The 72,089-nt window shown below is 41.6% G+C and overlaps 1 protein-coding gene and 2 pseudogenes across 1 annotated transcript in view; all 3 read left to right on the top strand.

The window, feature by feature from the left end:
• LOC114639389 (guanylate-binding protein 4-like) overlaps nucleotides 1-501 on the top strand; it is a 10,755-nt gene extending 10,254 nt beyond the window's left edge. The window contains exon 10 of the mRNA XM_028788140.1: nucleotides 152-501. Coding sequence (XP_028643973.1) covers nucleotides 152-358 — 207 coding nt within the window. The 3' untranslated portion in view covers nucleotides 359-501. The remainder of the gene's footprint in view (nucleotides 1-151) is intronic.
• A 3,343-nt stretch (nucleotides 502-3,844) lies between these two features.
• On the top strand, nucleotides 3,845-4,859 carry LOC114639391 (annotated as a pseudogene).
• Nucleotides 4,860-25,290: 20,431 nt separating this feature from the next.
• On the top strand, nucleotides 25,291-51,390 carry LOC114639383 (annotated as a pseudogene).
• The last annotated feature ends 20,699 nt before the right edge of the window (nucleotides 51,391-72,089 follow it).

Below are 72,089 nucleotides of genomic sequence, written 5' to 3'. Positions count from 1 at the left end.
CTCACTCTTCAGGTGAAAGTCTGAGGTTTGATCAAACTTGTCAAATTCTATTTTTTACAAGGTGGAGGAAACATGTGCTCAGCTGCTGAAGTTGTTAATATGAAATGCTAGTAATGGATATTCTGAGAAATGGACTCTCTCTTTTTGATAGGCACTAGAAAAACTAGTTCATGAAGGACTTGAGGAGCAGTGTGATGACTTGAAAAAGGAAATAAAACGAATAGAAGAAAATATCAAAGCCATGAAAGAGAAGTCTTCTCTGAAGTTGGAGTTCCTTAATGGAACTCAAGATTTTTGCCATGAACTACTATTGAACGTATTCAGCTCAGAGATTAAAAGGGCACTGAGGAAAATGTGATGTAAGCCAGTAAGCAGGACTCCTCCACGGCCTCAGCATCAGTTCCTGCCTCCAGATTCCTGCTGTCAGTTTCTGCCCTGATGTTCCTCATTAATGGAGTACAGCCCAAGAGTTACAGCATGAAATAAACTGTTTCCTCCTTACTTACTTTGGTCCTAGTGTTTTTCACAGCCATAGAAACTCCAGCTTAGACATCACATCGCTTTTCTCTGCCTTGTGTCTTCCATACTGCTTCAGACATATACCTTTCAGGGGGGAGTTTGGATCCAAAGTATTTATAGTCTCAGTTCTTCACACACACTTGAATCACTCCACTGGCTTCTTTTGGTTTCGGTTGATGGTAGGTCCTGGTTCTCACTCCCAACCCCATGCTGCCAGAAATAAGACTTAGACTCAAATATATTTTCAGATACCTTGGTCATATACCTAGACTCTTCTCTGACTAGATATAACTTAAAATATTCCATCGATTCTAGCCTACAATTCTGCCATGTTGTTGGTTACCTGTGCTCAGGTATCATGATTCTGACTTGTTACATCTTTCAATGCTGATCACCAGAATGGTTCTCTCCCACAATTCTTTATCTCTGTGAGGTACCACCTCCATTTCTTCCCTAAGCCATAGACCATACACTTTTTAATTGACAGGAGATGCATCCATACAATACACAAGAGGTTTCCTGGAATTAAAATGGCGTGTCTTCTCCATCTCTTCCATGTTCATGTTGAGACCTTGGCCATTCATTAGATGTGTTAGTAGTGTGCTCTCTCACTTGACTCCTGACATCATAACCTGCATTCACCTTGTTCTCAGTCTACCCTTACTTTTCTCTTACTAGTAAATACACTGTCTTCATAAATTCAGGATCAAGTGTCCTAGAAATCAGCACCTTTCAAACCTCGTATTCATTATTACATCAAATGATCACTGTTAAGACTTCATCATATTTAGTCTATGGTTTAGTGTTTAGTATAGAATTAGTGTAGTGTATCCGTGGAATATTTTCCTCAGCATTCAGTAAGCGTAGTGTATGTTGGTGCTCCTCTGATGCTTCTTATAAAATAAGCAATGAAATTTCATTTCTTTGTTTTTGCAATTAAGTAATTAGTGTAATATCCCAATAGCAGTCCCCCCCATCCCTCAGTCACTCCTCATGCTTTTCCCTGCACCCAATTTCTCTTCAGAAAAGGGAATGCCTCCCATGGATATCAACTATCCATGGCATATCTAGTTACAGTAAGACTAGACACACTCTGTCCTACAGAGGCTAGATAAGGCAATCCAGAACGAGGATAGAATCTCTCTGAAACCTTGGGCTTTTTCACCCATGCCCCAGTTTGCAAACAATCAATCAGAGGATTATTATTAATTAAAAACTGCCTAGGTCATACTTGCTCTTACTAGTTGATAACTCATTTGAAATGTTTATAGTGTTCTATGATGGCTATATGGCTAGCTATCTCTCCTCAGTTCCATATGTCTGACTTGCTCTGAGTTAGAGTCCCGGGCAACATTTCCTGTGCCTCACTATTTCTCAGAGGTCCTCTCTTGCATGTAGTTTTAAAAACCATGCTTGTTCCTTCTTGGGTTACCCTCTCAGCTCTGCTCCAAGAAGTCATTTCCGCTGGTTCCACTCCCAGCGTAGCTCTGCCAATGGCTAGCTGGTCCCCTAACAGGGAAATGTGTTCCTTCAATCTCCCATGGCTAGCTCCACCGATTGCCAGCTGATGCTTTTCCTAGAAATGCTGGGAGCTGTGAAAGCTCTCTGCTGCCCAACCACCCTGAGGCTAGCTCAGCTAATGCCTGCCCCAGCTGAGTTGTTGTGGATGGAAAACACCAGACAGCCTTAATATTTTAAAATCTGCCAGATGGTAAAACTGCTGGGTGAAGAATCTATTGCTCTAAACTCATCAGCTATCCTATATCAGAATGCAGCAGGTGTGGAGGCCACCACCACATCTAATTGCCCCCATGCCTGACATGGTGTGTGTGCTCCTCTCCAACAGCCTGGACTAAAAGCCCAGCCGAAAAGCCCCCTACCCTACTCTCTCTTGTCCCCTCCTCTTCCTCCTGGGATGCAGAAATCCCATCTTTTATTTTTTCACCCAATGATTGGCTTCTGCTGGCTTTATTGACATAAATAAGGAAGAATATAGGTAACCACATTTTAGTATCAGCTCCTCACCCTACAGTTTCTTCCCCTCTCTGTCTCTCTCTGTCTTTCTCTGCCTCTCTCTGTCTCTCTCTGTCTCTCTCTCCATCTCTCTCTCTGTCTCTCTGTCTCTCCATCTCTCTCTCTGTCTCTCTGTCTCTCTGTCTCTCCATCTCTGTCTCTGTCTCTCTCTCACTTTGTGTGTGCGTGTGTATGTGTGTGTGTGACTGCTGGATGTCCCACCTTCTAATCATGTCTCAGCTTATTGGCCATCAGATTTTTTGACAGGTAATGCTTCCACACAGTACACAAGAGATTATCCATATATCCCCCGATTTTAGTCCAATAAAAGACTCTTTCTCTAACATCAATAAACTATATTCAATAAGAAAAATCAAGAGAACTACCAGATAAGGGGTACATTCACAGTTTCTAGTCCATATGCATTTGACAAGCTTGGAGAAAGTACTGTACTATCTATCTTATCTTAGTGAGTGTAAAGTTCTATACCTAATTAATTTTCTTTTTTTCTAATTAATTTTCTATACTAGCTTGCATTTATCAACCTATAAATATCTTCTTAGACCTTAAAATATTTTCTTAAATCTTAAACAACTTAATTGTGAGATTATAGCTATCTAATCTTCATTCCCATCAGAGACTTGAGAAATATACATATTACCGAGAATATAGGACGCACAGTGCAAGCAGCTTACAAAACTACAGAAATAACAGAGGTTTCTAGCTAACCAGACAGTCACCCAAGTTTCCTCTGCAAAATTGGAGCATTGTCTTTGGCCTTCTAGCCCAGAATATCTGAAAGAGTATTCTATGAAGTAGGAATATTGAAGGACTTCCTACCTTGTCTAGGCAAAGCTTTGGGAATCCACCTCCTTGTATCTTCTTTGGGGCAAAGGAAGTTTTTTTTTTCCCCAAGTGACACCTTTCCACATTGGAAGCAAACTCCATAAGGAGAGTCTTTGATGTTCGTTATCTTCTTTGACGTAGAATAGGGGAGCTTCTAGATAAGGACATCTCATTATCATGAAAAGCCTTTTATTAAAAAAAAAAAAAAATCTTTAGCTGGCCAGGGGGCGGGGCCCGAGGAGTTGGGCCGCTGAGGCAGTTGGAGGAGTGTGTAGGTTCTGCTGCCCGGCTGCTGCGGAGCGCCCCCGCTGGTCTGTCCGTGTCTCCGCGTCCCGCGTGCTGCAGGCTGCCCGCTGAGCTGCGGCGAGGCCTGACGGATGCGCGGGTCAGCAGCCACGCCGGGCTCGACGCTTCCCTTTGCCTGCACTTCCTCCTGCCACAGCGCGGTGCCGGCTGGGCAGGCGGGATGGAGGCCGCGGCCCGGGGGAGCGGCCGGGCCCCGACGCGAAGGCTGCTCGTGCTCTTGCTGCTTCCATTGCTCTGGTCCCCGGTCGGGGTCCGCGCGGGCCCGGAGGAAGACCTGAGCCACCTGAACCAGGAGCCACCGGCGCCCGCCCAGCAGCTTCAGCCACAGCCTGCTGCAGTGCAGGGCCTGGAGCCGGCCCCGGCAGAGAAAGGATTGACACCAGCAGCCCCAGTTCATACCAACAGAAAAGATGCAGCTGCCCAGACGAATCTGGGATTTATCCATGCATTTGTTGCTGCCATATCAGTTATCATAGTGTCCGAACTCGACGACAAGACGTTTTTCATAGCTGCTATCATGGCGATGCGCTATAACCGGCTGACTGTGCTAGCTGGTGCTATGCTTGCTTTGGGCCTGATGACATGCTTGTCAGTTTTGTTTGGCTATGCCACAACAGTCATCCCCAGGGTGTATACATACTATGTTTCAACTGCACTCTTTGCCATTTTTTGGCATTAGAATGCTTCGGGAAGGCTTGAAGATGAGCCCAGATGAGGGTCAGGAGGAGCTGGAAGAAGTGCAAGCAGAGTTAAAAAAGAAAGATGAAGAATTCCAGCGAACCAAACTCTTAAATGGGCCAGATGTTGAAACTGGTACAAGCACAGCAATACCTCAGAAAAAAGTGGTTACATTTTATCTCACCCATTTTCGTTCAAGCACTCACATTAACATTCTTGGCAGAATTGGGGGGATCGCTCTCAACTCACTATCATTGTTCTGGCAGCTAGAGAGGATCCCTACGGTGTAGCAGTGGGTGGCACTGTGGGACATTGCTTATGCACTGGATTGGCAGTAATTGGAGGAAGAATGATAGCACAAAAAATCTCTGTCAGAACTGTGACAATCATCGGAGGTGTCGTGTTTTTGGCGTTTGCATTTTCTGCTCTGTTTATAAGTCCAGAGTCTGGTTTTTAAAAAGCTAGTCATCTGTATTCAGCTTAAGGTGTGCAGCTCTTTCTGTACTTAGTGTACATTACAACTACAAGTCATGGAAAAGACTGTATTTTGAAGCATTAATTTGTAAGTTTGACCCATTTAATTATTATGCCCAAAAGATATAATCATTGATTTTATTTGTAAAAATTTTTAAAAAGAAGTTTGACTCGAAAGTGTGGGTTCTCTCTAGCCTAATTATGTTGACACCTCAGCCCCCACTTCTGCTTGACACACATGTCCACCGAAGTGAGGCTGACCATTGAGTTTTCATGTAGCATGACCACTTTATAAACACATTTTCTCCTTGGTCATTGGAGTGTTTAATGTATACCTTAAGCATTTCCGTGGGGAAAAAGAATGAATTATTTCTACTTTTAAAAACATATTCCTGAGCCAGTACAGTAATCAGTTGTTCTATCTTGTCTTTGGGAATTAGGATTAAACAGAGGAATGAGTGTTCCTGCTGTATCAGTAACAAGCGATAAGAGTTGCTGGCTAGGTCCATTCTTCCGCTTATTTTAATTGGGTAGGACACCCAATATTAAAAATAGTCAATATTTGACAACATGGACTTACCAAATTAAAAGAGAATACTATGAATATATTCATATTTTTCTATATTGAATAAGCAATGTAACAAACAATGTAAATAAAAATGGTATAACCAGAAAAATCTTTAAATTTCATATTCTGTAGGTCTCTGAGGCTTTTGAAAACCATCTATCTATCTATCTATCTATCTAAATATCTAAGTATCTATATATCTATATAACTGAATAAGCAAACATTGTTTGTTTCTAGCTATCTACTATCTGTTTTACTTTCAAAACACCTACAGGAAGGAAAATAAAGCTTACTTTTGTAATTAACTAACCTATTACTCAACATGAACATGAATAACTACTATTTGCATTTCATAATTATTCAAAGCAGTTTGTAATAGAAGCTTTCACAAGGACTAGAACTTAACATTGCATTTTAAAATTAGTTGTATACCTAAAATGCCTTAAATAAAAGTTTAAACAGTTACACGCAGTATGTTGTAATCCTAAGTCTATATCAATATACAAACTCCATATCAAGTATAAAATGTTTGGCTTGTTAGTGCTCTTTAGTCTAAAAGTAGAATAAATAAACTACCCTTTTATCTTATCATTTCTAAATTATCCGTTTTTGTTTTCATCCCTTCTTCCTTTTCTAAAACTAAATAGAAGAGAAAGAAGGATACAGAAAAGAAAAAGAGGAAAAAGAGATCCCTGAATGTAAACTACTATATTTTGTTTGCTCCTTGACAAAGACCAACATCAACATGTGACCAGTCAACCTAAGTGACAATGTACATCCATTACTCATCGAATGATCAAAAACTATCCACCCAGTTTTTTTTTGGGGGGGGGAATGGGACATTTTTCTCTTAAAATTGCTTCCTAATGTTTGGGGATGATGTCTCTTTGGGGATGCTAAAAAATTTGGGATATTGTCCAGTCTTAAGAAAACCAGATGTAACATTTACTGTAGTCTCTGTGTGGTTGGTAAGTTTAGAGCTTAACTGAGGTCCTGACTGGAAGTGTCTGAGGTAGGATCAAGTAGGATGCTGGAATTAATATGACTTAGTGTCTCAGTATTCTTCTTAGCATCTTCAATGGTGAATCTTGATAGGGCTGCTTGAACTTCACTGGTGTCCAGTACTTTTTCTCTGTGAACATGTAAACTTTCAAAAATAATATTCATTTCTGCATTAACACATGAATGAAATGTGCAGTATATACAGTTCAGCTAAAAATGATTCTCTTCTCTCTGTTTGAGCAGGTAAGGCATCTGTCTTTCTTTTGAAGTTAGTTTGGACTATATAACCAAACTCTAGTCAAAATTTCCATCCATACCATTTGAAATGATGGCATGATAAGGCCTGAGGACTCTGGAGCCAACAAGATTTATTTGCTATGCTTAACTGAAGTCCTGGCTGGAGACATTCATGTCTCAGCCAGTCTCAGAGCTATTTCTGTGTAGAGGGATCAGCATATACCATACCTGGTTTATGGTTCTTGTTTTCTTCTTTTGTGACTGTGGTCATGATTTTTAGGAGGTCTCCCTGAGTCAAATCTAATCTTTATTCATTTTGATGGAATCCATAGCTTTTTTCTGTTGAAACAAAGATAAAACCTCTCCCCCAACATAATACATTTCTTTCCTCCATTCTAGATTATCACATGTATAGACTGATCTAATTCATCAGTGATTTCTAAAACTGGTGTGATTTAGCAGTGTTACCTGTTTTATGATATTTTAAAAAGTTAAAGTCAATGAAGCATTTAATATTCTGTTGTTAAATCACATTCAACAACAAATATTGAAATTAAATTTGATCAATTTAATTAATTAAAATTATTTAAAAATTGAAATTAAAGCATCTTTAATCGATATCTGAGAGATTCTATATTTCTCTTCTGTTCTATGAGCATATCTTTTAAAATCCTGTTAGATCTCTCTATAATTGCTAAACTTTTAGGATTGTAAGATATGTCTATAACATGTACTATGCCATAATATATATGTGTTATATACACATACACATAAACATACACATACATATACAGTCTACTGGATACCTATGCCTGAGCATCATTAGCTTCAAAGGCATCTATAAGATAGCCACCACCATTTCTAATAAATGTGCAATCTCAGAATCACTCCTTTTACAACTCAAAGCAGAAGCCCCTTGGAATCCTGAATATGCATCAACTGTATGAGGTACTAACATATGTACATGATTTAAAATTACAAACTCAACAAAATAAAACACATAATCTATTGTATGGTATTGCTCTAAGGTGACTTCATTAAATGGAATCTGTATTTTTAACTCAATATATTGCATTTCTAATTCTTCCAGCCTTTGTGGATTTTTATCATCTGGAATCACCATTTTTGCTGTCATTGTAGGTTACAGATTGGATTCTTCTGAAGAATCTTTATTCTGTTTAATGGCCTCCAATTTAGTAATCAATTCCTCAGTCCTTTCTTTTATTAAGTTTGCTTTATTTTGATTTCTTAGAGAAGGACACAGAAAATAGTGATCATTACTCAGCATACTGTAATCAATTTCATGATTGCAGCAAGCAAAATGAAATTATATGAGGTCCAAGTGTCTTCTGCCATTGTAGTTTTCATTTTTTGTTTTTGCTTTTAATTTTGTTAGTTATTTTATTTATTTACATATCCCCCTTCTCAGTTTTCCCTCCACAAACTCCTTATCCCATCTCCCCCCTGCTTCTATAAGGGTGCTCCTTCACCCTCCCACCCACTCCTGACTCACGGCTCTAGCATTCCCCTATGCAGGGGAATGCCCCCCTCCCATTGGTGCCAGATAACGCAAATCTCTACTACATATGCAGCTGGAGGCAAGGGTCCCTCCATGTGTACTCTTTGGTTGGAGATATGGTCCCTGGGTACTTGGGAAATCTGGCTGGTTAATATTGTTCTTCCTATGGGTTGCAAACTCCTTCAGCTCTTTCAGTCTTTGCTGTAACTTCTCCACTACTGTCTCCATGCTCAGTCCAATGGTTGGCTGCAAGTATCCTCATCTGTATTGGTCAGGCTCTAGAAGAGCCTCTGTCAGCATGCACCTGTCAGCATGTGATTCTTGGCATCATTAGTGTCTGTGTTTGGTGAGTATATATGAGATGGATCCCTAGGTGGAGCAGTCTCTGGATGGCCTTTCCTTTCATCTCCACTCTACTCTTTGTCCCTATATTTCCTTTAGACAGGTGCAATTCTGGGATAAAATTTTTGAGAAGGGTACATGACCCCATCCGTCAACCAAAGGCTGTGCCTAACCTCTGGATATGGTCTTTCCAGGTTCTCCCTCCCCTTTGTTCGGTATTTCAGCTAATGTCATTCCCACTGTGTCCTGAAGCCTCTTGTTTTCCTGGCATCTTGGACTTTCTGGTGGTTACCCCCAATTCCCCATCTCCCTTTGCTACATATCTCTGTTTAATTTCCTGATCCTTTATATATGTCCCCGTCTCCTCCTATAACTGATCCTCCCCCCTTTTTTTCCTCTTTCCCTCTTCACTTTCTCCCAATTCCCGCCCACCATCTACCTCCCTTGATTATTTTGTTCCCCCTTCTAAGTAGGACTGAAGCATCCACACTCTGGTCTTCCTTCCTCTTGAACTTCAATATGGTTTGTAAGTTGTATCATGGGTATTCCAGGTGGGTGTTGGGCCTAGTGAAGCCCAGAGACACTTCTCTGGGGATGGGGAAGCACATTCTGAGGCATGGGAGAGATGGAGCTATCTTCGGGGTTACTGGGTCCATGAGAAGGGCAGGGCCTTCAGGTTCTCAGACTCTTGGACACTCAGGCACCCCTGGGAGCTGCAGAAGAGTTGAGAATGGAATGGGGGTCTGATGGCTGAATCTAGCCCAGGGCTGGGTGGTAAAAGAAGAGCATCTCTAGCTGGTCCCACATGGGAGAGAATCCTTGACTTGTGGATGGTTGGCTTGAACTTGAGTTTGGTGGTAGCCATCGCTGGGAACATAGAGAGGCCTTCTGCAGGAGAATAGATTGTAGCTCTATAGGCAAAAGCCTTCTTTGTGGATCCCCAAGGCAGATCCCGATGAAAAGAGGCAGTCTGTGGTTGTAAGACACTTATTGTCATGGCAGAAAGTGGATGAGTAAAACTATACCCCACTTCTGGATATGGAAAGCTTATTGGCTAAGCTCTCCAGGCCTTTATGTACCTCATTAAAATGGAGATTTACTTTGAGCCTACATGATCACAGGTCATGTCCTCTACATATGGAGAGGCTTGTGACATTGCCCTTATGTGACTGATGGGCACAAATCTATGAAGGGGTGCAGCTAGTGATAGGGGCCTGGGCCTGGAAACAGGTGAAATGCCTACCATCATTTCCAGGTTTCTGGGGTTTTGATTCTTAGCTCAAGCGGGAACCAAGCTACCTTCTATGGTCCCACAATTCTATTTCCACTTCTCTCTTAATCTGGGTTTCATTGCTGTAAAGAGACACCATAGTGACACACTTCCTTCAACAAGACCACACATGTCCTAACACATATACCACTGCCTATGGGCCAAGCATATTCAAACAATCACACTTTCTCAGTGAGATTCATGTGTCCCCTTGAGCATTCCTTGATATTTAGCTTCTTTGGATGTGTAGATATTAGTATGGTTATCCTTGACTTTAAAGCTAATATCCATTTACAGTTCAATACATATGATGTGTGTCTTTTGGAGTCTGGGTTACCTCATTCAGTATAATCTCCTCTAGTTCCATACATTTGCCTGCAAATTTTATGATGTCCTTGCTTTGGATAGTTGAGCAATACTCCATTGTGTAAATGATACTCTTTATACATTCTTCAGTTAAGGGACATCTAGGTTCTTACCAGTTTCTAGCTACTGTGAACAAAGCTAATATGAACATAGTTGAGCAAGTGTTCTTGTAAGATGGTGGAGAAGCCTTTGGTTATCTGCCCAGGAGTGGTATAGCTGGGTCTTGAGGCTTAAGGTAGATTGATTCCCACTTCTCTGAGAAACCACCCAATGATTTCCAAAGTGGTTCTACAAATTTTGTACTCCCAACAGAAACAGCAGAGTGTCCGTATTCCACATCCTTGCCAGCATAAGTTTTCACTTGAATTTTTGATCTTAGCCATTCTGATGGGTGTAAGATGAAATCTCATAGTTGTTTTGATGTGCATTTCCATGATGACTAAAGATGTTGAACATTTCAGTTCTTCTAGGAATTTCATTTTAAAAAGCAAGTTTCTGATTTGTTCCAACAAGAAAGGAGCAGATTTCTAAGATGTGAACCCACTACATAAGTAGTTCTTTACCTTTTATTTCTTGAGTCATGTGAGCAACAAATCAAGGGTAATACATTTCCAGTAACCTTTCATTGACCTGAAGGGATTTCAAGTCCTCAGCAACTAAGGACTATTTTCTCTTCTTTGTACTGGGAAATATAAAAAATGTATATGTAAACCCTTTTGTCTCATTGGATTGCATTGATGTTGCTTATTTAATATCTGAGATACATCTATTTCACCCACCTTGGCCAAGAAAAGCCAAAATTTGGAAACCAAAAAAGGTTTTGTTGTTGTTGTTTCTTTTGTTTTCTTTTTCTCAGCTAAAAAAAAAAACTTTATATGAGGTTCATTTTTAAACATAATGACTGGAATTTGCAGGGAACACCCTCCTTGAGACCTGTAACAACCTATCTTTTCTGCTATTTCTCAAGTAGTGTGCAAGGCAGCCAACTTACACAGTGTTTATAGATGTAGGCAGGTTATTTTGTGGAGACAGGGGCAGATCTGTTACTAAGGCAATTTCTCACATTAGTACAAAGCTTGAGTGGATGTAGAGTATCCATTTCCACTCATGTTCATCACCAAAAGCTAAGAGAAGAGCGTTAAAGTTTTCCCAGATTTTGACAAGGCAATAATTCTGTGACATATCTTTCACTACAACTGTCCTTTAACCTGGGTAAATGACCTATATGTGAAATTCCTAGGTGTGGATTCTCCAGGTTAGAGCTACATGCAAGTTTTGATGTATAACTCCAACACTTCCCTCCTTACCACCAAAAATGAGGCTGTGAAATCTAGTAAGCCAGACCCAACTCATGATGTGCCAATATGCTTCTTTCTTGCTCATAATACAAATAAAACATCAACCTGCTAGCTATATTTTGTAAGATTTTATTTAATCAAAATATACATTTTCTTACATTTATGCCTATTAAAAGTAACACACGGAATTGATATAGGCATTGCAAACATTTACTTCTATTAACATTGTTAAAAAGTTTTTAGATTATAATGTAATTACAACATTTCTTCCCTCTTTTCCCTACTTGTAAATTCTCCCAAAATACCCCTCCACACTATCTTTTAATTCCTGGACTCTTTTCTCATTAATTGTTATAGCACACATATATGTATATCTATATACATATATATTCCTAAATATAAGATGATCAGCCTGTATAGTGTTACTTGTATATATGTTATCAGTGCTGAGCATTTGATACTGAAAATCCAACTGGTGTATTCTTCCCTGGAGAATATTATTTCTCCTGTTATCAGTGTCACTTAGTTACAGGTAGTCCTTTCTGTAAGGTAGAGGTCTCATGGGCTTTTTCTGTCCACTTTGGCTTGTTTCTTGTTGTATTGGTTCAGCTCATGTATATGCAATATTGTTGATTAGAACTTATGGGTGAATCATTTGCTTCTATACCTCAGTTAAATCATTTTCATGAACTATTTCTGTTGATCCAATCAAAGTTCAGTTCATTTTCTATTTTTTGTGGAAAAGCTGGTGGTCTCTGACATTCTTTGATAATTCTCTAATTTAAAACTGCAGTTGAATGAATCCATGATGACATATGCATTACAAAGATATGCACAACAGGATTACTACCAAATATGAGGTCTTACTGTACTTTACTGGATGCCTCATCCTACTATATATGACCTAAGAATCTGCATTCCTATATTACACACCACAGGAAGTACTTCAGCTAGTACATTGCCAGCAATCTCAAGGATACTTCGAAGTGAACTGTGTTTCATGGCTTTAATCTCTTCATCTCTTTGGTATATTTCTCTTCTTAAATCATCGTACTTCTCCTTAACTTCTTCAAGACGTAGTTCTTTTAGGGCCTAAAAAAACAGACATTTCATTCTTTGAAATATATATTACTGGTATTTCATAATAAGAGCTTCAGCACCTGAGTACATGTTTCCACCATTTTATAAAAATAGAATTTCACAAGTTTGTCCAAACCTCATACTTTTCACCTAAAGAGTGAGAATAGCTATGGCTCCTGTTTGTTTATAAATCTCTCTGGGATAAAGGAGGCTTGGGGCCATGACAACCCTGAGAACTATGGACTAAAGTACAATGTCTAGGAGATGGCTGAGGGTTTAATACACACCAAGTCTCAGCTTCACTGAGGTGAGCCAAGTCTATCTGTCTAACAAATGATGGTAACTAGCATTGCCCCTGAGAGTGGAGCTGTCAAGCTCAGGAATGGCAGATAGACTGCATTTGTATTGGGCTCTAGATCTGTAGAATATAGCAAAAACCTCTGGAAACACACATTGCAGAATTTAGAGCCTCAGATTCATATCCTGACTAATCTGATCATTTCAAACTGATATCCTTAACTGCTGTGCTAAAATTTCTTGAAGTGGTGGGCTGAGGTATTTTTTCAAGTGAAGTAAAATAAGGCTAATCTAAAGAGTGGTCCCTGGGGAGTGTTTGTTTGATTTTTCTCTCTCTAATGTAGGTAACTAACACTACAGAAGGTGGTGTGTCTTTATCATTAAGGTCTTCACCAGGATCGAGGTGGATCTGAGGTTTTCATGTTCACACGTCATTGGAGGTTTTCTCTGGGATCGTTATTTCTTTGACAATGTCATACTGTTCCTCCTAGGGGAGCCATGGTTGGTAAAGTTTCCACACCATCAAGACTCACCTTCAGCTTGTGTTCAAGAACCCTCTCCTGATATCTCAGAAGGTTCTCCTTTTCCATCTCCATCTTCTTCTGCAGCTGGGCCATGTTTTCTGAGAAGCTTCTCTTTTGAGCCTCAATCTCTTGCTCTTGCTTCTTCTGTTGCTGCCTCATTAACTCTAGTTCCTTCTCAGCTGCCTCCTTCTTGGCCAACTCAACTGTACCACAAGGGTTTTAGAGAAGGAAGAAAGAACAGGCAGAACTGAGATCTATCCCTCCTGATCTCAGAGATCAGTCTGATTTCAGCATAAAAACTCTACAACTTCACATCACTGTGCAGTGATGCCCTATGTGATGGAAATGCACTGACTGACTAGGCATTCAACACCAGCCCCAATCTAGTTTTCAGAACTAGAAGAAGGTGCACGAGGGAGGTCCTTGTTCGGGGGATCTCCCTCTCTGTCAACCATAGGGCTCTACAGGAAGTTTGGGACAGCTGAGCCCTCCTCTGTACCTGCCATGGCTTTCTGCCCATCACTGAGAGCTTTGTCTGACTGCAAGATGGACCCCACAACCGTGATCTGTGACTTCAGGAAGTTCTGGAAGACTTCATTTGCCTGGGTACCAAAAGAGAGAAAACCTTAATAAATAAGTATGTAGTTTTATAATGGAAGAATTATCATTCCCTGAAATTACTATTCTTTCTGCAGTAACTGAATCCTCCTGTAGTTTACACGTGAGTACTTTAATCCTATGGTTGTAACAAAGTCTATTACATTTGCTGAGATCAAAAGATAAAACCCTCTGTGAAAAGCCTTCTGGTAGCTCTCTAGCCTCATGGTTCCACAGATGTATATGACATAAGTAGGACTAAGAAATAGACTAGGAGTCTTGGACCTTATTTGCTTTAGTATTTACAACCTTCCCTTTCTTATAACAATGCCATTTCTGGCCTGATTCCTTTACCTGCATGTATTATGCACATATACTCTTCTTCAAACAATGCTCCTAGCACCTCAGACCCTCCTGCTGTGTTCCTGAACTGACCACATATACACTCTTCTGAATGATAGTACAAGTGTCTTCACCCCAAGTCAATCACATCATGACTGATTCTATTCAACTGTATCACCTATGTATACATCCAATAGAATAGAAAGGCCAATCTGGACTCAAGTTGCATTTAGTGCATGGACAGTACTTTATGTCAAACTTTATCCTTCAACTGAAATTTTATGAAGAATACCCACACTTAGCATCTTATGTAATGCACAATTGAGCATGGATACAATTAAAATCAGATGAGTTGTGTGTGAGAAAGTGCATGTGCATTAGAGAAATTGAATGCATGCCTTAATCTATCCTTCACAGAAGAGAGCCACTCAAACTATGGCCACAGTAGCGGCCTCTGCCTTCTTTTAGATCCACTCAATATGACCCAGGATGGGACTTGGGTCATTTGAATGTCCTCAATTATATGGTCACTGTGGATGTGGCCAGTATGCTCCTCTCTCATCTCTTTGATTGCTTCACTCTGAATGAAGCTGCCCATCTACATTGGTAAGTCCGTGTGAGCTTCTATGTTCAGTGCATCCCTCAACTGCACCATGGAGATACTCTTAAGAGGTAATTCATTCTGACCCTGAGTTTTAGACTGATATTTCAATGAGGAAAATAACACTAATTCAATTTAGGAAATGAGCTCTCAGTAAGTTAGTATCATCACCATCATCAATAACATTACCACCACAATCATCATCACCTCCACTGCTGCCACTACCTCTTTAAGAACTTGCTGGCATACAGCTTAGAACAGTGATTCTCAATCTTCTTAATGATGTGACCCTTTAATATAGTTTGTACATGTTGTGATGATTCCCCAACCATAAAATTATTTTGTTGCGATTCTCACTTCTTCAGAAATGTTCCTATGGTAATAACCAACCACTTTTTGATTGGATTCAAGGGTCACACTTGACACTGCTGAAGTGGTTAAGAACCTGAGACTAGATAGGTCATGGGACTAGGGCAAAGCCTACTACTAGTATTTTGCTAAAGGAACCTATCAGTCAAGTGACTCCCAATAACATACTGCTATACACATAGATCAGTACCTTTTCCAGATCAAATCAGAGAACAGTAGGTGGTAATTAACACAGATGGGCAATGTGCAGAGAAAGAGAGACTTTGCAATGCTCAGCCCTAACTGGGCTTCTTTATAAAACCCCTCAAATCTCTCAGAACTCAAGGATCAACACAGAAGAGGAGGAAGAAAGATATTAAGAGCTGAAGGTGATGGATGAACCAAGGAAACAGCATTTTCCAGGCACAATAGCACTGATGCACATGTGAACTCCCAGAGACTCTGGCTTAGTGCACAAGACCTTCAGGGCTCAAGCTAGACAGGGTCCCAGGACTGAGAAAGAGTGTTGAACACAGGGTCCTAATAAAATTGATTCATACTGGCAAAGAAAAACTAAGGTTTCTTCAATGAAATCTCAGTGAGAATATCAACTTTAGGGTAATCCACATGGTCAGAAGAAATTGAACAAAGTAAACTATACGCAATAGTATTTTTATAGACTTTCTGCATTGTTTTACTTTGTTTTGTCTTTTGTCTTATTGATACAAGCATTTGTGAGTGTGTGTTTGTGTGTGTGTGTATCTCTCTGTGTGTGTGTGTATACTTGAGTCTCAGGAATATATGGCTGTGTATGTGAAAATAAAACCATCTATATGAATACAAATGACAAGAGGGATAGGCATGAGAAAATGGAAGGTTGGAGGTCATGAAATCAATGAGCAGCATATAATATAGATTCATATAAAAGTGACTTTATGTAACATAGTAGCACACACAATGAGTGCATACCTTGAAGGATTTAAAAATCACTACATCTTGTTAAGCAATTAAAAGAGGCCAAACGAGTGACCCAGTGCAGCACTGATGGTGCAGGTAACCCAGCAGAGAGGTGTCATGCAGCACTTCTACAATATGTGCATTTTAATTGACTCCTCATTTGAGGAAAAGTAATATGAGATGTTTATAAGTAAATGTTCTAGGAGAGAGCTCACACAATTGTGTGTAGGTTGGGCAAATAAGAATCTGGTTTTGTCACACCATGTGGAATTCTGGGAGCACATAGAGTAGAAAGACACATGACCAACTGACATACATTGCCATTTCCAAAAGATAGAATGTGTGCTGAGATACAGTTCCTGAGTGAATATCTGGCATATTTCTCCTACCTAGTACAGTCTACAGTAGTATTGGTTTTGTGATCTCTGTAGGTCACTATACATGTTAGCATATCCTAAAAAGTAGTTTCACCTACCCATGACCACTTAACTTAGCACTGGTTTTAGATGCTATCCTGTTATCTTGACCTTCACACTGGGTCACAATATGCACAACTGCTCTCCCAGAACACCTCAGTACTTTACTCTTGGTGCCACCATCCAAATCTTACAGGTCCATGTAAAATTCCCTAATCACATATCTTTCCTGAATCTGCATGTCATGCATCAGAATGTATATTAACTATCCTATTTACATATATGTTATATTCATATCACATGGTTAAAAAAATTTGAAAATATATTTGAGAATTTGATATTCAAAAAATTTGATATTCAAATTTTTGAATATGGAGTAAGAGGCTAAATACAGGTTAACAGAACAATGCTATGATAACAAATGTAGACAAAACATTTCAGATGGTAGAGTAGAAAGACTACTAAACCTATAAGGAATCACACTGAAGAAATAAAAATGTGAGCTGGAGAGATAGCTCAGAGGATAAAAGTAGTTTCTGTTCAAATGTAAGGACATGAGTTTGAAACCCGTGTATAAACACGATGCAATAGCATGAGTTCTTGTTTCCAGCACTTCTACCAAGTGACGGAGCATACACAAGGTAGTCCATGAAAACTCACATGCCAGCTAGCCTGAAACAAAGCATAAAGCACCATGAGGATCATGTCTCAAACAATGTGGAAAGGGAGCAACAACACATGAAGCTATCCTCTGACCTCCACATACAGATTTGTTCTCTCTCTCCTCATCTCTCTCTCCCTCCCTCTCTCCTTCCTTTCTCCATAATTCCCCTTCCCATTCCTCTTCTCCCTTCCTCTCTCCCTCGCCTTCTCCTTCCCCTCTCTCTATCTCATACACACACAGAGACATTCACACTCATGAGTATGCACACACATCCTACAACACAACAGTCACAACACTAAAAGATACATTTTAAATTTTTAAAAGGGTATTTGTTTGACTATTATTGAAAAAGAGTTATTTTATTTTTAGTCATTTAACATTACAGATTAAGGACTTCACTATGCCATTGCCATATTTGCATATAATCAAAATTGAAGACATTTTGTTAGTCTTAAGTGATCTCTCTTCCACTGCTATATTCTTAGTATTTCACCATTGTCTTTCTCTCCCTCCACTAGACTCCACACAAGACAAATTATACTTCATAATTTTAACCTGGCTTATGTCATTTCCATTTACTTACTTATAAACATCGTAATCTATTCTTATTTACAATGGAACAAGATTCATTTGTAGGTGTGTGTGTGTGTGTGTGTGTGTGTGTGTGTGTATCACAAATATTCCATAGCTATTGATCTGTTAAAGTACACTTAGGATGATCATATAATTGGGTTTTTGGGGACAGCATCATATTAATACGAGGATACGGGTTTCTCTGTAGGATGTTGACTTTGATTCATTGGATGTATATCCAGAAATGACATGGCTAGATCCTATGGAAGTTGCCTCTTTTCATTTTTTTAGAGGAGTCTGTATATTGACTTCTATAATAACTGTAACAACTTAATTTACATTCTGATCAACAGAGTGTATGGCTTCCTGTTCTCTACACATCCATTATTGTTGCTTCCTTCCAGATTGGCAGACATTCTTACTGGGGTACTGTGACTGAGTGCTGGTTTTAGTTTCCAATTTATTTCTTTACAGGAACAAGAAAAAATTTTCAGTGAAAAAGTCAGTAAAAAGAATCAACGACATAAGAGAGGAATTATGAAACTCAAGAAGGAAGTGAAATCTAATTGTTTGTTTATGTGAAAGGTCTAACCACAGCAGCTTCCTCCCTGCTCTCTCCTTTCAGTGAAGAATTGAACTGATGTGCTTTGAATCATCTCACATTCAGAACAAAATAAAATTCTAAATAATAAATGTGACAAGGCCTAACAGCATGTGGTCTTGTACAATTAAGTGTAATTACAGGATGCTGCTGTGCCATTTCTATAGATCTATATGAAGTGATTTCAATTTTTGATATTACAACACTGAGGGTACATGTCATGAGTATTGATTTTGTTAATTTTTAATATAATGTTTGAGAGACTCTTCTTAGAAGTCATGTAAATCTACTCTGATTGTATTTTCATTTAAGTGGCAGAGATGCATTTAAAGCCATCTTTTATATTTAGGTATGAAAAGTCCCCCATATGCTCATGTGTGTAAGCACTGGGTCCTCAGCTGCTGATGCTATCTTGAGAAGTTGTGGAACATTGAGAGATAGAGCCTAGCTTTAGGAAGTAGATCTGGGAAGGGAGGATGTTTCAGATAAGTAACCCAGCCAACATCTCTCATACCTGCCCTGCTTCCTTGTAAACTGAAATGTGAGCCAGCACCTGCTACAAGCTCTCACAGAATCTCCTGCTGCCAGCCTTTCTTCATATGATGGACTGTATGTCCCCAGAACATCACCCTAATCAATGTTTCTGTGAGTTACTTCACAGTAAGAAGACTATTAACAGAGAAAATTGCTATGTAAATTCATGTTCTTACTATTGTTTCCTGGAGCCTCACCTGGTTTGTGGCACCGAAGTATAAGAGTTTATAGCTGTAGACTAGTCAGGCCTTGAGACACCAAAGGGATGGAGCTAACAAGCTATTATGAATGGAGTGAGGAATGTGATAACACTGTAGACATAAGGACTGCTAGGTTGCAGGAGGCCATGTTAAATCAGGTGGAGGTAGAAGCTACTGCTGCTTCTGTAAGCCATGTGTGAGACAGAAAAGTCCAACTGTACCGGCCAGGTGACCCTTTGGTCAAAGGAAGTCAGAAATCTTGAACAGTTTTCCCATAGGTTCAGCCAAGAATATTCCTCAGAGCACAGGATGTGCCCAAACCACCTCCAGATTCCATCATCTCCTTCATGAGAGAAAAAGGAAACTATTCTGGGACAGAACCACCATGACCCACAAGGTGTTCACCAGCATCTGGATATAACCATCACACTGGGTATTCTGGATTTACTTCTGTAGCCAACAAAGACATGTAGAAAATATGTAGATGAAAAGTACTTAATTCCTCCAGCCACCAAGACTACAATGTGCTACCACCACACACCCACCAATTGAGAAAAGGCAGACAATAAGGTTTGATGTGATTCTCTGGGAGAAGTACACATAATATGTGCAACTATTGAACTGTATGGAGTGTCTACTGATACTGTACATACATCATTACAGTCCCCAATGCTCATGGATATACTAAGGAGAACATCATGAATTGTGAAATAAGGGTTCATACAAGAATTTGTAACAATCCACTTTAAAATTTTAGACCGCTTTCAATGTGTAGCACTGGATGCCTAGGTAATCCCTATGTCAAGTAGTCTGGCATCAATTCACAAAGATCCTCCCACCTCTGTGTCATCTCACCTAGTCATCAAACCTTTCAATAAAAGCTGAAGTCAAAAAAAAAAAAAAAACGAATCTACGTGAAATGACCTACACCAGTAGTCCTAGCTGGGCATGATGGTGAGGTAGGAAGAAAATGAGTCAAGGCTAGTTTAAGCAACACATTCAGGGACAAAAAGATAAAAAAAAAAACTAGAAAGAAGAAAAGAATAAAGAAAACAAAGGGAAATGGCATCATTGTATCTGTTAAACACTGAATAGGCAAATCACCACAGTGGAATCCTATGATGGAATTATTCACAGGAAGGATGAATGGTCAACAGCTGCCCACAAACACGAGCAGTTGTCAAAAGTATAACACGGAAGATCTGGTCTGTTCTCTAAAACACCAGACCAGGATGGCAGTTACCTTTGATAGTCCAAATAGAGACTAGAGATTTTGAACAGAAGCAAGAAGGCTCTGGGGGGCCTGATGTGTCCTGGTGTGACAAAAGCTGAGCTTTCAGTGTGCCTGTCACAGACATTGCACTCCCATTAGAACCTAAGCCAAAGTTGCTAAAAAAAAAAAAATCATTTCTTATCATTAGCTATAGCTATATACACTTATATGCTCTGGATTCTGTCCTTTGAGAGGATATTAAATAATACAGCCAGGCTCAATACAAGCCTAAGGGTGTCCTTCAGAGTCTGCTTCCCTGCTAGAGACCACAACCTGTGGATCCCGGGAGGGGAAGTAAGGCAAAAACAGCCAGGCATAAAGAGATCTCAGGTGGTGGGTCAGTACAAAAAGGAGACAGGCTTCAGTGAGATAGCTCATTTTAAAAGGGGGAACAAAGGCTATTTAAAATTTGGGGAATGAGCATGTGATATCTGGCTGATTGTACATCACTGACCTGGACCAGGATACTGTTGATGCTTTATTTGCATAAGGAGGAATTCCAAGTGCTTCTAGACATCACCTTATAAAGAGAAAGGAAGTTTAACCACTTCCTCTGGTGTAGAAAATGTACAGCCACAGAACTACATGTGTGCTAGGAGATATGTAGGCATGGGGCATCAGGGAGAGATCTTACTGCTGCCTAGCTCAGCAGGAAATTTACAGGAAGGGTTTGGACTTGCCTCTACCTCACCCTTGTTTCAGGCTGCCTCCTCCACATCCACTACAGTCCCACTGTTCCCTGTCTCCACATAACAGAGCATAAGGACCTCTGTCTACCTTATCTGCATTCAATATCATAAACATTATGAATGCAGTATTGATGTGACTGCTTATCAGGGATAAAAATGAGGCACATAGCCCCCACCACTGGTGAGGGTGCACAGGTTTATATGCTTGGTGTGCCAGTACCTCCCTTTAGAAGTCTCAGGCCATCTGTGGGTTAGATGTCTGTCTTGATTCTCATTGTGTTGTCCATGTCTTTTGTCATATTTCTTCAGGCCCTCGATCACAGCCCTAGAAAACCACAGGAAAACAGACAAGAAAGAAATGTGACTTTGGAGCAACAGCATCAGGCTGCACTAGGCAGGACTCTGACCTACAGGCTTCCCTGACCTCCCACTCACTGAGGAATTGAGCATCTAGCTTTCTTCCCTTTAAAGCTACAGTCAAAAGTCTCTAATCTTCCCTGATTCTTAGTCTCTCTCTCTATTTGACAGTCTTGCCTCAACCACAGAGCCCAATATAAAGTTCTAGAGCCATCCATAGCAGTGGACCTGTGCATGTTTTTTGATTCCAGAAGAACAACCACCATCTTAATTCAATTCTCATTTTGCAAGTTCTCCTAGACCTCAGGTTACTAGACTCCTGCACATGAAAGAACTACTTCTATACTGGGCACACTGCATGTAGACGTGTCTCTCCCCTCACTTCTTTCCTATCCAAGAGTCATGCACTCCCCACCCTCCCCAGTGCAGGGCACCCTGAAACCTAGGAGTCAGGGACAGGCTGGCTGCAGGGCGGTGATATGAACTACAAACTACAGGCCCCCTTCTCTCAGCCCTACAAGAGGAGGATCCCCCTCTTTGCCTCATGGACTTAGACTCTCATATTAGTGTCTGTCAATGGGTTTGAGAACTGAATTCTTCTCTGATCCACTCTCTAGCTGCTGGCTGGCTGTCCATGGCATTCATAACCTCTGAGAAATCTCCCCAAAAGACAGTCTGTCCCAGTACCTGCCTAATATCCAAACTGAAATTTTTATAATGAAAATAAAGAAACAGTAATGAGAGATCAAAATGAGTTAAAATAAATAACAATGTAGTGTAACTTTAAATTGTTTTCAAATACTATTTTTTAGTGGTGGTTCTTAAACACTTTATCCTCCCTTGTAGCCCACCACCTACCAGACATAGTGGAAAAGAAAGATAAGGAGAAAGTGGATCTGTTTAGAAAGGTTCTTTGGACCAATTCCTCTTTGTTGTCTGGAAATCAGCAGTTCAGTTCACAGGTTACCAGGCAGCGGCAGGTCAATCAACTCACAAATACCTCACTGATACATCAACAGTACAATTCAGTAGACTCAGGTTAACAACAGTGGTGACACAACTCAGCAGAGACAGCCAGGCCTCAACCTTGGCTACACTTAGCAGGAGGGACCAACAGGAACACCAGGAGAAGATTTCAGCTGTGCCTCTCTCAGGGAAGCAAAGATCAGCGAAGATACCAGAGCCACAAGTGTTGTACAGCTAGCTGGACCAGCAAGCCAAGCTCCATCTCCATTGCTCCGTGGAGTACTATTTATACCCTCGAAACATTATGCATCCTCCATGTGCTTTGCCTCAGCACCTGTCTTCTGTCAGCATGGCTATCCCATCAACCCATGTCCACAGAAGCGGCAACCAACTGCAGCACATCACCAGAAGTTTTTGGTGTGTTTCTCTCTATGGGGTCCTGAGAAATACAGCTCAAGGATGCAATGGAAGGCAGACCAATACATGTGTGTTGATAGCAAAGGATCTTTCATCACCTGTTCTTTCACGTGCTTGCTTTAGCAGACCATCCTTTACCCATGCCTGCTTCAGCAAAACTTCTTCACGAGTCTGCCTTAGCCTTTCACATCTGCATACTTTAATGAAATGTTTCTTCACATATTTTCCCCAGCAAGACACCATCCAACCAACTTCCCAAAGAACCCTTAAGTTTCCACTTCAATGTAGGCTACAAAATGAAAGGATTTGGCTATAAATAATATTGATAAATCAATGTTTAATTTGCTCACTGTGTTTCAGGAAAGGCCAGTCTGTCTGTAACATCACAAAATGATCCTAATTTTGACTCAGAGAATTATGCTAGTCATAGGAATCAAAAAGGGCTCTGAAAAGACATACCACAGCATACAAGTAGAGAATTCAGGACAGTTTAAAGAGTTGGTTCTTTCGTTCCATGATGTGGGTTCCTGGTGTTGAACTCATGTGATCAGTCCTGGCAGCAAAGAACTTAACCTTTGTATCATCTTGCTGGTCTTTTTATCTTTATAAACTGATCAGTAAATTTACTCATACTATTAATCCAACCTGAGTTCTTCCTTCTTTATCTTTATAAACTGATCAGTAAATTTATTCATACTATTAATCCAACCTGAGTTCTTCCTTGTTTATATTAGACACAGGTTTCAGAAAGATGAATATAATTCATATCCTGTCATTACTCTATGCAATGTTCTTATACTCTGTGAATCTCTGGTTTTTACATCCTTTCAAAGTGATAAGAATTATAAAACATAGCTGTAATGCTTAGCACATGTTAAAGTATTTGATTCAATCGATAATACCCATTTGTGTCTCTAAACTTGTTTTGTAAACACTTAGTAAGTTTATTTCTATGTCATTTATTTTTAAATTAACAACTCATAAGTTAACTATTCCTAACTATTATGAGGCATAGCATGTTTTGAGAGTAGTCTTTTTGTTAGTTTATTGGGAGAAACCTATTATCTTGGCCAAAACCTGGGTTGTTTGAGGATTACCATGGGACACTTTGGCCAATAAATCAAGTGGATGAAACCCAGTCCTGGTACTTGTAGCTTCATTTGATGACAAGAGATGAGCAATTTGTGTTGTCCCTCTCTTATTTGGAAACTTCACTATGATCACCTTCATGTATTGTAGTGACTTTTCACTGCACTACTTTTCATACTCTCCTCCAATGCCAACTTCCCCTCCCTCATTCCCTCAACTCCATCTTCATTCCCCCTCTTCTTGTTTCGATGCCCCTGATCCCCAGTCCTCCCATAAAATCTACTCTATTTTCCCTCTTAGGGAAATCCCTGTGACCTGTCCCTTCCTCTATGCCTGACTTCTTTGGGTCTACAGATTGTAGATTGGTTATTATTTATTTAATGGCTAATATCAGCATATAAATGATATTTATTATTATATTCATCTTTCTGGATCTGGGTTACCTCACTCAGGTTGTATTTTTTTTTCTAGTACCATCCATTTACTTACAAAAGTCATGATGTCATTTTATAAAGAGCTGAGTAATACTCCATAGTACAAATGTACCACACTTTTTTTTTTTTGCCTATTCTTTTATCAAGGGATATCTAGGTTGTTTCCAATTTCAGGCTCTTTTGAATAGAACAGCAGTAAACATGGTTGAGCAAGTGTCACTGTGGTAGTATGAAGTATTCATTGGGTATATGACTGCAGAGAGCCGCGGTGAGCAGTGACAGCATTCGCCATTACATGATGGCGCTGGCATCCGGTGCTCTCCTAAGCTTACAGATGAACTGTGCATTGTGCAAGTGGTAAATGCGCGCCAAATCACAGCCCATTCTGCGGCATAATATATGTTCCTGAGCAAGCAGCCAACCAGAAATGAACACACCACTCCAGGGGTATATAAGCAGTGCCTTTTCGGGGCCCGGGGTCTTCCTTTTCACATCGCAATAAACGCTTGCTGCAGAAGGATCCTGGTGTCTGCGTGCGTTCTTGCTAGAGAGACAATTGCGCAGGTCACAGCTGGTGCCGAAACCCGGGAAACTCACCATCGCCAGCGCCGAGGAGACCCCTGTTCACGGGGAGGATTCAGAACTGCAGGACGAAGGTAAGCTCTGAGAGGTATGTTTGGTCTTGATCTGTCTCATCTCTCTCCCCAATTACTAGGTGCTGTAGAGGCTCTCATTGTCATTGTGGCAGCGCTCATTCTCTTCCTTTTGGTTTCATTTTGTTTCCACCGATTCTCTTTTTAAATTCTGCCACCGTTGGGCAAGATTAGTCAGATGTAGATAAGCCGAGGTGCCCCTCTCCATGTGTCAGATTCTCTCGTAGATAAGAGAGCAGCATGGGAGTTTCACATTCGGTGATCACGGCGCTTCAGTCGCTCTTGCGACAGCATAAATTAAAAGTCTCTACAAAAACGTTAGAGGGGTTTGTGAAGGAGGTGGACCGCGTGGCGCCCTGGTATATATGCTCAGGGTCGCTGAGGCTTGCCTCCTGGGACAAATTGGAGGGCGATTTAATTAGGGAACAACAGAATGGAAAATTGAAGCCTGGAACTCGGCCGCTGTGGAGGCTAGTAAGATCGTGCTTACAGGATGAGAAATGCCGCCCAACTATCATGGCAGGTCAGGGAGTGCTAGAGGAGTTGAAAGACAGCATGTCAGAAACAGAGCGAGATAAACAGTTAGGAGCTCAGTAAGAAAAAGGAAAAGACATGCCTAAGAAAAAAGACCCTTCCAAAGACGTTCAGTCCGAGGAAGCGAAAGATAAGGGAAAGGACACCCTGGGAGAGAAACGCACAAAGGGAGAAGAGGCCTCAGAAAGGAAATCTCTTTATCCGGTAAAGGAACTGGAGACCTTGGGGCTTGGTAGCTCTAAGTTAGAGGAACTAAGTCCCTCCGAGGAAGAGGACTTAGATGAGGAAGCAGCCTGCTATGAGGAGGAAAGATACCATCTAGATAGGCGGCCGCCACCGCCGAATCGAAAACAAAAGGAGGCTGGGAATAGGAATCGCGCGGCTTCCCAGCCAGCGGTGATCTCCCAGGCAGCACTCCCAGCCGTAGTTCCCAGTGCTCCTGCACCCTACGTGGATGGGTGCTGTTCGGACTCCTTCCTTTCAAAGGAAGATAAAAGAAAGATGTTTCAAGCCTTTCCGGTGTTTGAGGCTGCAGAGGGAGGTTGCGTCCACGCACCGGTAGAATATACCTCTATTAAAGAACTTGCTGAATCAGTTCAGAAGTATGGGTTTGATGCCAATTTCACAGTCATGCAGCTCGAGAGACTTGCCGCTATGGCAATGACTCTGAATGATTGGCAAAATACAGTAAAAGCTGCCCTCCCTAACATGGGACAATATATGGAGTGGAAAGCCTTGTGGCATGATGCTTCTCAGACACAGGCAAAAGCCAACGCTAACGTGGAAGGCAATCAACGGCAATGGACATTTGACCTGCTAACAGGGCAAGGACAGTTTGTTAATGATCAGACAAACTACGATTGGGGAGCATACTGCCAGATCTCCGCTGCCGCTATTAAAGCATGGAAAGCCCTCTCAAAGAAGGGGGAGGCTGGGGGAAATTTAATGAAAATATTGCAAGACTCCCAAGAGCCATTCTCAGACTTTATGACTAGAATGACAGAAGCAGCAGGCAGAATTTTTGGAGACCCAGAGCGAGTTAAACCACTGATAGAACAACTGGTGTATGAAAATGCTTCCCCAGAATGCAAGGCAGTAATTACCCCTAGAAGAAGCAAAGGGTTGACAGATTGGATAAAGGTCTGCCGAGGACTTGGAGGCCCACTGACCAATGCTGGCCTTGCAGCAGCTATTTTGCAAAGCCAAAACCACTCAAGTCCTGGCGGCCGTAAAGTATGCTATAACTGTGGCAAACCGGGTCATTTGAAACGAGAGTGTCGTGCTTCCACACAAAAAAGAACCCCAGGGCTTTGTACAAAATGCAGGAAAGGTTATCACTGGGCTAATGAGTGTCGCTCAGTCAGAGATATTCAAGGAAAGCTTATTCAACATGATTCCCCACCATCGGGAAGAGATGAAAGTACTCCAAAAAACGGATATCAGGGCCCCAGGTCTCAGGGCCCCAAAAAATATGGGACACAAGCCTGCAGCCGGGGGACACCTCTAGCTGCAGAGCTACAAGAGGCTCCTCAGGATTGGACCTCCGTTCCACCTCCCAATTCTTACTAATGCCACATGTGGACGTGCAGCTTGTCTCAGTTGATTTCAAAGGTCACCTGCCTGAGGGAAGTGTTGGCCTTATTCTAGGTCACTCCTCTCTTACACTGAAAGGGCTCGTGGTTCACCCTGGAGTGATAGATCAAGATTATACAGGGGAACTTCAAGTTCTCTGTTCTTGTCCACAAAGCATATTTTCTATTTCCCCTGGGAATAGGATTGCTCGATTGGTTATTCTCCCAAGTTTGCATAATTGTTTATCATCAACTGGGGTGCCTAGAGGTGCCAATGGGCTTGGTTCTTCAGGAACTGACTTTGCTCATTTGGTAGTTGATCTTAAGTCTAGACCCACTTTACAATTAATGATAGAGGGGAAGAATATTGTAGGGATTTTAGACACAGGAGCTGATAAAAGTATTATTTCCTCCAAAAGTATTATTTCCTCCAACTGGTGGCCTAAGGCATGGCCTGTTACACAATCATCCCACTTCTTACAAGTGTTGGGATATGAGGCCAGCCCTGCAGTCAGTTCACGATCCTTGACTTGGCAGACACCAGAGGGTCAGACAGGAAACTTTATACCGTATGTGCTTCCTCTCCCCATTAACCTCTGGGGAAGAGACATTTTGCAAGACTTGGGACTGACATTGACTAATGAGTATTCACAACAAGCCATAGAAATTATGAAAAGGATGGGATATAAGGTAGGAAAAGGGCTTGGCAGAAAAGAACAAGGAAGATTAAACCAAATTTCACAAGAAAGTAATACAGGAAGACAAGGTCTGCGTTTTCCCTAGTTGCCATTGAGGGCTCTATGCCCATACCCTGGCTTACGGAGGAGGCCATGTGGGTTCCTCAATGGCCCTTATCCTCTGAAAAATTGGAGGCCGCTACTATATTAATTGAAGAGCAAGTTAAAAGTGGCCATTTAGAACCTTCTACTTCCCCTTGGAATACGCCTATTTTTGTCATAAAAAAGAAATCAGGAAAATGGAGACTTCTCCATGATTTAAGAGCCATTAATGCGCAGATGCGATTGTTTGGTTCGGTGTAAAGAGGTTTACCCTTGCTTTCTGCCTTACCCAGACAATGGAGGATAATAATTATAGATATTAAAGACTGCTTCTTCTCCATTCCCCTACACCCACAAGACAGACAGAGATTTGCATTTACATTACCTGCTATTAATCACCTTGAACCTGATAAGAGATATCATTGGAAAGTTTTGCCTCAAGGCATGGCCAATAGTCCTACTATGTGTCAACTGTATGTACAAATGGCCCTTGAACCCGTTAGGAAACAATTTCCTTCCCTGCTCTTGATTCTTTATATGGATGATATTCTTATGTGCCATAAAGAGTTGACCATTTTGCAGAACTCATACCCTTTATTAATTGCTACATTGGGACAATGGGGCCTGCATATTGCCACAGAAAAGGTTCAAATTTCGGAAATAGGCTCCTTTTTAGGGACAGTTATTTACCCTGAGAAAATAGTTCCTCAAAAATTAGAAATTTGCAGAGATCATTTACTTACCTTAAATGATTTTCAAAAATTATTAGGTGATATAAATTGGTTAAGACCATTTTTGAAAATTCCCTCTGCTGAATTGAAACCTTTGTTTGACATTTTGGAAGGAGATTCTCATATTTCCTCACCAAGGGCACTAACACCGGCTGCAAGCCATGCCCTGCAAATGGTAGAGGATGCCTTGCAAGAGGCCCAGCTAAAACGCATTGATGAGACCAAAACTTTTAATTTGTGTGTCTTTAAAACCAGACATTTACCAACTGCTGTGTTATGGCAGGACGGGCCCTTATTATGGATCCATCCTAATGCATCCCCTGCAAAGATTATTGAATGGTATCCAGATGCAGTTGCTCAGCTTGCCCTTCGGGGATTAAAAGCAGCTATTACCCATTTTGGAAGGGAGCCTAAGGTTCTGATAGTACCTTACACTGCACATCAGGTTAAAATATTAACTGCTACCTCAGATGTTTGGGTGGTGTTAGTCACTTCCTTTAATGGTCAAATAGATAATCATTATCCTAAACATCCTATTTTACAATTTGCCTTGAGTCAGGCTGTTGTTTTCCCACGTATTTTATCTCAAGAACCACTCCCAGATGAGGTAGTGGTATATACAGATGGGTCAAAAACAGGAGTAGGCGCTTATGTGGTTGATGATAGAGTTACATCTAAACAATATAATGAAGCTTCACCCCAAATTGTGGAATGCTTGGTGGTACTGGAAGTCTTAGAAACCTTTCCAGGCCCTTTAAATATTCTATCTGATTCCCTTTATGTGGTAAATGCAGTTAAAGTCTTGGAAGTTGCTGGCTTAATTAGGCCCTCTAGCAGGCTTGTAGAAGTTTTTCAAAAGATCCAATCTACCTTGGTCAATAGAAGATATCCTGTTTTTATTACACATATTAGGGCTCACTCAAGTCTACCAGGTCCAATGTCTCATGGAAATGACCTGGCGGATCGAGCCACAAAGTTGGTTGCTATCGCCCTATCCTCAAAATTGGATTTGGCCAAAGATTTTCATAAAAAATTTCATGTGACAGCAGAGACGTTACGTCGTCGATTTGATATAACTAGAAAAGAAGCTAGAGATATAGTTACTCAATGTCAGAATTGCTGTCAATTCTTACCCGTGCCTCATGTGGGAATTAATCCACGAGGAATTCGGCCATTGCAGATTTCGCAAATGGATGTTACCCATATTTCATCCTTTGGGAGACTTCAGTATTTACATGTTTCTATTGACACCTGTTCTGGAATCATTTTTGCCTCCCCCTTATCAGGAGAAAAGGCAGCACATGTTATCCAACATTGCCTTGAGGCATGGAGTGCCTGGGGGAAGCCTAAAATTCTCAAACCGGACAATGGACCAGCTTATACTTCTCAAAAGTTTGGACAATTTTGTCGCCAAATGGAGGTGACCTACCTGATGGGTCTCCCTTATAACCCTCAAGGACAAGGCATTATAGAACGGGCTCATCACACTCTTAAGTCTTATCTAATAAAACAGAAAGGGGGAGTCGAGGAGGCTCTGCCCTCAGTGCCACGAGTCACCGTTTCTATAGCACTTTTTACTCTTAATTTTTTAAATTTGGACAGTCAGGGCCACACGGCAGCTGATCGTCATTGTTTAGAGCCTGACAGGCCAAAAGAGATGGTCAAATGGAAGGATGTCTTGACCGGACAATGGAAAGGCCCGGATCCTATTTTAATAAGATCCAGGGGAGCTGTTTGTGTTTTTCCACAGGAAGAAGACAACCCATTTTGGCTACCAGAGCGACTGATGTGACGACTCGTGACATCAGAAGATGACACCCAGGTGGACCCTCCAAACTCTGATGACAGCCCTCGTGCTGATCCATGGGATACAGGTTCCTAGTATATCGGGGGAACAACGATGGGCCATATTATCTGCCTTTCCAAAACCCATACCGGTCAGACATAATACAGCTGTTTTTCCTAAGATTTTTACAACGAACAAAACTCTGGACTTACCTTATTTACCATATGACCCTACCCGGGCATCACTGGGAGAAGATCGTTCTTTACTTGAAAAGGGTTCTCTCTGCTTTCAGATTGATGAAGCAGGAGATTGTATAACCCTCTCAAAGAAAGCCTTGGGTTGGTTTTATAAGAAAAGGGGCTGGGTTTCACTCACAACTAATAAAGCTGATAATAATACTGAATTCTTACAGGTATTTTGGCAACCGGCCATTTGGATAAATGGAACCTTTTTACCACCCAACTTTACTAATGGGGAGCACCCCCGTCAACCTAAGGTCTCCCCCTTCTGTAGGCAGGAAGATGAGGGAGTTGGCTTGCCCTGGTCCGAATGCCAGTCTAGAATAACACGATGGGCAGATGCCAGTAAAACCTTTTCCTTATCACCCAGTAATCTGATGTGTCCTGGAGCCGATTCGGTGCTGAGAGAGGGCCCTTTTTTACAGAACCATGATATGAACCCTTTTCACAAATGGCTACTTTGTGGGATGAATGGTAGCTGTACTGACCTCAGTTCTCTAGTTTTTCTCCAGGGCGGAGTGGCAGGAAGGACAATTTTCACGGGGGTCATTAATGGAACTATGCTAAAGCGGGAGAATGAATCGCCTCTATTGGAGAATGCCACTCAGTCCATTACTGGGGTCAATAAAACCTTGATCAACCAGACAGATTTCTCACCTACTCCGGTTTGTGTTTACCCCCCCTTTCCTGTTTGTTCTTTCAAACTCCTCCCTTAAAAGCTGCACCAATGATATCTGCTATGTGTCTCAATGCTGGGACTCTAGAAGCTTTACTCGGGCCATGGTGGCTAGAATCCCTCGCTGGGCCCCTGTCCCGGTGGAAACTCCATCTACTTTGTCATTATTTAGACAAAGAAGAGATTTTGGGATAACTGCAGCTATTGTAACAGCAATTGCTGTCAGTGCGGCTGCCGCTACAGCAGCTGGAATTGCTATGATTAGGACAGTACAAGCTGCTACGTCCCTCAACCAGTTGACATCACAAGTAGCAGAGGCTATTAGTCTTCATAATTCTGCCGGCGCTCAATTGAAAGGTGGACTGATGATCCTCAATCAACGCCTTGGTTTGGTGGAAGAAAGACTAGATACCCTTTTCCTAATGGCTCAATTAGGATGTGAGAGAAAAGTGGGGTCGGTCTGCATAACCAGTGTACAATATAATTATACGTGTGCAGCTAATCTGTCCAAGAAATTGTCTCAATATCTTGCAGGAAATTGGTCAGAAAACTTCGATGAGACACTCGAAAAATTGAGAGCAGCTGTGGTGGCCATCAACTCGATGTGCGTGGATCTGTCCCTGACTGAAGAACTCTCCTCCTGGATCTCTTCAGCTTTCTCTTACTTTAAAGAGTGGGTGGGAGTAGGCCTGTTTGGTGCAGCCCTATGTTGCAGATTAGTTTTCATGCTATGGTTGGTCTACAAACTCAGAGCTCAACAAAAACGTGACAAGGTCGTTATTGCCCAAACACTTGCGGCCCTAGAACAAGGTTCATCTCCTGAAATTTGGTTATCCATGTTAAGGAAATAGCCAGCAGACAGATCCCTCAGCCGTTGTACCCCAAGGGATTTGCCCATTGCACTGGGTTGGTGAGAGGTCTTGGCCTGGCTGGTCCTTGTCTATGTAGCTGTGGTACCTGAATATTGAGGTAAACAGCCCTTGCACCCCTGGGAGATGGCTCCATTGCACAGAGATGGGTGTTTGCATCTCTTTCTGTTTCCCCTAGCCCTTGCACCCAGAGGACTTGCTTCCATTGCACCTGGTAGGGTAGGGGAGACTGTATTAAACTATCAGTCCTTGATCTCTTATTCCCCCAAGATGGAATTTGCTTGATCGGGCTTGAGTTTGAGTCATGATTGGTACCACACTAGATAGGCCAAGGACAGCTCCATCTTAATAAAACAAAAAGGGGGAGATGCAGAGAGCCGTGGTGAGCGGTGACAGCATTCGCCATTACATGATGGCATTGGCATCCAGTGCTCTCCCAAGCTTACAGATGAACTGTGCATTGTGCAAGTGGTAAATGCGCGCCAAATCACGGCCCATCCCGGGGCATAACATACGTTCCTGAGCAAGCAGCCAACCAGAAATGAACACACCGCTCCAGGGGTATATAAGCAGTGCCTTTTCGGGGCCTGGGGTCTTCCTCTTCACATCACAATAAACACTTGCTGCAGAAGGATCCTGGTGTCTGCATGTGTTCTTGCTGGTGAGACGATTGCGCGGGTCACATATGACCACGAATGGTATAGCTGGATCTTAAGATAGATTGAGTCCTATTTTTCTCAAGAACCACCTTACTAATTTCAACAGTGACTAACTGTTGCGGGAGGTATTAGAAAAGACAAACGGCAAACTTCCCAAATCTGCCTCTTCTCTCAACCCTAGCAGTTCCACATTCCAGTAACCAAATAGAACCGCCAAGTTCCTGCACTAAGCCCAGGACCATTGGACCATTTGGCCCCAGTTGAGTGTCTCATCTCAGCAGGCTCTGTGACTGGCTCAGAGCTCCCCTCTCGGCCCACCACCCTCATGCAATGACTGTCCACCCTGAGGTAAGCCGCCACAACACCCATTACCCAGTAAAATCAAAACTCTTAAAGCTTATAGTTAACCAGTCAGATTTATATATCAATAGAATCTCAATACACAGGATGGGACACAATTTAGACAAGTTATCCCAATTATTCTAACCTTAATATCAGAACTACTTGTGGCTAGTTAAAGCCAGCCTCCATCTTGGCCTCCTTTCCTCTCTCCCCCATCCATCTCTCTTTTCTCCAGCTCTTAGCACCGCCTCCCTTTTCCCTGTCCAATCACAGGACTCTTGCTGCACTAATATTTAAATAGATTGGACAGGGAAATTCTTGCCACAGTTCACCCTTTCTGTTAGAATAAAAAAAAAATTCCTGCCATAACTACCAGTTTGCACTCCCATCAACAATAGTGAACTGTTCCCCTTATTGTACATATTATGAAGTTACATTAATAACTTATGCTAATTTCTGACAGGTGTAAAAGGGAATCTCAAAGTAGTTTTGATTTGAATTTTCCTGATGGCTAAGGAGGTTGAACATTTCTTTAAGTGTTTCTCAGCTGTTTGTGTGTCCTTCAGTGAGAATTCTCAGTTTCAAACTGCCCCAATTTTAATTGGGTTATTTAGGTTTATATATCTAGTTTCTTGAGTTCTTTGTATATTTTGAATATTAACCCTCTATTGGATGTGAAACTGGTAAAAATCTTTTCCTGTTGCTGCCACTTTGTCCAATTGACACTGTCCTCTGCCTTATGGAAGCATTCCAGTTTCATAAAGTCTCATTTATTAATTATTTTTAATGCCTGTGGTATTGGTGTTCTGTTCAGAAAGTCTTCTCCTTTGCCAAAACCATTCAAGGCTATAATCCACTTTCTCTACTGTCAGGTGTGGTGATTTTGTGCATTTATATGAATCTATTTGGATTCTTCTGCATGACCAAACTAGCACCAATTTGACTAGCACCAATTGTTGAAGATATTGTCTTATTTCCAAGTTGTGTTTCTTGCTTCTTTCACAAAAATCAGATGTTCTTATGTGTGTGGATTTATGTCTAAGACTGCAATTCTATTCCATAAATTAATGTGCCTGTTTTTAATTCCAATACCATACAGTTTTCTTACAATCACTCTGTTATACAACTTGGAAATCAGGACTGACTGGACCCCTAGTAGTTTTTTATTGCACAGGATTATTTTAGCTCTCCTGTTTTGTTTTGTTTTGTTTTATATTTCCATATGAAGTTGAGAATTGTCCTTCAAGGTCTATAAAGAGTTATATTGGAATTTTGATGGGGATAGCATTAAATCTCTAGATTTCCTTAGGTAAGATGCCATTTTTAATATGTGAATCCTACCAATCAATGAGCATGGGAGATCTTTCCATCTTCAATTTCTTTCTTCAAATACTTGACGTTTGTATCATATGATTCTTTCAATTGCTTGGCTGTGAGTGTGTATACAAATTCTTTCAATTGCTTGCCTGCCAGTGTGTATACAAGTGTTTGCTAGTTTTTATAGATTCCTTGTCCAGGTGGGTAGAAGTGTTCTGCACCAGGACTGAAACTTCTCAAATAGTACTGTAAAAAGTTCCTCCAAGAGCTGGGCTTCTGATTTGCTCTCCAACCCACCAATGGGGTACAACTATGGCCTGGATTTCATAGCCAAAATCTCAATACCAACCTTTAGGCATAGATGAAAAACTTCACTGTGCATGTGGACCTCAGAGTTCTTGACAGGTAGATAAAAATAAATAGGACATTAAAAGAAACTCTAACAAAATGTTCATTAGAGTCCAGCAAAGGGTGGACAGACCTCCATCATTTGCTTTGCTTTGGGACCACTGTACCCCATTATAAAGAGAGATTTACTAGCTACAGGATTATGTTTGGACAATCTCCCACACTGCTTCCTAAGCTCAGAGATCAGTAGCCGGTGGAACTCCCTAACCGTTCGATTCTCAAATCACTAGAGTCCCCCAATTTTCCTAAAGGCTATTCTGTTGTACTGTCTGCAAAACCTAGCTGACCTTCCAGTCCACCAGGAGTTTACCCTTATTACAACCTGGTGATACTGTGTGAGCCAAGTAGGTAGCCAAAGCAGCACTGGAACCAACATCACCAGGGCCCTACAAGGTAATTCTCCCCATTCCTACAGTGGTGAAGGCAGCTTTTGTAATATCATGGATGTACCTATCACACCAGGTCAGAAAAGCAAAAGCCATACTGCTGGCTGCCAAATGGACTATCTCCAGACTATGATTCCATTGTCCTACAGGCTCTTCCACTTCCTGCCACCACTCCACCATTTCCTGAGTCCTATATCTGGTATGAGTACAGGGTCGTTTCCCTGCTCCAGCGCTTAGGAACTGAGGAAAACAGATACTAGCAATAGAATTAGCTAATATGACTACAGACCAACAACCCATACTCATCTTGACCTTCATTCAATCATACCTCCTTTAAAGATCTTTAGTTGTACTGGGAAATAGGAAAGTTGCTGTAATTTATCTTTCGAGATTAAAAAAAATGTAAGTTTTACAATTCTGTTCATGATGTTTGGCTAGGCTTCCTAATTGTTAAGAGCAAGAGAATTTCCATTGCAAAAATTGGAGTTGCAAAACAGAGCCTTTCTAAAAGCATATGAATGAGTATAAAGAAAGAAATCTCCTCCCCAAGAAATGCAAAATAGGAAAGTGGAACACAATGTCCATCACATTAAAAACTTGGAAATTACTTTAAGTATGAGTCTGCCTCAGTTAGGAAAAGAAGGGGAGGGAGGAGGAGAGAATGCACTTTATGAGGGTGGGGCCGGGATGGGGGGGACAGTGATCTGGATGTAAAGTGAATAAACAAATAAATAAACAAGGAATAGATAGATAGATAGATAGATAGATAGATAGATAGATAGATAGATAGAAAAAAGTGTCTGGCCTTGGAAAATCCCTGGGAATAGAACTCTATGATACAAGAAGGGACCCTGGGGTTAGAGTTAATTAGGATTACTGGTCATGATTAGACAACTGGTCCCCATACACACAGGGGTAGGAATTAAGGCAGACTTTCAGATCATTGACTGACAAGACTCATTGTGACTGAGAGGAGCCTACATTAAAATCACAGGACTCAACCTAGGCACTCTCACATACTCTAATGCCTACTGTTCTGCCATAGAGGTGTCTTTATTTAGATAACAACAATATTACTGTGCCCATGAGGATACAAGGTGAACATGTATTAAGGGATAGATTAAATGTCCCTCTTTTGATGCTTTCTAAACTTAGAAGACAAGTTGATCATGACATAGAGATGTCAAAATATTCTTTTTGTAAGTTAAAATGACAGATTTCCTTTAAAAATGTTACCACAAAAGGGGATTATGTGTGGCTTTGGAATAAACCCATTGCTTCTATACTAATTGGGCATGAATAATAATAATAATAAAAATAAATCTTACAATGGTTGAGAAAATCCACACAAAGAGATAGAGACAAAGAAATCAATCAAATAATGGATATCAGACTCTGTTTTCTTGCTTTTCCCTAGGTATCCACTCTGCTATCAGCACTGGATGAACCTTTTATTCTCATTCTGATTGAACCAATTGCAGGGCCCTGCATCTTAAAACATATGGCCAATTATGCATCAGTTCAGCCAAATTAATGACCCTTAGGACAACCTACACATCTAGAGAGCAAGATGGGTCCATGACTTGACTCATACATTAAGACCAATGGGACATGTAACAGGGCCTCAGACCTCAGCAGGTCCCAGACATTAGCAGAACTGGCAAACTGATGGGTATGCCATTCAGAACTTAAAACTCAGCATGAGGACAACATCACCAGTCAAAACAAAACAATAGTCTAATTCATTAAAATCCATAATTTTTGGAAATCCTCTAAATGTCTTCACCTAGCTTTTGACTTCTATTATTCCCCTTCTGGCTTAGTTTCCTTGTTAATTAAAGTATACCAACCCAGGGTATGGATCACTGTACTTAAAATCTTACCCTGAGAAAGTCTGGGGTCCATAGTGTTGTCCAGACCACCCAGTATAGTTGGAGGGTAGCAAATATAAACTTCCTATTGGCTTAAACCCATGTCCAAGCAGTATTCTCTGGTTACTAGCCCATAATAATAACAGCTGAAAGGCAGGATTGCATGTTCTTCTAGAGGTGTAGCAAGTGAGGGAAACAGCATGTCTTCCAACCATATGAGACTCAGTGCCCAGTTCTTAGGCTCTGTGCAGCGAGGTGGTGGGGGCCTTTTTAATGCAGGTGTTCTAGGCTCAATGCTGATGTATTCATGGTTCACATATCTTAAATGTCATAACAGTCACTGTCCCATAAATTCATGGAAATAAAAACATAAGTAGTCATTATCAGTTATCAAGTTATAGCATCACACAATATTCATTCAAGCAGTCTTGACTCCCAAGCTGTGTTTTGAACCACCTTTCTATGCTGCCTGTGTGTTTACCCAGTGAATAACTCTGAAAACAGTGACCTCGTTGACAGATTAATTTCTAGTAGCTTCTTAGGTTACATGCTGAAATCCAGCCCTTCCTGACCAAACCATGAATGGAGAGGATGCTGTCTGGGATGTGGTGGGGTTCTGACTCCCAAGATCATATACCATGAGTTTGGCATCAATGTGCTGATATTGAGAGGGGTGAGTTTCAAGATGTGCAGCCATTATGGAAGGATGATAAGGTTTGAAAGAGAGACCAAAACTTTCCTTGAGTGCTGGAGTCCAGTTCCAGTAGGATTCTGGGATGCAGGATGGAGGTGTGCCTTCCGGGAAAATAAAGAGAATGACCATCAGCTGCTGCTCAAGCAAGTGTCCCTGAGTAGCTGGGGCCATCCAAAGCATTCAAGCATGAGCAGTTTCAATTGATATTTCTTTAATCGTTTTCCAAGAATCATCAACATTTGCCCACTTTAGTTTCTGTTTCTCTCCTCCATTCCCTTGTCATCATTAACTGACCTTTACTCCATATCTAAAGATTAATGTTTACTTTGTATCAAAGCATTAATCTTATATTACAAGCCAAATGATTATATCTAGGGAAGCATATCCTGTTTGAGCTATGTCCAGGCTGGTTGCAAACATGGAGTTACATAAGTGAAAGATACGCAAGCTCTATTGTTAGTTTTTAGCAGTGTGATACTTTTATATTTTGAAGTAAGCAGAGGGTTTGATACCATATCTTATATAATGTTATTGGGGAATAAGTATAATTTTATGGCCTAAATATCACTTTCATGTAGGCGGCTGTTGTGGTCCTATTCTTTATAAATTCTCAGAATGATTTATACCTAACTCTTAACTGTTAGGACCAACTTTCTATTCTTCCTGGCAGTTTCTACTTGTACTTTGGCCTCCAGGGCAAATGGGAGATTCAGATGCCTTTACCAATTTTTGGCACTGGAGAAATGTCTGAACTTTAATACCCTTTATCTTTTCCTGAGTAAGCAGGAGAAAGTCACTAAGATCAATAACTGAATTTTGCTTACTTAATTATTTCAGAGAAGAGAGGATTATGTTTCAGGAATCTAGCAGCTGTTTTAGGAGATGGCATTAAAAATTATAGGAACTAAAGATGAGTGCAGAGGCAGCTGGGGAGAGCTACGAGAGCCGCTTTCAGTGTTACAAGAAAACGCTCAGGTTACTCATCAATGAAAACTCATCTGAGGAGGCTTTTGTTTCCAGTAAACTCAGCCACAATCATGAGTGATAATGCGAAATTAAGTTTATCGTACAGTTAAAGTCAGGTGAGCCCGAAGTGCTCAAACTCTTTCAGAGAGGAGCAGCATCATTTCCACAGGTCCTTACCAAGTGGACTGGGATCTCCAAGGGCCTTGCCACAGGGAGCTTCATTCTCAGAATACTCATGCTCCATTCCCAGAGGTTACAGAATGGCTTCTGCCACTTGAGGCTGTGTTTTCTGGCTCTTGTGGGAAGTATCCTTTGTTAACATGATTTCTAAAGAAAGTTGGATTCCTCTCTCCTTGGCATACCACACAACTTCTCTCTATACCAATGTGAACCATCTTCACATGACATAACCCGCATATTTTCAGCAGATACTGAACTTCTATGTGTGGATTTTCTAGCTTTCGGTACTTGCAGCTAAATGTGCTCTTTTCTGTACACAGAATCCAGCAACATGTCTCAGTTTCTGAAGCAAGTTCCAAAGGTGATACAAAAATGATAAGGTATTTCTCTCTATGCTCTTTCTTAATTTCTCCCTAAAGAAGAGCTAAGGGAGAGGGTAGAGAGAGTTCGTGGGTTCATACTGATCCCTCATACTCTGGGATTGCTTCATCGCAGTGTGGGAGTCAGTGTCTCTAACAGAACAGTCTTTTCCTTTCCCTCATTGTCATAATCTTCAATATAGGGACTACTTTAATTTCATTAGAAATTAAGAGTATGGTATACCGGACAAACCAGCAGGTGAAACATCCATACACATAAAATAATTAAAAAGTAAATTAAAAATAAAATTATATAACACATCTAATGCATGTGTAATGTCTTTTTCATGCTTTATAAAATGATTTGATTGAAAATCTTCTATCTTTCATTGACATTTTTCTCACACTGTCTTTAGAGTCATTTGACTTGCTTTTTTCAAAGTATTATGTTTCATATTTTTTTATTTCTTTTTTTCCCTGAATCTCATATACCTTAGGTTGGCCTTGAATTTACTATATAACCAAGCATGACTTTGAATTTCTATGTCTCCTACTTCCATCTCCCAAATCCAGGGATTAGAAGTATACATTGTCACAGCTGGTTTTTATCATCCTTACTTCTCTGATGAGGTTTGGTCTTTTGCTTGTATGTAATGCTAAGTGCAGGCCCCCAGGTCTGCACATACACATAGACCCAAGTGACTCTGTGACCTTGCCCCCAAGTAATTTATGATGGGTAAATAAAGATGCCAGCAGCCAAAACCTGGGCAGATGAGACATCGGTGGAGTTTAGGGTTCGACGACTTGGGAGTCAAAGGGAAACCACATGGGAGAGAGAAAAAGGTGAAGCAAGAGAGAGAAGCTGCCCTGGGTTAAGTGAGTTCATGAAAATGTGACCCCTAAGGCTGGTCAGTTGGAGCTAAGAGCATCCCAGATGAAACATAGTAAGTAATAATTCTGAGTTACAGATAGGAAATAGATTTTAGTAGCATAGAGGGTAGACAACTGCCCAGCTCTTGTGCTATGTAAGATATATTGTAAATAATAAAAGTTGTGTCTCTGTTATCTTGGAACTGAATGATCAAAGATGGGGTAGAAACTCCAGATTGGGATTAAAATTTTCTCCAACACTAGTCCTATTTTTGATGGGTGATTAGCCACGTTAAAGTATTTATTATTTTTATTGTATTTACTAAGTTGAGAATGCATGGGTCATCCCCTGTCCTGCTGCAGATCTTAGTGAGCTCCTATAAAGTAGTGAAATACGTTGACAATTCCCTGTGTGTGTTCATTCCCAGGTTATGAACGAGGTTACTATTAAATGGAAATTACCAGAAAAATATGAAATAGAGACTGTCTGTGAGGAAGAAAGTGATAGATACCATCAAATGACCCCTGATGTGTGATTTCCTTCGATGCACAAGTCTCAGATGCTCCATGACGTCCAGTACCAAGTAATATATTCACAGCTCTTGATCCAGACAAAGCCATGTCACAAAACTACTCATCCACTGGAACTGACCTGCCCAAACTGAGAAATGTATTCTGGAAGAGGCCACTGAAACATGTTCTTGGCAGCAGGTCAGTCAGAGTAGCTGCACTCTTCCATCTTTTAGCTCATGGCTTCTTAAGAACCTTGTCCCTTCCTTCTCTTGTTTCTGGAGTCACTAGGTCTGCCAGGAGACTGTAGAGTAGAATGTTTAGAAGCAAAAAATGTACCAAAAGGCATCTGTGGGAATGACATGCAGGAGGATGTGAGCTCAAAGTCTTCCTTGGCTCCAAAGCAAGTCTGAAGCCACCCTAGGCTGCAAAAAGCCCTGATCCCACACCACCAATATAGATGAGTAGGGCACCTGAGTAAGCCTTAAAAGGTAAAGCAATACAGGATAACTTGAATAGAGTAACTTGGTGCTATGGTATGTGGAATCTGTTGAGGAAATATGAAGTCACTCCAAGTGGAATTTAACTGAAGACTTCCCAGTAGTCACAGTATGAAGAACATCATTCAGCCAGGCAGGAAAGATACCCTTTCGTAAAGTAGCCTGTGAAACATAGCCCGGACATGTGTATGTGTCTGTATGCAGGTTCCTGCAGAAGACAGAACAGGGCTTCAAATCCCCTGGAGCCAGAGATGCAAACAGTTGTGAGTGGCCCTGCATGGTTGATGAGATATAAATTCTGGTTCTTTGTAAGAGCAGACAGCCCTATCCAGAGCCACTGAGCCATCCCTCGAGCCGCTGATGTATTATTAATAGTTCATCAAGCCAAGGTATCCAGGATGTCAGGATAGCTGCTAAATCTAAGATTTAGACAAACAGTATTGTGGACAGGGTTAGGGGTTCAAGTTGGGTTTCTGGGTGACTCTGTTTCACAACACAACATGATAGAAAACTTTCTGTGCATGTTTGTCTGTCCATTAACTCTCCCTGAATTTGAAGTCTACATAATCTCCAAATAAAGGCTAAAAGAACCACACACCCCGAGGCTTTCCTCTACCTCTTTTTGTAAGGAAAGGTTTTGAAGTGTCAATTCAGGACAACCTGGACCTGTTGTCTTTAAGAACCTAAACTGAAAGTGAAAGCAGACAGTCTCAGCTTCTGGGAAACAGCCTGGATGTCAGGAAACTCTCTACAGAGGTTTTTGGCATCGAACCGGAAGAATATGAGTTTCATGAGAGCTTGGACAGAAAGACAGAAAGATTACTGGGACACAGGAGGGCAAAAGCCAACATCCAAGAGTAAAGCTTCACCCCAGCTGAGAAACTAGAACTACAGCCTACTTACTCTGTGCCATAAAGGCTGACAGAGTTGTGTGTGCAGTTGTTTCATGTGGCCCAGGCTTAAGGATGAAAGTACATGAGCCTGGACAGGGCCTTAATCTTTTCTCAGACATGGCCTAAGTTTACTGTGAAGATTTCTTTCCTTCCTACCACCTTGTGTACTGGATGTTCACTTTCTTAACTGTAAACCTGTGAGGGGTCCTAAGGGAAGCATGCTTTAAAGGCACTAACTTCAAACCTCAATAAAACTTATATGTGGTTAATGCCTGATGTACAACATCAGTATTCAATCTCTATAGGGTTTCTTATATTTTTCTTCTATATGTGTTATTGTGTGGACTTTGTAGAAAAGTAAATATAGCCTGAAAGTGTTACACGTGTGTGTTTTTTTTCAAGATTTTATTTTATTTGCTCATGAGTATATGTCTGTACCAGGTGCCTACAGAAAACAGGTTTCAGATCCCCTGGAGCCTGAGTTGCAAACAGTTGTGAGTTGCTCTTCATAGTTGCTGAGACACAAACTCTGGTCCTTTGTTAAGAGCCTGATCCACCTGCTTTCTTAGTTTGGAAACCATCAGAAGAGGCACAGTTAGGCACACCATTTGTACATGCCTTCTAACTATCCTCAGGGGCTCCTTAGTTATTGCTGTTACCCAGATGAATTAACATCTAAGGGAGAATAACAGGCATCAGAATAAAGACAAGTGCTTAGGTCAAGTTCTCTAATATTAATTTTGGCTGCCCTCAGTTGCAATGAGTTTTGTCTGTCAATGGGCTGACTGACAGTCTGCGTACTTCCTACCTGTGTATAGTATGATGGCCAGGTGTCTAGGCATAACCAGCAACACTGGCTGACTTCTGGCTGTGAATGATAATCTCTGTGGCATAACGTTTCATTCCTCTAGTTTTCCCAAGGCCAGATTCTTTCTTACAGAATTTCCAGAATTTTAATTCTGTGGCCACTCAGTTATATTTCCTATTGTCCATTTCATGATAGAGAAATTTTCCTATGTATTCATCCATGTGTTTTTATAAAGCCTCTGTCTGAGAAAAGTTTTATTTTAACAGGAAGGGTGATGTGTAGGAGGAGCTAAGGTGGGAGGAGTAAAGAGAGGAAGAGGAAGGAGAGGAGGAGGAGGAGGAGGAGGAGGAGGAGGAGGAGGAGGAGGAGAAGGAGAAAAGGAGCCAGGAGATGAGAGAAATAGAGGGGGGAGGGGAACATAGAGGCAGAATTTCGTGTGTCTCTGCCAGTCAAAGACAGTTGGTATATCTAGGTTGGGTATTGGGTTATACTTCTAAATGTATGGGCATCTTGCTATTGAGCATTACCAAACTTATAAAGCCTTTGATTAACATTTAAAAAAAGAAACACCTAATTCTCAGAAATAATAAATCCTATTCCCAATACTCTGGGTTGGATGGCAGAATGTGATGACAAAACCTTATTGTTAATGACACCAAGACTGTTGGCTAAAGCACATGGAGAAATCAAGTTGAGACAGACTGGAATCCCCTCCTTTATAGATTTGAAAATGGTGTGATGTAAAGTGTTGTCTGTGGCAGCACAATTGTCATCAACATATTTTCTTGATTATGACTCCTGCATGCCATATTACTACATGACGTGGCTATTATATGTTTAAATGACTACTGGAAGATAAAGTTGATTTCACAAAAAATAAATATTTTTTTATAAAAGAAAGCCTCTGTCTTAAAACCTCAAATATTGCAAAGGAAACTCCCTTGCACTTAACAACTAGCAGGCCCAGCCACACAGCATGCACTGAATGACAGACTCTGAATTTTTATCCCAAAAGATCAATTCCCATATTTTTCCCTTTTCAGTAAGTACAACCAGACATTTAAAGTGGCCAAAAGTGGTCACAAGTCAGATACAATGTAGGTTGCTGGTCTGAAGACACATTAGCTATCTAGTATGATCCCTGTCTCTGTCATACCAAGTAAAAGACTCAGGAAAGGGTAGAACTGAAAAAAAAAACTGGAATAGCTTGGGGCCTGATGAAGCATTCAATGTTGTGGTCCATAATCTGGAAATAGTCCACTTGTCAATCATCATCCCTGGATTCTGCTCTCTTGATCTGGATGTGGTGGATCCACAGTGCAGCTCCAGCTACCTGTACTGTTGTAGAATTAGAGAAATACCAGTGGGGCCCTTTCAAGTCTGCTCCACTGCCCATGTGGACCCCTGCTTGAGCAGACAGTATCACCAGGTTACAATAAGGAGAGACTGAGGTGGGCTCTAAAGTCAGCTGGATGTCTTCCATAGTCCAAGGAATAGCCTTCATGGAAACGTGGAGGGTCTACAGCTATTTGAGAATGGAATGGTTAGAGAGTTCCACCAACTGCTGGTCTCTGAGCCTGGGAAGCAGTGGGGGAGATCTCCCAAACATAATATCATAAGGGGTAAATCTCTCTACATAATGGGGTGCAAAGCACACAAAACAAAACAAATGAAGGAAGTCTATCCACCTTTTGCTGCACTCAAAAGAACACTCTGTTAGAGTATCTTTTAATATCCTGTTATTTTTAATACCTTCAAAGAACTCTGAAGTCTACATGCACAATGAAGTGTTCAATCTATGCCTAAAACTTTACTTATTGACTGTGAGGTTTTGGTTATGAAAGCCAGGCCACTGTCAGACTCCTATAGTAGGTGGAGTCCAAATCAAGGGACCAGATCCTAGAGGGACTTTTTAAGCTGTTATTAGAGCAGTTTCAGTCCTGGTACATTAAGCTTCTACCCACCTCGAAAAGGAATCTGTAATATCTAGTAGACATGGCAGGCCAGAGCTTGGTAAAGTCAGTATTTCCAGTTACAGTAGCATTGGCCTCTTTTTGAGATTCCTTCCTAGGAAAGGGCTCTGTGTTTTGAACTTACCTGAGCACAAACCAGGCATCTGACTGAGACATCCTGAGTCAGGCTGTTCAGTATCCGTATAACATACCTTGGTCTGAGCAACTCAGAAAGTTTTGTGGACCCCAGATAAATAGCCTGGCAAAGGTCAGTTAGAGTGCTGTTTCTGGGGGAAACAGTCACTCCCTCTGCATCAAACTGAGGGCTTGAGATGTTCATTTTTCTACATCCTCTATTTCTTCCTGGTTGTTCCACAGGATCTCTCTGAGGCAATGCTAGGTCAATGTATATCCTCAATATATCAATAGGCCCCACTGGTCTGAGGGCCTTTTGTCAGGCAGGCAGGTCAGCAGCCTGGTTACCTCTTGCCTCAGGGGAGTTTCTTTCTGATGTTCTTAGCAGTGAAGGCTAGCAATTTGTAGGGGAAGCCAAAAATCTTCTGGGGAGACAAGGTGACCTCTGTTTAATGTCCCTTTCCCCAGTGGTGAGAAGCCCTGTCTCTCTACCACTCCAGTCTCTCATGGTCATGCATGATCAGGAGAGCATAAGCAGTGTCCTGTGTCTGCTAGTGCACTTTCCTTTTCTCAATCTGAGAGGGTGGATCAGATCCTTCAGTTCTGCCTCTGGGCTAAGATACCTGGCTTGGGCCCAAATAGTTTTGGTTACAGTGCCTGCTGCAGCTCTTACAAACCTGGGCTCATCTTTCAACTTTGTACAGTCATACTTGAGCACCAGCAAGCTGGCATCAAGTAAGGAGATAGCAGGATTGAGTGTGGTGTGTTTCTTAAACTGGACTTGAGTGTGGTCATGGAGTAGGATCTGGGACAGAGTCACACAGGTATTAGCCATCCAGCATTCTGGTGTTCCCTGGAGAAGGGCTTCACCTCAGTTCTGGAGTGTTGTGAGTATTTGGACCTGGTTAACAGTGAATGAGGGGTTTTTGGGTTTTTTGTTGTTATTGTATTTTGTGTTCTTGCTTTCTTTTCTTCAATTCTTTTTCCTTTGGTTCATTAGAATCACAGTAGTTCCACAGTTCTTAGACAGGTGAAACATCTTGTGGGTATATGATCCAATCATTTGAATATGTATATCACAGAGCATGTCTATGGGCCACAATTTGTGCTAAAGCCCCTTTTATTATGTGTTTTCTATCAGGAACAAAAAGATGAAAGTGGTTTGAGACATCTGGAATTGCTAGGGCTGGAGCTGAAGTCAGAAATCCTCTTAAAGCCTGAAATATCTTTTTTTTTGTCTCAGGCCAGACTAGGGGCTTAGTAAGCCTCCATCCCTGAACAGCAAACACTGCTATCTTGAGGCAGCTTATGCCTAGCTGCACCAAGGGACCTATCTCTTAGTCTTTGGAATTGGTTTTTGAAAGATGGCTGCAATCCTACTCTAAGTCTGGCTCCTTTTGCCTCCTCTCAGCTGGTAACCAAGATAGGTAGCCTCTGATACATACAATTCTTGGTGGATATCTTGTAGCCCAAGGACTGGAACTCTTGTAGTAGTCTCTTTGTGAGCATTTTATAATCTAATTTTCTGGAAAACCTCAGATGGGAGGTTCAGAGGGCAATATTTGGAGTTTCATCAAATAGGGTCAGAGAGGTTTTTTTTTTTTTTAATCCTTTGGGCAATCTGGTTCTTGTAAGTTGACAGTTGTAACCCCTCTCTGGATCTGTCCACTTAAAAGCAAAGATGAGCTGACTCACCTGCGCCAGTGGGAGGGAATAGAATATGTCTCTATCTTCCGTGTTCAAGACAGTGTACACAGATGGTTCTCTGGAGGAATCAGACTCATGAAATCAGAGCTTGGCAGGAATGCCTGATCCAGGCTAACTGGCAGGGCACCATGGTGCCTTTGTCTCCCAGCTAGGCAATATGGACTGCATTTCCCTTTTGTGTTTCTGGGGTCATTGGGTATTCTTATAATCTTCCTGCCTATATACTTATAATCTTCTTATAATCTTCCTGCCTATATACTTATAATCTTCCTGCCTAAGTTTTGAGCATTCCAGAATTTCGAATGTTTACATGATTGAATTTAAAACATACTCAGCTCACATGTCCTGGCTGAAAATCCTGTTTTTCACTCCATCTAGGTACTGGACAAAAAGAAAAAGATTTAAATCTGCCTCGAGCTTGTATCTGTAAATTCTTCCCAACTAAGAAATGCTTTGTCTTTGAGCGCCCAGCACCCGGGAAGTAGCTTAACCAGCTGGAATCGCTTCAGGATCAAGACCTGGACTTTGACTTCTTGGAACAAGTGGAAGAGTTCTGTTCCTATGTGTTTAGTTCTTCCAAGGTTAAAACGATTTCAGGAGGCCTCAGGATCAATGGACCACGTGAGTCCTTTCCCAGTCTGTCTGCTCACTGCATAAGCCATAGTATTGTGAGATAGCAGTGACCTTCTTCAAATTTGAAGAAACTTTAATCTATCACCACTGCCCTGCTAAACTGCAGATGTAACCATCATTTCTAATCAATTTATCTATCAGATTGTCTTGTTGGAAAAAGAGAAAAGAAAGCAAAAGAAACTTAAGAAAACTTTTAACTCACCTGGGTACACTGGACTTGAGTGGACCAATAAGATAGTCACTAAACAAATATAGCTCTTAATTTTTAAAATAAATTCAATGAGATGTACATGGAGCTGGTCATTGTCAAGTTAGCATACATAAAACATTCTCTTGGTAATGGTATTTCTTCTAATCAACCTGATAGAGAGTTTGTGACCATGTATTGTTCCCAAATGGGAATGAAATGCTTACTATGGACAGTATTAGTGACACAGACAGCCAGGATGGAGGTGTGGAGTCTGTTCTCATGGTGATTATGATAAATGGATGAAAACACTCCATAGACACATGCCTGTGTAATCTCCATCCAGCATTCTTAGCCTTTGGGGTTGCACACACCTCATGAGAGGATCTTGCTAAGAGGAAAGTCTAATTCCATCACAGAGACAGAGACAGAGAGAGAGAGAGAGAGAGAGAGAGAGAGAGAGAGAGAAGAAGAAGAAGAAGAAGAAGAAGGAGGAGGAGGAGGAGGAGGAGGGAGGGAGGGAGGGAGGGAGGGGGAGGGAGGGAGGAAGGGAGAGAGAGAGAGAGAGAGAGAGAGAGAGAGAGAGAGAGAATATGAGAGGCTGGAATGCTTCCATTTGTCATTCTTCCAAATGATGCTAAGGACACTGATGCTTTAAGATACCAATGACTGACATACCTAGAATTTCACTGAATAGACTTGTCTTCATCCATCTGCAGCAAACATTGTTACCTGTTTCCTGGTTGTAGGACTAAAGAGTTTGGTGACAACCTATGTGGAAGCCATCAGCAGTGGGTCTATGCCCTGCATGGAGAGTGCTGCCCTGGCATTGGCCCAGAGAGAGAATTCAGCTGCAGTGCAAAAGGCCATCACCCACTATGACCAGCAGATGGGCCAGAGTGTGAAGCTCCCCACAGAGACACTCCAGGAGCTGCTGGACCTGCACAAGATCTGTGAGAAAGAAGCCATCAAGATCTTCATGGAACATTCCTTCAAAGATGTTAATCAAGTGTTCCTAGCAGAATTGGAAGTAATTTTTTCTCAAGTTTCCTAAATGTAAATTTAGAAAAGCAAATGAAACCCCTGCTTGTGATTAGGCAACTGCAAACAGATTTTGATGTAGTAACAAATACCTATTAATAATCATGATAAATACAAAAATGAATTACAATAGACTCAAAGCTTTGAAACATTTCTGCTGTCATGAATAAGATAATAATACCCACTTCAATGAATTGATGACAGTGAAGTAATTAGTGTGTCTGAACACACTGCATGCCCACTGTCAGCAGACTGATTCAATATTCAAGCCAATAACAAATTAACATTGAGCCATGTTTATTCCTTGAGTTATCTATAGCCCAGTCTGAAAATGTAGTTTACGTCTAAAGGTGTAAATCTCTGCTCTGAACTTCACTGTCAAGGAGCAAGAATTACATCAATAAAAACCTGGCATTAGAAACAGAAATATAGTAAGAGTCAGTGCTCATATGCCTTTCTTTGTGTTGTATTTGGTTTCATTTTGTGTTTTGTGTTTGTTTTTCTTTTAAGGAATGTTCTGAAATTTTCTAAACTCTGGCTTTCTTTTCTTATTTTTTTCTTTACGTTTTTTTTAACTAAAGAGGAAATTAGAGAGAAAGCAAGGGGAAATTTGTAAGAAGAATCAAGAAGCATCCTCAGACCGATGCTCAGCTCTACTTCAGGATATTTTTGGTCCACTAGAGGAAGATGTGAAGCAGGGTGTTTATTACAAACCAAGTGGTTACTGTCTTTTTAACCAAAAGATACAGCAATTGAAGAAAAAGTACTATGAAGAACCTGGGAAGGGGGTGCAGGTAACCAAGGTTATGAATGTCCTGGGAGGTTGCTTTCCATCAGACTGAAGCATCCCCAAGCATCAATGGGGTAATCTAGGAATGTGCTCTTTGTGTATGACATATGTGAAGGTCATCATACTGGATATGTCCTGCTCACCCATCAGAGACAGTAAACAATTAAGTTGAGACTGATCACATTAACCACCAGTGTGACCATCACCCTCTGTTTCAGCTACACTCTTTATGTTGCAAAGGACTCAATGACAACCCCTTAAACAAAACTTGTAATTCATCAGTTTGGACTTCACAGAATTTTTAAATCATATCATTCCATGTCTCTCTGTCTATTGTCTTTTCCAGCCCCACTCTTTCTTCCTCTCTCATTCACTCTGATCTATTTGTTCTCCATGAGGGAATATGTCTTCAGCAAACTTACACATCTATGACCACAGTACTAGTAACTCCAAAGTTAGAACCCTCAGTCTAAAATGACAGTCTTTGTTTTCTATCAGAGGCCTCCAATAACAGACATTCCTTCCTGAAGTCCAGCCTAGACTGTGTGCTTGCTTCTAGGATTGATATCATTAGATGAAAGGTCAGCAGGGAGGAAGGTACAAAAGTTTGTAGTCATTCTTTCTGTTAACTTTATGTTCCCTGTGCTCAAAGGCTGAAGAAGCTCTCAAAAACTATTTGCAGTCAAGAGAGGATATAATAGATGCAATTCTACAGACAGACCAAAGTATGACAGAAAAGGAAAAGGAGATTGAAGGTGAGACACAAATTAAGGGACTATGTGCCTTCAAAAGCCATGAAAAGTTTAAATAACCTGTAATCCTGGGTCCCTAAACTAGAGATAAAAGAATAAACCTGCATCTAAATGGCTGGCATCAGGCCTAGGTATCACTATGAATTCAGCAGTAACAACGAAGTCTTTTTCGTTTGTTTTGTTTTTTTGTTTTTTGTTTTTTCAAGACAGGGTTTCTCTGTGTAGCCCTGGCTGTCCTGGAACTCACTCTGTAGAACAGGCTGGCCTCAAACTCAGAAATCCGCCTGCCTCTGTCTCCCAAGTACTGGGATTAAAGGTATATGCCACCACTGCCAAGCTAACAATGAAGTCTAGAGGAAGAAGAGGACAGCATTTACACCTTCTTTCTTGCTTTCCTTCACAGTGGAGCGTGTGAAAGCTGAAGCTGCAGAGAGAGCCTGGAAACTGCTCGAGGAAACTCAAAGGAAGAATGAGCAGCTGATGGAGCAGAAGGAGCAGAGACACCAGGAGCACATGAGACAGCTGACTCAGAAGAAGGAGGAGGAACTGGCACAGCTGAAGGAGGAGTACCAGAGGGCCCTTGAGCACAAAATTCGTGTACTATAATTGTAGCACCTTCTATATTCTCTTCATTAAAAAAGAAAATTAAGCGTGAGTGCGTGTGTGTGTGTGTGTGTGTCCTCTGTCTGTATCTGTGACTGTGTCTGTGTCCGTGCCCGTGTCCATGTCCATGTTCGTGTCTGTGTCCGTGTCCGTGTCTGTGTGTATTTGCTTGTATGCATGCAGTATTTCTAGAGACCCAATGAGGGAGTCAGATGCCCTGGTGCTAGAGTTATAGGTGTTTGTGAGCCACAGACCTAGATGCTTGGAACTGAATTAGACAGTTGCTTTCTTTCACCAATGGAACGGTTTCTTAGTTAAAGGGACCCCTAAACGCTAAAATTTAATCATAAATAAAAGCAGGTCAAATTTATAATAAAAATTAAGGTTTGAAGAAATGTTAAGAAATGAAATAATCAAAATTAACTAGTATGGAAACTGCATAGGACACAGGGATCAACTCACTACAACGGCTTATTTTTCTCTTTCTGTCACTTTTTAGGAAGAGAAGAAAATCCGAAAGGAGTGTGAAAGGGTTCAAGAAGAAAATAAGGTTCTCCAGAAGGAAGCCAGGCACAAATGCATCATAAGCTAAAGGCCTGACAAACAGCGCTGTTCTGCCACCCAAAGCAGAGCTGAACAGCATGTAGAATTGGGAACAAGCAGCACCCTACTTGATAATAATTGGTTCTGGCATCAGAAAACTAAAAGTCAGGAAAGACAAGCAGTGTGATTGCTGAAATCATGTTTATCTTCCTTAAGACTGTGTACAGAGGACATCACTGAATCACTACCATGGTAGAGGGATCAAGAGACTGCTCAGAAGAAATTCACTTTTCCAAATAATTGTCTCCAGGGAACAAGTGGACCCTGAACACATTCATTTTTAATTTTTTTTAAATTTTTTTTCCCTGAACACATTCTTAAATCTTGGTGCATGATTAGAAAACAAGTTATCCAGGGGTGTGATGGGTCTGAAAGACAGGACTAGCCAGCTTCATTTCCTACAATGTAAAGTTGTAGGATTCAATGCACTGTGAATCAAGACACCTGCATGGACACCTAGGGTCCCAATATATTATCCACAAGATGGGAGAAACCATTAGCATGACAAGAAGCTTAATCACAAATGGATGGGCTGAAGATGGAATTGTTTCCGTTCACATATGTTAAAACTGAAATGAGGCCTTTCCAAATTGAACAGTTGGCACTGGCTTACATAGTAGCGAAATGCTCGAGCACAATGTAGAGCAGTAACTTGAAAGACAGATTTTAAAGGATGATGGGTAATCTGTTAGATACCAAAAGTACTTTAGTGATTTATTTGTAACCATAAACTCACACTAGCCTTTCCCTATTTCCCATCTGTGTTTGAAATCCTTTTGATTTTTCCCTCAGCAGAATAAAGTCTCTTGTTCCCAAGTTTTGACCAACTCTTAGTACTTTTGAGTATATATAAACGGTATTCCAACTGCCAAAGGGGCAAGTCAAGTGGTTAACGTCTTTTAAAAGGAGTGAGGACTTTTAGGGGTTAAGGTTCAGTGGACAAAATGCTTTGCAATCTTCAGGACCTAAATTCAGATCCTTGCATCCATGAAACTAAGCACAGACTGTATGATACACCTGTAACCAAGGCCTGAAGGTGGAGTAAGATAGACAGCAGGATTCATGGGGCTTACTACTCAGCCAGCCTAGGCAACAGATAAGCTCTGGTTTCTATGAAGATGCTCTCTCAAAAATAATGTAGAGAGCAATTGAGAACAGAGTCGAGGTGTCTCCTGGAAGCTGATACGACCACAGTTAATCATATGAAGCAAGTTAAATAGGTCTCAGAAGGACAAGTATGTGTTTTCATGAATATGTAACTTCTAGCTGCATATAGTCACATCAAATTATCTATGTATATTTAACAAAATGTCATAGTGAAACTAAGGAAAAGAAAGAAACTAACGGAAGAGAGGCATGGAGAGGAGTGTAGGAGCAAGGGGTGTACTAAAGTTACAAGACATGCTTATATAAAGATATCCTTCTACAACATAGCACCATGTATAATGAATATACACAATGAAAATTACAAAAACAATTTCTTTTTAGATGAATTTTATTGGATATTTTGTTTACATTTCAGATGTTATCCCCTTCCCCCATTTCCGTCAACCCAGGAACCCCCTATTACATCCCCTCTCCTCCAGCTTCTATGAGGATGTGCACCCACCCACCCACTCCCAACTCCCCACTCACTCCCACCTCCCAACCCACTCCCACCTTCCCACCCTTGAATTCCCCCACACTGGGACATCCAGCCTTCAATTGACCAAGGACTTCCTCTTCCACCTATGCCCTACAAGGCCATCCCTCATTACATATACAACTGGAGCCATGGGTCCCTCCCTATGTGCTCCCAGGCTGATGGATTAGACCCTGGGGGCTCTGGTTGGTTGGTATTGTTGTTCTCCTCATGGGGTTGCAAACCCTTTCAGCTCCTTTAGTCTTAGCTCTAACTCCTCCATTAGGAACCCCTTGATCAGTTCAATGGTTAGCTGGGAGCACCTGCTCTTAATATGTCAGACTCTGGCAGAGCCTCTCAGCAGACAGCTATATCAGGCTCCTGTCAGCATACACTTCCTGGCATCCAAAACAGAGTCTACATTTGGTGACTGCACATGCGATGGATCCCCAGGTTGGGCAGTCTCCAGACTGGAAGCCCCTACTTCAATTTCTGTCCCACACTTTGTCTCTATATTTGCACCCATGAGTATTTTGTTACTCCTTCTAAAAAGGACCAAAGCATCCACACTTTGGTCTTCCTTCTTCATGAGCTTCATGTGGTTTGTGAGTTGTAGCTTGGGTATTTCAAGCTTTTGTGCTAATATCCACTTATCAGTAAGCACATACCATCTGAGTTCTTTTGTGATTGGGTTACCTCACTCAAGATGATATATTCTAGTTCCATCCATTTGCCTAAGAATTTCATGAATTCGTTGTTTTTAATAGCTGAGTAGTACTCCATTGTGTAAATGTACCACATTTTCTGTATCCATTGTTCTGCTAAAGGACATCTGGGTTCTTTCCAGCTTCTGGATATTATAAATAAGGCTGATATGAACATAGTAGAGCAAGTGTCCTTGTTATATGTTGGAGCATCTTCTGGATATATGCCCAGGAGTGATATAGCTGAGTCCTCAGGTCCAATTTTCTGAGCAACCTCCAGACTGATTATTAGAGTGGCTGCAGCTTGCAATCCCACCAACAATGGAGGAGTGTTCCTCATTCTCCACATCCTCACCAGCATTTACTATCACCTGAGATTTTGATCTTAGCCATTCTGACTGGTGTGAGGTAGAATCTCAGAGCTGTTTTGATTCGCATTTCCCTGATGACTAAAGATATTAAACCTTTCTTAAAGTGCTTCTCAGCTATTTGAGTTTCCTCAGTTGAGAATTGTTTAGCTCTGTACTCCATTTGTAATAGGGTTATTTGATTGTCTGGAGTCTATTAATCTTGAGTTCTTTGTATATATTGGATATTAGCCCTCTATCAGATGTAGGATTGGTAAAGATCTTTGCCCAATCTGTTGGTTGTCCTTTTGTCCTATTGACAGTGTCCTTTGCTTTACAGAAGCTTTGCAATTTTATGAGGTCCCATGTGTCAGTTCTTGATCTTAGAACATAAGCCATTGGTGTTCTGCTCAGGAAATTTTCCCCTGTGCCTAAATATTCAAGGTTCTTCCCCACCTTCTATTCTATTTTTTTCAGTGTATCTGGTTTTATCTTAAGGTCCTTTATCCACTTGAACTTGAGCTATGTACAAGGAGATAAGAATGGATCGATTTGCATTCTTCTACATGCTGACCTCCAGTTGAACCAGCACCATTTGGGGAAAATGCTGTCCTTTTTCCACTGAACAGTTTTAGCTCCTTTGTAAAAGATCGAGTGACCATAGGTGTGTGGTTTCATTTCTGAGTCATCAATTCTATTCCATTCATCTTCCTGCCTGTCTCTGTATCAATATCATGCAATTTTTATCACTATTTCTCTGTAGTACAGCCTGAGGTCAGGGATGGTGATTCCCCCAGCAGTTCTTTTGTTGTTGAGGATATTTTTCCCTATCCTGGGATTTTTGTTATTCAAAATGAATATTTAGATTTCTCTTTCTATCTCTATGAAGAAATATGTTGGAATTTTTATGGGGATTGTTTTGAATCTGTAGATTGCTTTTGTCAAGATAGCCACTTTTACTATATCTATCCTGCTAATCAATGAGCATGGGATATCTTTCCATCTTCTGAGATCTTCAATTTCTTTCTTCAGATACTCGACATCCTTTTCATACGGATCTTTCATTTGCTTGGTTAGATACACACCAAGGTATTTTATATTATTGGTGACTATTATAAAGGGTGTCATTTCCCTGATTTCTTTCTCAGCCTGTTTATCATTTGAGTAGAGGAAGGCTACTGATTTATTTGAATTAATTTTATATCCAGCTGAAATTGTTTATCAGGTTTACGAGTTCTCTAGTGGAAGTTTTGGGGTCACTAAAATATACTGTCATATCATCTGCAAACAGTGATATTTTGACTTCTTCCTTTCCTATTTGTATCCCTTTAACTTCCTTTTGTTGTCTAATTGCTCTGGCTAGGACTTGCAGTACTATATTGAATAGGTAGAGTGAGAGTGGGCAGCCTTGTCTAGTCCCTGAATTTAGTGGGATTGCTTCAAGTTTCTCAGCATTTAGTTTGATGTTGGCTACTGGCTTGATGTTTATTGCTTTTACTATGTTTGGGTATGGGCCTTGAATTTTGGGTATGGGTCTTAACTTTCCAGGACTTATACCACGAAGGGATGTTGAATTTTGTCAAATGCTTACTGAACATCTAGTGAGATAATCATGTTTTTTTTCCCCCTTTGAGATTGTTTATATAATGGATTATGTTGATGAACTTCCTTATATTGAACCATCCCTGCATCCCTGGCATGAAGCCTACTTGATCAGGATCAAGGATAGTTTTGATGGGTTCTTGAGATTTCTTTATTGTTTCTACTTCCATTTTTAGATCCTGGGTGGTTTTGTTTAATTCCTTTATCTGTTTGGTTGTATTTTCTTGCAGTTCTTTAAGAGATTTTTGTGTTTCCTCTTTAAGGGCTTCTACTTGTTTACCTGTGTTCTCCTGTACTTCTTTAAGGGAGTTATTTATGTTCGTCTTAAAGTCCTCTATCATCATCATGAGAAGTGATTTTAAATCTGAATCCTGCTTTTCCAGTGTGATGGGGATTCCAGGACTTGCTATAGTGGGAGAACTGGGTTCTGATGATGTCAGATAACCTTGGTTTCTATTCCTTATGTTATTGTGCTTGCCTTCTGCCATCTGGTTATCTCTAGTGCTCCCTGTACTCACTGTCTCTGACTGAACCCTGTCTCTCTTGTTATCTTGGTTGTGTCAGAACTCCTCAGAGTCCAGCTCTCTCTGTGATCCTGTGATCCTCAGCTCCTGGGTGGAAGAGCTCCCAGGACTCAGGTTGCCTCTGGGATTCTGAAATCCTATGATCCTGTTGTGTTAGAGCTCCTGAAAATCCAGCTTCGTCAACTGCTCTGAGTGCAGGGGATTCTCCACTGCTCTGAGTGCAGTGATTCCTCTAGGATGGGTCAGGATATGGTGTCTTCAGGGGAGCAGACCAGCTAGGAGTCTTCCCTGGCAAAAAGAACCAAGCAAGAGGTGGAACAGGAGGAATATTCCAGAGGGTGGGGTTTGGGTCATGAGTGATGGGTCCTGAGTGCCCCAGGCTCCCAGCTGCACTTCTGGGGCACAGGGTTGTGGGGGCGGATTCTTAACTGCTCTTTTGAGTACAGTGGTTCCTCTAGGATGTGTCAGAATACAGTGTCTTCAGGGGAGTAGCTAACAGTTTTCTTAAGGTATAAATATTATCTCAAAATCTATAAGATTATTATATATTTATAAATTTTCTGTTGTGATATTAATAATCATACAGAATACTAAATAATTCTAGAAATAAGCTTCATTTAGCTTCCTGTATGTATTTTCAGGTTTTAGTCTGAAGCAGGTAACTAGATGGAATATATGAATATCTTAGATGTACTTAAGAAAGTTTGATCCTCAACTCTCTTCTATCTGCTGAATATGGCGTTTAAAATGTTCAAGTTTTCTACCATTCCTAACAGCAAACTTTGAGGTCTCCAAGAAAATGATGGGGCCCTGAAAGAGCAAATCCATCTGGAGAGTGGTAACACTAACCACTGGAATAAAATGCCCCATACCTCTTCTCCCACCAAGTTCTGCATGAATAGTGGACACCACTGTGTTGACTGCTATTATCTACCTAGCCAGAATTGCCACTAAGCTGTGACAAATACAAAAATCAGCTTTAGACTACAAATTTTTTGCCAGGGAAATGTTGGTGGTCCCCAAAAAAACAGACAGGAGCCAATCTGATGCAACTCACAACAGGATCTTTATTCTATTTGAACTAGCTCGGTCCCCCCCACCCCCCACCTCTAGTGCACCAATCACATAGGATGGTTATGGTGGTGGGAGAGCCAGGAATGTCTATGCTGCAAGGTTTTATAAGCAGCAACAGGGGGGTTAAGTGTGCAAGCATCTAATTAGAAAGCTACTGTGGCCTTTAACATCATTGGCTGGTGCTAGGAGTCATATCATAAAGTTAACTTCTGCTCTGCTCTGCATTGGTGGTTGTTAGACAGGAGGTGGACTTGTAACCTGGCGTGCAGTTTTGTTGGGAGAATATTCTGGTGACAATGGTTTTGACAAGGGTGTAATCTGGAAATGCTGTACTTTTTGGGGATTAGCCTAAACTGAAGGTAGGCTCAGGTTTTGTTGGGGGGCGACTTGGAAACTAATGCTAGGTACCAGCCTGTTAATTTACCTGAGTTCAAACTTAGGTCAAGTTCTCTAAAATGAATTCTGAACTTAAAAGACTTGGCATCTCACAAACTGCTTAAGACATTCAAATTGCTGAGTTCATAACAAATGTAAGGGTCTCCCCACTCAAGCCACAGGAGAGTTCAAACATCCAGAATCACACAAGAGACCGATCTTGCTGCAAACCACAAAAGGCTTTATTTCTGGATTTCAGGGTATCAGTCGACTGAGGCCTACACTCACAAGGGGAGCTTGTATGGTAATGTCTAATTCCTAAAGCATGTCCTGAAAGGCTGTCTCATTGTTGTGCTGCACGCCATCACCCACGCACTGCAGGGTCTCTAGTGTCCTCTGGACTGCTGCACCAGCCTCACTCAGAGGCTTCAAGTCCTTGGAGCTGGTCACCTGCTCCCACAGGTAGCACAAGATCATCTCCAGAGACTAGCAGTATAGCTCATCATACAGGTTCAAATCGATTACCGTGTTTCCCCGAAGGCCAAACATGGTCAGAGGCCACAGGCAGCTTGGTGGTGCTGACCTAGAACTGCATCTCCCAACTGGTGTGGCACATTGGGGTCTCCAGTCTCATAGGCTCCTTTCAGCTGTTCCCAGGCCTCGCGCCAGACCACTTTACGTGATTTTATGTGGGCAAACAAGGATTTAGAAAGGATAGCATCAGGATCATTCATTCAGCCTGCCTCAGTAAGTGGCAGTGGTTCCCCACACAAAATCTCAAAGGGTATAAGCTTAAATCATTCTAGAGTGTTCCAAACTCAGAACAAGGCAAAGGGAAGGAGGGCTGCCCAGTCATTCCTGCCAGTCTCCAAAGCTAATTTAGTCAAGGTCTCCTTAATGGTTCTATTTATCCTCTCTATCTGTCCTGAACTCTGGGGTCTATAAGCACAATGTAATTCCAATTAATCCCCAGCTATGTGGCCAGTCCCTGACTTACCTTGGCAACAAAGGCAGGTCCATTAACAGACCCAATTACCTTGAGTATTCCAAACCTTGAAAATATCTCTTCTTAGCCATAATGTTGGCAGTTTCATTTTTAGTCCGGAAGGCTTTGACCCATCCCAAAAAAGGTATCTGTAAAAACTAAAAGATATTTTTCCGTTTTTTATTACCCCATAAGGGGTTTCAGAGTGAAAGCCCAATTTGTCCATCACTTGATGGTCATTGGTGGCATATCTGAAACTGGTATCTTGAGTGTGAAAATAGTCTCTGGAACCCTTAATTGCTAGAATCATTACTCCCTGGGCAGATTTCTTGCCGGCCATGTCAGCCATCTGATTTCCTTTTGCAACAGTGTCCTGAGCCCTCTGGTGCCCAGGGCAGTGGGTGATAGCCACTTTCCATCTACCACCGTAGCTCCCGCCATTCGCTTACCTTCTACCACGAAACTGCTGCCATCTGTATGCCAGTTCGGACTTCCTGGCCAGGGCTGGTCCTTCAGGTCACTCCGAGTACCTGTTTCTTCTGCCAGGATATCAACACAGTGATGGATGGGAGAAGAGTCATCAGTCACAGGCAGCCAGGTGGCAGGATTCAAGATGGCCGGGGGTGCAAAAATCACCCTTTCAGTCAAGAACAGGCTCCGATAGTGCATCATGCAAGCATTAGTCATCCATCGGTCAGGGGGCTGCTGGATAGTTGATGCTGCCAAAAGTCCTCTCTGGTGGGAGCAGACTGAGGAGGTTAAATGTCTTGTAATCATTAGTGCCTGGCTTCTTAACTGGCAGGAAGGGGGTATTCTAATCCCTTCTCTGGCTTCAAGACTCATTGGATACTGTCGCACCCCAGTCGGGGAGGCCCTGGCTTTCAGTCCTACCACAATGGGGGGGGGGCTCTTTCTGCCATCTCTATATCTTCAGTTCCAACCCAAACTTTTGGGAATTCTGCTAGCCATTCACTGCTATCTGGGCCTTCCGGGTGTTTTTGAAACTCATGAAGCCAGTAGTTTCAAGGCCAGTATCATAGAAGTGGGGGTTGCCGAGGTCATCTCTGGTCCTGTCTGGGCAAACTTAATCTGTGCCTTCAGTTTTGTCTTCAAGGGGTCCTGTCCGTTCTCTTTACAGTAAGCACACTGATCCTTTTCCAGTAAGCATTGCTGCATCACTCTTTCTCTGCTTGGTTTCAGCCTTCTGTCACCCAGGTTCCCTGTCTGTCTAAGTCCTATCCTATCTCTAGTCTTTCTCTCCTGCCTCTGCGGCCAAAATCCTTCCTGTCTGCAATCTCATCTCCCAGAAATCTAACCTGACCCTATCTCAGGGTCGCAAAATGCTCTCTCTTGCCCAGTTCCAGCTCCTGCCACTAGCACAGAAACCAGACTACACAGATGGTCGCCCCTCCCATGGACACACAGAGACTTCACAGACACAGTACACATACAGTTGCGCCATGCCATGGGCACAGACACCTCATAAGCACAGTACACAGTCTGTTGTCCTTGTCATGGGCACAGACACTTCACAAACACAAAAACAAAGAACAGACAGACAGCACTCAGAACCCAGACCTGCTCGAGCATGTAGACCTCCAAGTGGGTTCTCAGAGACTTGGGTGGTTGCAACTTCCCGGCCCATGCACCAAATGTAAGGCCTCTGGAGTTGGGAGACCCCCACTTAAGCCACAGGAGAGTTCAACCATCCAGAATCACACAAGAGACGGAACTTGCTGCAAACTGCAAAAGGCTTTATTTCTAGATTTCAGGGAATCAGTCGACTGAGGCCTACACTCACAAGGGGAACGTCGGTCGACCCCTAGGCTCGAGAGCAAGGGGTATTTAAAGGAGAAAACTGCAAACCAGTGGGGTGAAGGGGGAAATCAAAAAAAGTAGTTAGTCATAAACCAAGGTGGGGAGTGGGAAACATATCACACACACGTGATAAACTGGGGTGGGGAGTAGGAAACATCCTGTACACATTTTTCTCAGAAATGTGACCTTAACCTAACCCATTGTGGTCAGTCATTTCCTGGAATATCTGGACCAACCTGTATTTGTAGTTCTGCTATTCTTTGTCGGAAAGACCTGGTTGACTTGCCCCTTAGCTAATTCCTTCTTAGGGTGGCCAGCTAGTTCCTGGAACCTAGGCCTGTGAGCCTGCCAACCTTAATTCAGATGAGGGGGTCTCAAGCTGCTCTATGAATTTTCATATCATTACACAAACATTTTACAGACTGCCAAATATGACCAATCTGAACACTGTGGAAAGGTTGGCAGAAATAATTTCACTATTGTAAATAGTTTTTACTTAATAATAATTTTTCTGAGTTAAAATATCTTCTATTTATTTAGACAAAAAGGGGGAAATGTTGCAGGATACTTAATCAATCCCACTGTGAACCCCGAGCTTTTATAATTGACTAGAAAGATCTGTTTCCAGTTGTGGTATGGCTCACTCTAAGCACGCACCTTTAATCCAAAAGCTTTCTGTTTATTATAAACAGGATTAAATAATGTCAATCATAGGTCAAGAGGTGGAGCAAGCAAGTTGACAGGGATAGAACACAGGAACAAACATAAAGAGTAAGAATGTGTCAGGAGGAAGAATAGAGATGCACAGGAAGTAGAAGGGAGGGACATTAAGCTAGAATGGTTTTGAAGAATGTGTGGGACAGAGAATGGGCCTTTTCCTTCTGGGATGTCAGTTGAAGAGGAAGGTCACATAGGTGCTTTCTTGTTTATCTGAGCTAGCAGGCTTCCACCCCAGCACTGGCTCTTGAGTCTTCATTTGGTAAAATTGAATGATTGAGATTTTGTTTTTAAAACAACAATTAACATATGTGATTAAATTTAAACACCTCTTCGTAAAACAGGATTTTCCCCTTTGCCTTTATAAACTACCATTTGCCTATGGACCACATCTGTCTCCTCTATATGCAGAGGTAGTCACTACCATGCCCCTTAACTCCCTCCCTGGCCTCTTTTTATTCCCTCTCCTTCATTCCCTTCCTGTAGGAGGAACGAATCAGAATACACTGACCAGTGGCTCATAACGGCCCATGTATGCACAATAGCTACTTCTACAGTCCTACAACATTGAGATCTTTCTGGCACATGAGGACAAATAACATCAAAGCACATGACAAGACCAGCCAATCAGTTGGTACCAGCAGTGGGGTGTGGCTACAAAGGCATACCTCAATCCTGCAATACACAAATCTGTTTCTGCTTCTCACCTGACTCCTAGAGTCTGTGTAGCTGACTCTCCACCTTCTTACCCTCCACCTGCAAGGACCAAAGGCTGGGGCAAGACCTTCCCCTTCTCCCTAGTCCTCTATCTCCTGTCTTTGTCTCTTATTTCCTCTCCTTTGTTCCTCTCGTGGGGGGGGGGACTCTCCTTTGTGATGAAAACTTAGTTTTAGGATGTCATGAGCTGCCTTCAAAGTCTCTACAATACTAATATATAATTTTTACTAAGCACACAGTCTCTGTGAATGTGATTCAGACCCCCTCTGCACAGTTAGTCCTTCCTGAGTGTGGTGGATTTGAAGTGACAAAGGTGTGTGGATACATTACCTAGGTGCTAGTGGACACCAAAATAGGTCTAGCAACATGGAACAGCCTTTCATCTCAATGGAAAGGGAAGAAATGTGGCAGCAAATTCACAGTGTCAAACACTTGTCTGCTATTCATATACGTACCCCACGCTCCTACCCCTTTTAGAGGAAGACACAGATGACAGGAGAGCCTAAAAGAAATGTCCAATACATTCTCGTACATTTTATTACGGAGATCTTCCAAGCTTAGGTAAGAATCAGTCTCCCTAGGAAGTTAAGTAAGATCATATACAGCCTTCTGGTCTGGGCCTCAGCACTGAGCAGATCTGCACCCAATCTCACAAAACCCAGAAGGAGGGGGCCTCCCAGGAGCTCTAACACAGGCAGCATCTTAGGTAAGGAGACAGCACACTAACACCCCAAACTGGGAGTAATTGGGACCCACGAGGACCCAGGAATTTACTCCTGGCCTGGAGCACTGGTTCCTTCCAGTCTGAGCCTGAGTGCTCAGCAGATCTTGGGCCCCAGCTCTAACCCCAGTAGTAACACCCACCCCACACAATTCTGAAACAACAAATATAAGAGGAAAGCCAGGCTCCAATAAGAGACAGGGCAGGTAGCACTAAGGTGATCCAGATGGTGAAAGGCAAGTGCAAGTACATAAGCTTCAGCAACCTAGGGTACTTGGCATCATTAGAACCTAGTTCTCGCACACTAGAAAGTCCTGAAGTCCACATATCACCAGGAAAGCAAGATTCATATTTAAAATCACTTCTAATGATGACGATAGAGGACTTTAAGAAGGACATAAATAACACTCTCAAAGAATTTGAAGAGAACACAGGTAAACAGATAGAAGTCCTCAAAGAGGAAACACAAAATTCCCGTAAAGAATAACAAGAGCACAAAACCAAACAGGTGAAGGAATTGAACAAATCCATCCAGGACATAAAAATGGAAATAGAAACAATAAAGAAATCACAAAGGGAGACTACCCTGGAGATAGAAAACCTAGGAAAAAAATCAGGAGTCATAGATGCAAGGATCATCAACAGAATACAAGAGATAGAGGAGAATCTGAGGTGCAGAAGATACCACAGAAAATATTGATACAACTTTCAAAGAAAATGCAAAATGCAAAAAGTTCTTACCACAACACATCAGGAAATCCAGGATAAGGCTAAACCTAAGGGCAATAGGCATGGATGAGAGTAAAGATTCCCAACTTAAAGGGTCAATAAATATCTTCAACAAAATTATAGAAGACAACTTCCCTAACCTAAAGAACAAGAAGCCCATAAACATACAAGAAGCTTACAGAACATCAAATAGACTAGACCAGAAAGGAAATACCTCCCGTCACATAATAATCAAAACATGAAATGCACAAAACAAAGAGAGAATATTAAAAGCAGTAAAGGAAAAAAAGCCAAGTAACATATTAAGGTAGACCTATCAGAATTACACCAGACTTCTCACCAGATACTATAAAAGTGAGAAGATCCTGGTCAGATGTCATCCAGACCCTAAGAGAACACAAATGCCATCCCAGGCTACTATACCCAGCAAAACTTTCAATTACCATAGGTGGAGAAACCAAGATATTCCATGACAAAACCAAATTTACACAATATCTTTCCACAAACCCAAGATTACAAAGGATATTAGCAGGAAAGCTCCAATACAAAGAGGGAAATTATACACTAGAAAGAGCAAAAAAGTAATCCTCTTCCAACAAATCCAAAAGAAGATAGCAACACAAAGATAATTTCAACTCTAATAACAAAAATAACAGGAAGCAACAATCACTGTTCCTTAATATCTCTTAACATCCATGGACTCAATTCCCCAATAAAAAGACATAAGCTAACAGACTGGATACCTAAACAGGACCCAGCATTTTGCTGCATACAGGAAACCCACCTCAGTGACAAAGACAGACACTACCTTAGAGTAAAAGGCTGGAGAACAATTCTTCAAGCAAATGGTCCTAAGAAACAAGCTGGAGTAGCCATTCTAAAACCTTCAGCCCAAGAACACAAAGGGAGGGATCAGGGCTCCACCTGTACAGGTAGTTGAGGGTGGACTTGTCAGGCATCAGTGGAAGTGGAGGGCCTTGTTGCCGGACAGTTTGGACTCTCGAATGTTGGGGAATTTGAGAGCAGTGAGGCGGGAATGGGAGGATGGTAGGAGCACACCCTCATAGAAACTCCTAGATTTATATGGATTAGATATGACAGACAGGCCACTGGAAGACGAGATTCCAGAATTCAAACAAAAATATCTTGATACTAAAATTTGTTTTGAGAACTGTATATTTCAGAATACACAGCCTTGGTGGATCTACTCATCAAACAAGATCAGCAGACCTGCTAGAACTTCTGATGTCCTGGAATTTCAGCTGGATGCAGTGAAGACACAGCATCAGAGACTTATCAACTTACTCTTCCCCTGCCTCTCTTCTAACATCTCAATGCCTCTAATTAGCTTGAAGAAGTTAATGAAGAGTTGACACCTCTATTCCCTGGGCTTGGGGACTGAGGTGGCTGTCTTTCTAGGGAAAAGTAGTGGTTTTGATGGAACAGGGAGGAATAGCTAGGATTTATTGCATAGCCATAACCTATTGTTTGAAATCTATATACTTATTATTAAGCTGAAGTTATACTTTCTTAAATGGTACAAAATTTACTTTGATTTCAAATTTAAGGTTTTCATTTGTACGAGTTTCTTATTGATATAAAAGTGAGATTAATATTGTTACTCTCATAGGCATTGTGCCTGTATAAGACATTTAGGAATACAAGGCTTAGACCCAGTCCTTCTTTAACTTTTTTAACTGATTTGAGATGGTTAACCTGTGAGTTAAGGGCCTATAGACAATTCATAGCTCTGAGTTTATTGTTAGGAGGTTTTCTATATTTTATTTAGAAATAGCTGAGAGGAGTCAACAGACAACAATCCAGATTGCTTTACATGGATAGTTGGTTTTCAAAACATCAGAAGTCCACAGAATTGACATTACAAACATTTCCATATTAAGGTTCATTTTGAGTAGAGACCTGTCTGCTCCTGACAGCTTTCTGTCTTGGATTCTAAGAAGAAATTCAGCATCTTTGGAGTTACTCCAGTTGTGGTGAGACAACCATTATGCAAGAATTGCCTCTTTTCATCTACAGACAAATTACTGTCCTGAAAAGGACACACTTGCAGAATAGTTGACTGATTATATCTGCCAAAACAGAGTAATCAGCACTTAATAATTCTGCATCACTAGGTCTGTCAGATGATCCTGGGCCTGAAGGCTGAAGATCGGATGCTCCAACATTTTGTAGTATAGGGACTATCTAGGTGTTCAGCGGTCTCTATGAATTGGCTAAGTTTTAGAAGCTATGCTTTGTACTTCCCATAATTTCAGTTAATTCAGTCATTCTGGAATTCTGATGGGGTTGAAGACTTACAGTCTCATAGCCAATCCTGGCTATTTACTTTGAGAGAAAAGATTTGAGAGGATGGTTTTCAGCTGACATTCATTCTAAAGCCAAGAAAAAAGCCAGGTTCAGAAATAAGTCTTTTAGTTAGGAGAGATGACAGAGGTTCTGGTTAGTCAGCAAAATGATAGACTGGATATTAGGTCTATCTTGTACCTTACTGATACAAATTGGTATAGTTATGCTCTAATTGTATTTTGAGAGCAAAATTTTATCTTAACAGGAAGGGTGATATGTAGGAGGAGCGAAGTTGGGAGGAGTAAGGAGAGGAAGAGGAGGAGTAATGAGAGGAGGAGGAAAAGGAGAGGAGAAGCTAGGAGATGAGGTGGGAGGGACATGGAGGCAGATGTTTGCATGTCTCTGCCAGTCAAAGATAGTTGGTATATCTAGGTTGGGTATTGGGTTACACTTCTGATTGTATGGGCATCTTGTTATTGAGCATTACCAAACTTATAAAGCCTTTGATTAACATTTTTTAAAAAGTTACTATTACTCCAGACTGTGTCTAGTTAACAACAGTAATAGCAAAACAAATAAAACCCAACAAGAACAAATGCCTAATTCCGATAATAAATGTTTTATTGTTCAAAAAAATAAAGATCACATAGACAACCTCAGTCACCTATGCTACAGGGATTATTTATCCAGAACTCTTTGTTTAACAGCAACATGAATTGGAAAGTAGGGGCTAGATAGTTGGTTCAGTAGTTAAGCACACTGGCTGATCTTCTAGGAGACCTAGGTTTCAGTTCCAGCACCCATGAGGTGACTTATAATCATTTCTGACTCCAGTTCCATGGGATCTGATGCCGCCTTCAGATATGTACATGATACACATACGTACATGCAAGCCAAACATTCTTACACATAAAATATAGTAATAAATAAATTTAAAGTAATTTGGAATACGTAGCTCTCTAATGCACCAAGCCATCACATCTCCTTAGCATGTGTTAACTCTATTCTCTGAACACACAAGCAGTAGTAAAAAAGAAAAGAATTAAAAATAGGAGGCAAGAGATAGGAAGAGTGAAAACCTACCAAATCCATCCAAACACATCTTTCTTTAGTGATGTGTCTCCAACTCAACAGCATTAATCTGATTCAAAGCACCAAGTAGATTCATAACATTCAGACAGCAAAGTGCACCCTCTAGTGGCTATCGCTTTCATTACTCCCTGTGAGTATTAACATTAATTGTGCGTAGTTGTCTAGAACATAAGCCCTGTCTGATCTAGTCTTTTTTAGTAGTCTCTGAATTTTTGTTATTGTTGTTGTTCTTGTTCTTGTAGCTTCCCACAGCACCATCAGAGTCTAAAGGGCATCCTGTCACATAGTAAACACATTGCACATTGCTGCATGCAAAGCTTTACATGTGAGCATCATATAATAGGGTTTTATCCTCCCCACTCCACTTCCTATATTTCTCCCTCAGTGTTTACTGCTGGATTACATTGTATCAGAAGAATATTTCAGGAGACTGATGTACATTAATGTTATTATTCCTGTTCTATCAAAGCACTTCATCATTATTCATCCTACAGAGCCAGAGTTGACTTACATCAATACGATTGCCTCAGGGACCAAGTGTGAAGGTAGCCTGTAGCAGAGACTTGAAGAACTGTTAATGCCAGAAGGACGTTGTACAGTAATGACAGACTGAGGGAGCAAGAGAAGACTTACATGGCTCTAACAATGTTTTATTGTTCGTTTGTGCCATGTCAGAATTTTTATGTAGCTATTTTTGGAACCCAGCCTTTGTTTTGTCTTCTTAAGACTTCTATGTAGTCTCTACAGGAGATCATGAAGGCTGCTAAAAGTCCAAGTAGCCAATCCACCGATGAACTCCCCCTTTCTCTCACTCTGTCAGTGGCTGCCCAACCTATCACTCTTCCTGTCCTCCTAATCTCCCAATCCAATTTCCCAAATGGGACAGAGACTCCCTGCTCTACTAGAGGCCATCCCAGTAGCCAGAAGACCAGCTGCCAACTCAGACCACAAGGGCCACTAGAATCTAGCCACCTACTCCAGTAGAGATCCCCTGCTCAACCACAAGATATTCCATGATAAAGTCAAATTTAAACAATACTTATCCACAAACCCAGGACTACAGAAAGATCTAGAAGGAAATATCCAAATAAAGGGGATTAACTGCAACCATAAAAGCTCATGAAATAATCTCATAGTGTGGGACAGTAAAATGCTGGGTGTTTGGCCATGCCCCCAAAATCCAGAGCCCAAGCGTAAAGCCCTTGCTCGGTCACTTAACCTGAACCCTGCCCGCTTCCAATATAAAAACAAACACCTGCCGACATGTTTTGGGAGAGCCTTTTTACCATCCAAACCCACTGCTGTCGTAACAATATATCTGGACATGTTTAACTCTACATGTCTCCTGAAATCTTGGATTCATTGTGTAAGCCAAAACCCATACGACGGGGCGGGAGTAGGAGAGGGCTAGCGAGCTGCTGGACACTTTCTCCTGAGAGCTGAGGTTCTCAGAGTGTCTCCGCATGCTGTCGTGCTCTCACTGAGTGGCGGCACACGGGATACTCTCCGCCCGTTTTTGTTGGAGCCCCAGCATCTCGTCTGGCGCTCAGCGTCCGGCATATCTGTTCTCGAGACTCAGCAGCCGCTTGTAGCAGAGAGTGATGCCACCCATCTCTGCCTGGTCTTGCTGCACTTCTGCCCACACCTGTGACCCCTAGGCACGAGCAGTGCCCGATATCTGACGACCAACGTGGCTCAAACTCCACGAATGAAAGAATCACTTCCACTGGGACACAACGTCTAGACTCCTGTTTCCCCAGTGCATGCCCTGAGTATGCTCTCTCGTTTCTATTTTACTGCGTGACCACAGACCCTGGAAATAGAAGCTGACAGGCTAGCGTGTTCAGACACACAGCCATGCGTCTCCAAGATCTCTGCCCTGCTGCACTCTCCCCCCGTGGCGTTTAGGGCCCAGAGCATAGATACGGGAGTCTTATGCAAATGCCCACTGAGATCTGACTAGTTCATTCCTACCCAAATGCCAAGCTTTCTACACCCGCATCTACAATGATATCCGCCCCCCTGAGACATCTGCTCCAGAGAAGAGACGTAGACAACTCCACGCCCGTGTGCTCCCAAGACACACGAGATACCATATCCCTCTGGTTAGTGGTGGATGATGGACACAGAGCCAGCTCAGAAGCTCTCCCCACTGGCACCTGCTAAAACCGTGAGTTACACCTCTGTCCACCCACCCTCTACCTCCTCCCTCCTTCTCGTGCTCATGGCTAAAGTCTTTCCTCTAATTGTTAACTACAATCTAACTTCCACCTAATTCAAAAAACTAAGTTTCTCTCTCCATGTGTTCCCCACAAAATGGCGGAGACTCCTTAATCGCCATTCTTTACCCCTCCCCCCCCAAAAAAATCTCCTGCGCTCTGCCTGCCAAGAGGTTTGCCTCTCCCCCAAGGGTTAACTTTTCACGCTCTGCCTACTAGCCTAGTATAAACTCCCGCCACTCCTCCGCCATTTGCTGCTGGCTAGTTACAGCCCAGCTGACTCGCCTGTAGCAAGAGGGCTGGCTCCCTACTTCCCCCCTTCCCCACTTCATCTTCTAGGTCATTTGCAGCCAGCTATAGCCCAACTGGCTTGCCTGATAGCAGAGGGTCTGAGACTCAATCTGCACCCCTTCACCTTTGTTTACCTTACAGTTTCTTTCTCACAACTAAAAACTCCAGGCTGAGCATAGAGAAACTGCCGCTGCCTGTCCTCCCCTCCCCCTCTGACAGAACAGCAAGCTGCTGACTCTAGGTGCTAGCCTCTAGGTGTTTCCCCGCCATCACTCAGTTTCACACAAGCCGTTCACTCCTTCTAACTATCCTATCAAACACCCATATCAATTGCTTTGAGCTTTTCTTCAAAGTTAGCCTTTCTTTTCTCTAAGAAAAACAACAGGGGGAATTCCTTGGCCTCTCTGCTAGAACACCCAGCCACCACGTGGTAGCTCAACCACCACATGGCAGAACAGGCCTCTCCTCCACTACTTCTAGTATTAACCTTTTCTCCCTAACAAGAATACCCACAACAATGTTCATGCTTTCCCGCCATTAATGCCTTTTCCCCTAACAGGAATGCCTAAAACAACAGTGTTTGTGCTTTTCAACCCAAATTTTTTTGCTTTTTGTTTAAATGTCTCCTTTTCACTCATGATATATTCTCAAAATTTTTTTCAAGTTTTAAAATTTCTTCAAGGTTTGAAAGTCATCTAAATCTACTTCCACAGGTTAAATCAACATGCTGACCACGACCTTTCAGCTTTTAATTAACAACTAAATTTCTTTCACAGACAAACTGTGAATGATTACCCCAGATATTATTAAGACAATGTTTTCTCCTTCAGCCATCCGATTTCCTCAAACACCTTTGGCTTTCCAAGAGTGATTCAATGCTCAACTTTCAGACATCTCCCTGCCGGAGATGCTGCTTCCCTGTGATTATATCCACAGATCCAACAGAGACAAGCTTCCTACTTCTCGTCAGACCACAGACTCCAGAGACGAGCTGATGCCGAGACAGCGCCATCTCCTGGAACCTGACAAGCTGTCTTTTCCAGTCATCTCATCTGACTGTAGACCCAGAGATACTCGATACCAACTGCAGATGAACTCTTGCCAAAGTCACATAGTTGAAGTGATGTGTTAGTGAAGAAATCATGTCTATTTAGATTAATCAGATGTCATTACTCTCAAATTGCACAATATGTATTTAATTGATTCAATGACTCCTTGCTGTCCCAACTCCAACCCTCAATTCCCATTACCCTTGACTTGATTATACTACACCCCCGACTTGTGTGGTGTTTTCTTTTGACTTCCTCATCCAAAAATTTCATCACAGGTGACACCTCTCCTAAGAGAGGGAATGGTGGGGCAGTGAGCTGTAGAGGCCAGAGAACCTGGTAGTAAGGCCCTAGAAGCACCGCCTCTAGACTCTGAGACTAGCCTCTGATGCAGTAGGTGCTTCGGACCTTCCCAAACCATCTGACTCTCAGCTTCAAGCCCTCAACAATCCCTCCCACAGAGAGACTCACATGAGAGTCACTTGTCACATGACTCCACCTTCAGAGATGCCCCCCCTTCTTTTTTATGAAAGAATAAAGAGTGGGATGTGGGACAGTAAAATGCTGGGTGTTTGGCCACGCCCCCAAAACCCAGAGCCCAAGTGTAAAGCCCTTGCTAGGTCACATATCCTGAAGCCCCACCCGCTTCCAATATAAAAACAAACACCTTCCGACATGTTTTGGGAGAGCCTTTTTACCATCCAAACCACCGCCGTCGTGACAATAAATCTTGACATGTTTAACTCTACATGTCTCGGGAAATCTTGGATTCATGGCATAAGCCAAACCCCATGCAAAGGGGCAGGAGTAGGAGAGGGCTAGCGAGCTGTGGGACACTTTCTCCTGAGAGCTGAGGTTCTCAGAGCGTCTCCACAAGCTGCCGCACTCTCGCTGAGCTGTGGCACACGGGACTCTCTCCGCCTGTTTTTGTTGGAGCCCCAGCATCTCATCTGGCCCTCAGCGTCCAGCATATCTGTTCTCAAGACTCAGGAGCCACTTGTAGCAGAGAGTGATGCCGCCCGCCGCTCTCCCGGGACATCTCCGCCCGGTCTTGCTGCACTTCTACCCGCATCTGCGACCCCTAGGCGCGCGCAGTGCCTGACATCATAGCACTAAAACCAAAAGAAGGGAAACACACACACACAAACACAACCATCATCACCACCAACAACAACAGCAAACAAACAAACAAGTAAACAAACAAAAACCCCAGGAATTGTCAGTTGCTGGTCATTAATATTTTTCAGTGTCAGTGGCCTCAATTCCTCAATAATAAGGAACAGATTAACAAAATGGATGCAAATAAAGGATCCATTCTTTGGCTGCATACAAGAAATAGACTTCAGCAACAAAGATAGACAATATCTCAGTGTAAAAGACTGGGAAAAGATTGTTCAAGTAAATGAACCTAAGACACAAGTTGATATAGCCATTCTAATATCTGGCAAACTAGACTTCAAACCAAAACTAAACAAGGGGAGGGAACTGGAATAAGATTCTGCATATTCATCAATGGAAAAAATACACCAACGTGATATTCTAAGTTTTAATATCTATGTCTCAAATGCAAGGGCACCCACATATATAAAAAAAACATTAATAAAGTTTACATATACACCCTTTCTCTTCAATCACTTTCCCTCCCATAATGATCTGTAAAGTCAAAATTCATTTTCCCCTTTGAAGCAACAGTTTGAAGATGTTTTGAGTAGCTTAAATTGCAAATGCTAGCATCTAAACTGCATTCAATCCAGAGAATATATGTGGAAGGAGACAGAAAGATATAGAGTAACCTT

This window comes from Grammomys surdaster, unplaced genomic scaffold (genome assembly GCF_004785775.1).
Source record: "Grammomys surdaster isolate TR1022 unplaced genomic scaffold, NIH_TR_1.0 125702, whole genome shotgun sequence".
Classification (NCBI taxonomy): Eukaryota; Metazoa; Chordata; class Mammalia; order Rodentia; family Muridae; genus Grammomys; species Grammomys surdaster.
Note: the sequence above shows the minus strand (reverse complement) of the source record. Positions and strands in the feature narration are given on the sequence as shown.